A 72,089-nucleotide genomic window follows, 5' to 3' on the forward strand; every position below is an offset into this window, starting at 1 on the left:
CATGTTGGGTGCATGAATATTTATACTTGTTATATCTTCTTGTTGGATTGTTCCCTTTATGATTATGTAGTGTCCTTCTTTTTCTCTTGTGACAGTCTTTGATTTTTTTTTTAAAGATTTTATTTATTTATTTGACAGAGAGAGACACAGCGAGAGAGGGAACACAAGCAGGGGAAGTGGGAAAGGGAGAAGCAGGCCTTCCACAGAGCAGGGAGTCTGATGTGGGGCTCGATCCCAGGACCCTGGGATCATGACATGAGCCAAAGGCAGATGCTTAACGACTGAGCCACCCAGTCTTTGTTTTAAAGTCTCTTTTGTCCAATATATGTTTTGCTACTCCATCTTTCTTTTCACTTCCATTTGCATGATAAATGCTTTTCCATCCCTTCATTTTCAATTTGCATGTGTCTTTAGATATAAAATGAGTCTCTTGTAGGCAGCTTATAGATGGGTCTTTTTTTTTTTTTAACCATTCTGTCACCCTGTTTTTGATTGTAGCATTTAGTTCATTTACATTCAAAGTAATTATTGATAGGTATATACTTACTGCCATTTTGTTCCTTGTTTTATGGTTGTTTTTTAGTTCTCTGTTCCTTTCTTCTCTTGCTTTCTTCTCTCTCTGTTTTCTGGCTTTCTTTAGTGATATACTTGGATTCCTTTCTCTTTATTTTTTGCATATCTATTAATGGGTTTTGATTTGTGGTTACCATTTGGCATATATATAACATCTTAGGCATATAGTAGTCTACATTAAGTTGATGGTCGCTTAAGTTTGAACCCATTCTATAAGCACTAAAGTTTTACTCCTCCCCCATCTTCAGTATATAGTGTCATACTTTACATCGTTTTATTTTGTGAAACCCTTGACTGCTTTTTTATAGATATGCTTAATTTTATTGCTTTTGTTGTTCCTACTTTTCTTACTCCTGCTTATAGTCTCTACTTTCCACTAAAAGAATCCTCTTTGACATTTCTTATAAGGCTGGTTCAGTGGTGATGAATTCCTTTAACTTTTGTTTGTCTGGGAAACTATCTCTTTTTCTATTCTGGATGATAGCCTTGCTGGATAAAGTATTCTTGGCTGCAGGTTTTTTTTTCTTTCAGCACTTTGAATATATCATGACATTCCCTTCCAGTCTGCAAAATCAGCTGATAACCTTACAATGTTTCCCTTGTATGTAACTGTTTTCTTTCCTCTTGCTGCTTTTAAAACTCTCTTCTTCATTACTTTTTGCCATTTTAATTACTTTGTATATTGATGTGGCCCTCCTTGGGTTGATTTTCTTGGGGGCTCTCTTTGCTTCCTGAATTTAGATTTCTGTTTCATTCCCCAGATTCAGAAAATTTTCAGCTTTATTTCTTCAAGTAAAGTATCTGCCCCCTTTTCTCTCTCTTTTCCTTCTGGGATCCCTATAATGTGAATGTTATTATGCTTGATGGTGTTCCTGAATTTTCTTACTCTAGTCTCATTTATTATTATTATTTTTTCCCCTGGTCAGCTTGATTGCTTTCCATTACTCTGTCCTCTAGTCACTGATCTGTCCTTTTGCTTCCTCTAGTCTATTATTTATTCCCTCCAGTGTATTTTTAATTTCAGTTATTGAGTTCTTCATCTCTGATTGGTTCTTTTTTGTATTTTCTAACTCTTTGTTGGGGGTCTCACTGAAATCCTCTACTCTTTTCTCAAGTCCAGTGAGTATCTTTATGACCATTACTTTAATTTAGCTATCTTACTGTGATTTTGTCCTGTCCTTTCTTTTTCTTTCTTTCTTTTTCTTTCTTTCTTTCTTTCTTTCTTTCTTTCTTTCTTTCTTTCTTTCTTTCTTTCTTTCCTTCCTCCCTCCCTCCCTCCCTCCCTCCCTCCCTCCCTCCCTCCCTCCCTCCCTCCCTCCCTCCCTTCCTTCCTTCCTTCCTTCCTTCCTTCCTTCCTTCCTTCCTTCCTTCCTTCCCTTTCTGATTTATTTTAATTCCAGTTAGTTAACATACAGTGTTATATTAATTTCATGTGTACCATACAGTAATTCAACACTTCCATACATCACCCTGTGCTCTTCATGACAAGTGTACGCCTTAATTCTCATCATTTATTGAACACATCCTCTCACCCCCTCCCCTCTGATAAACATCGGTTTGTTCTCTATAATTAAGGGTCTGTTTCTTGATTTGTCTCTCTCTACCCTGTGCTTTCATTTGGGACATATTCCTCTGTTTCCTCATTTTTTCTAATTCTTTGTGTCTGTATCTATGTGTTAGGAAAGTCAGCTACATCTCATGCTCTTGAAAGTAGTGGCCTGATGAAGAAGAGGTCCTGTAGTGCCCTGCATTGCAGAGTCCCCTGTTCACCAGAACCTAGTGCTTCAGGGGTAGCTCCTGTGTGTGCCCTACTGCTGTGGATGAGCAGCATTTGCTTTCAGTCCAGTTGTTTTCAGTGGCTCTCTTTTCCTGTCATGTGTAGGGTTTGGTTCCTGTGTTGTTTATGGGTCGGTTTGGGGCCTCCTTGGGCTTGAGTTGGGTCAGACCAGGCATTTGCTAGAACTGCAGTTGCTCAGAACTGCAGGGTGCACTCCCTGTGTTTTCCCCTGAGAAACTTTCATTGGTGGACAAAACCTGCAGTCAGACCAGATGTCTGTCCCAGCCAACTGCTGGGGCCACAATTGAACTGGTATGTGTGGTTATCTTTTCCTCTCCCTGGAACAGGAGTAACTTTGGAGTGGTGCTGGCCCCTGTTGGGGCTGTTTGCACACTGCCACACTTGTGGTGCTGCTTTGGATGGACTCCTGCCTAAGCTGGGTTGGAGGGGACAGGCTGGCAGGAGAACATGGGGTGGGATGTTAGCAAGGTTTGTGCTGTGGGAGGAGACCTGGAGCAACTCTGGAGAACTCTTGTGGAGGGCAGGTTCGAGAGGGTGGCTCTGCAGGAGAATTTGGGGGTTGGTGGGGGTGGCTGTTAGCAAGCTAGATGAAGAGTGTTTGTGCTGCACTGATTCCCACACATGCCCATATATCTAGACTGGGAGGCCAGGGAGGGAAATGGCACCACCAGCTCTTTTCCTCTTGAAGAAGTCTTCCAAAGATCCCTCCCCTCCAGCGCATGCTCAGAGATTAGTAAATAAATCTCCCTGCCATATACACTAGGTGTTTTCAAACTGCCACTTCTCTGCTATATCTCAGTGAGGCTGTTATATTGTCTCTTTAAGGGCAGGGAGTCTGCCCTGCTGACTCTCTCAGATTGGAGCCCACTGATTCTTAAAGTTCCAGTTGTTAAGCCCCACTGATTGTGAGGAACTTGTGAAGTTAAACCCCTCTGGTTTTCAAAGCCAGTCTTATGGGGATTCATCTCAGTGTGGGTCCTCTGTGCCTGGGGTGCCTGGTGTGGCATCTGTTCCTCTCCCTTCTCTGTGCCTCTGCCTCCTGTGAACTTTCCCACAATTCAGCCTGGTTCCCAACGGTGTCTTTGCCCTTCCTACCCTTTTTGACATGGCCTCTTCTCTACATTCTCTATGTCAGCTCCTTGTTTTACCTTTTTAATTGCAGGGTCTCCTTTTTCCAAATAATCCAGCTACCAAGTTCCCACAGCTATCACTCTCCCTCATTGCTTCCATCATTTCCTATTGTACCAAGTTAGGTCCATTTGCTTGTTTTTGACATTTCCTATGGATTATTCTCTTTCACTATTTTTTCAACATTGTTCTTGATTATTCTTAAGTATTTCCTCTGTCAGCAAGTGGGCCTTTTACTCTTGCTCTTCCTTGTGTTTTGCTTTTGTTATTCTTTTTACTCTTCTCTCCATCTATTGGAATCATATTTAGCCATTAAGGTAATGTCAGTGCTGCTTTCTCTATACAGGTAGTTTTTCACTTTTTCTAATACTGATTTCTCTCTCTTGGATTGCTATTGTGGTGACAGTCAGAACTACTTAAATCAGCATGTAACTGTTCTCTAAATTTTTTCATTACTATTTATTTTACCTTTCTAACTTGTGGGCCAGTGTGACATATTACTTGTATTGAACGTGTATACATTATAAGCATTAGGTAAATATTTGTGTATTGGCAGCTTGTTCTTCCATGTTTGTTATAAGTTACCCAAGTTGATAACTACTTGAATATATTGCTGAAGTAATCCTTTGATTCAGTTAAGAATGAACTTATTTTTCCCACCTAAAGTGGTAAAATATATACCCATCATATTACAATATTTGTACCAATCCCACAGATGTTACTACAAATACTTGGTTTACAAGAAAGTTTTGGAATTCAGTTCTAAATGATAGGGTAGGGCTTCAAGAAGTTTGATAATGAAGCCATTTAAAATAAAAATGTAAATGAATGTATGAATATGCCTCAGACTGAGTCCCACAACCTTTTCAAAATGAATTGCAAAAATAAGGATTAAAATAATTTCTCAGGCTCTTACTGCTAAATTATAGTGAAATGAAAGCATTTAGACAGGGGTTATAGGCATTGCATTGTTAATTATAGTGGTTGCATTTGCTTTTGTTCCAATGCATTGTAATTAATGAAGATCTACAGCTTTGTGCTTTGTCTTGGAAAGCATACACTGTTTTCATAGGCATCAATACAACTACGATATTCTTCATTTATTTCTCAAGAATAACTCTTTTTAACCAAGGGGAGCCCATTGTTGAGGCAGCAACATGAAAATCACAGCAAGATTTGAACTTGGACAGATAGAGAGCAATTGACTCTATTCACATATGCCTAACCTTGTCTCGACACCCCACAAATGTGGTCTATAATGACATATGGGACATTGTTTAGACCAACTCAGTAATGATAGTCTAATCATGCTTTTTAAAAAAAATGTCAAGTCCTAGGAATGACTTTAAGGTACAAGTGAGAAGTTAACAATGGCATAAATTAAAATCTGGACCTGAATCTTGATTCAGCCCTGGTGATTATATCATTTTTTGACTGTGCCTTTTTCAATTGGAGAATATAACAAACTATTTTGGGGGGAGAGATAGATAACTAAAAGGACCTCCATATTAATGATACAATGTTTTGTAAGCACTAAATATGATGAGCCAACCACAGAAGGGAGGTGAAGTTAAGATTTCTGCCTCTTATTAGAAGTATCATATAAATGTAGAATTGATGATAAAGAAAAGAATTTCCATCTTTTGCTCTATCTGGTCCCATTTGCTAAGATCCTTCTGCAAAGGGCACTAGCTCTAAAAGAAAAGGCAATGGATTGGACTTGGCATGTGGCCCAGCAGAAACCTGACAGTTACCTCCCCACAGCCTTCATGAACATTTGAGGGCTTTATGCTGCTATTATTTTGAAATAATCAGTGTACACACAAGAGTGAACATACAAATCGTGCCACTTGATCCTTCCTCTCTGCTCTGCAGGGACCAACAGGGTCCCCTATGGAGATATGGATGGCAGAAAAATCCTTCTGTAACTCCTCCCAAATTCCCTGTTGGAGTTGGGCGTGCAGCCTAGTAGGTGTTGGGAAGCACCGACTGATTACCAGTGCCTTTCTTTGAAGCCCCAGGTTCATGTGTGACTCTCTCTACCTCTCTGAAGTGACCCCTGGTTGATGTTTGAAGCCTCTGAGAATTCCCAGGTATGCAAATGATGGATCAGAGTGGGGCAATAAGTTGGGCAACTGCTTTAGTGCTGAGGAGCTGATGGTCCTTTGTGACTTAGGGCCTTAGATGATTGCACCCTCTCCTCCACATCCATAGAGAGTTATAAGCTATGAGTTGATAAGAGCCCCATTTCCTCTATGGGTCTTGAGAAATTGGGCTGATTTTGATATTTTGAAAAGGAGTGTTAGAATTTTGTTGTAAGTGCCACTTAGGGTTTTTCAAAAAAGCACTTGCCCATTTATAGAGGAAAACACTCCCTACATAATATGAAGAACAAAATCTCTCAAATCTGGAAAAAGCTAATTGACTTTAGATTGTCTTATCAAAATATGAACTGATATCATAGGACTCCAGCAGATTTATCCACTACAGATCTTTAACTTTAATTTATTGGTTACTTCACAGAATTGCCAACTGCATTACAGTCCTGTGTGTAGTGGGAAAAGCACTATCATATAACTCTTGAGCAGATGTGTTACAAGAGTCTTTTCATTTCCTTTCTTAAACCCAAAGAATAATGACACTGCAATATCATGTGGTGAAAAGAGCAATAATTTGATAAACATTGTCTTTCCATTAGATTAGAGCAATTAATCTGATTCTAATTTGGCTGAAACATTATCATACTGGAGTCCCCAGAGTCCTGTGAATAATCTCTAAACACATTGGCACACTCAGTAGACAAACATTATCTCCACTCGCACTGTTCTTCCATATGGTCTCCTCCCATGGTGATGGAGGGCACCCTGCTGTTTCAATCAAATAAATGTCAATTATCTGAGATAGATTTTTAGTTCTCGAGCCCGGGCTTGCAGTGCAGCCAGAGTGACTGGGTAGAATGGTCTGCAACTGTTTCTTGCACAAGCTGCTTGCGTTTTATAAGGAATTCACACCTTGCCACATCATCCAGCATTCCAGGAACTCTATAAATAAAATGGATGGTTTCAGAGGCTGTGTGTGTGTGTGTGTGTGTGCATGTATGAGAGAGAGAGAGAGAGAGAGAGAGACAGAGACAGAGAGAAGGATTCTTGACCTTCATTTAGCTTCAGTTTTCCTTATTTTGGGAGGTACAGAACTTATTAAACTCATTTATTAAACTCGTGTTCATGCCTACTCTGCCCCTTCCCTGTTTATAGCAGCTCTCTCTGTCCCTGAATGGAAATCTGAACATCGAGATCTCAGAAACAAAGATCCATATTTGACTGCTGGTTCCTTTTGCAGACCTCTTCCTAGACATGTATGGTGGGTCTTGGTGGTGAGAGCTGCAGGATTTTCCTACCAACCTTCCAGGGGTGGCTGATGAGATCAGATGTAGCTCCAAAAGGCAATGGAGGAATGGAGGGTGGGAGCATACCTTTTCTGGGTTTGGGGGAGGGCCCTGTGAGGGCACTCCTGGAGCCAAAGAGGACAATCTACATCTTTTAGAAAGAGGGCTCTGGATATGAGGCTGACATCATCAAATCAAACAAAAGTAGACAGGGTGAAATAGTATGACATGCTGAGAAAACTGTCAGTTCTACATTTCTTTGCAGAGCTCTCTATCTTTAGGGTGTCAATTATCAGGTGTTGGTTTTGTTATCAGACAAGCCCTTGTCTCAAAAGCTTGTAAATTTGCCCAGAGACCTGAGGGCCTCTGATGACTGTATGTCTAGACTAAAAGCACTAGGTCACTCTCCTTGCTGCTTCTACTGTGACAAGCTGGCACAAAGAGAAAGGCAGTCCACGGGGATCTGGACTAATACACTGTGGCAATTCAGCAAACGTTGTCAGAAAGGATTTCAGTTTTTACATTGGCTGTGATCCCGAATCAAGGAGGAAAGCCACCAAATGCTCAGACTGAAAAAATACAGTAGCATCAAACCCCTCCTGCCTCTAAAATGGTTTAATTGGAGACTGTCAGTCATGACATCAAATGTCAAGCCCCAGGTCACCCACGGCATTTAGAAGGCAGAGAGTTCCTTACTCCAGAGGTGGGCCCTGTGCACCTGCTCTGCAAAGTGGGAGGCATGGAGGATGGATATTTTAGCAACAGCTGGAGTATTTGCTGAAGAGAGCAAGCATTATGCCAGGCTGACATGTGGAGGAGGTTAATAAAGAGAAGGCTGATATGAATTAGAGGTGGTAAGGTGCAGTGGTTAAATATGCAGGCTCTGGAGGGAGGTGGCTTGGGTTCAAACTCAAGCTCATATATATATATAAAATCATAGGAAAGTTACTTTGCCTGTAGAATTCTCAGTTCCCTTATCTACAGAATGGAGATTGATGATAGCACTTAGCTCATGTGTTTGTTATAGGGACTAAATAAGGTAATGGATGTAAAGCACATAACATAGTGCTGGAACATAGTATGTACTTGATAAACATTTGCTGCTATTTACTTAGAGTGAGGGGTTCAGAAGACTTGCCTTTGAATTGTGTGGCGTTATACATACTAGTTTTTAAAATTTTTTAATTTAAATTCAATTTAGTTAACATATAGCATATTATAAGTTTCAGGGGTAGAATTTAGTGTCAAGTGCCCTCCTTAATGCCCATCACCCAATTACCCCATCCTCCCACCCATCTCCCCTCCAGCAACCCTCAGTTTGTTCCCTATAGTTAAGAGTCTCTTATGGTTTGCCTTCCCCTCTGTTTTCATCTTATTTTATTTTTCCTTCCCTTCCCCTATGTTCATCTGTTTTGTTTTTTAAATTCCACATATGAGTGAAATCATATGGTATTTGTCTTTCTCTGACTGACTTATTTCGCTTAGCCTAATATCCTCTAGTTCCATCCACGTTGTTGCAAATGGCAAGATTTCATTCTTTTTGATGGCTAATATTCCATTGTGTGTGTATATATATCTATATCTATATCTATCTATCTATCTATCTATATGTATATATCACATTTTCTTTATCCATTTATCTGTCGATGGACATCTGGGCTCTTTCCATAGTTTGGCTATTGTTGGCTATTGTACTACATACTAGTTTTGTGTCTTTGAATATATTGGTCACTAAATCAGTCTAAGCCTTAATGTCCTAAGTATCTTTTAAAAAAAAAATTTTTTTTAAGATTCTATTTATTTATTTGACAGAGAGAGACAAAGCGAGAGAGGGAACACAAGCAGGGGGAGTGGGAAAGGGAGAAGCAGGCTTCCCAAGGAGCAGGGAGCCCGATGCGGGGCTCGATCCGAGGACCCCAGGATAATGACCTGAGCTGAAGGCAGACGCTTAACTACTGAGCCACCCAGGCGCCCCTTGTCCTAAGTATCTTAATGTTACAGGGATTATTTTGAGACTCAAGTGATAGAGATGCAGTGTTGTAATGAGGACATACCAAAGTGTCTATAATGTCCATGGCAGCAGTAGCTATAGGCCTCTATATGCAAACCAGGCAAAGAACCTTCTTCAGTGCTTTAATACAAAACTGCTGAATTAAATAGATTGAACATACATTATATGAGGAAAGGGCCCTGAGTTTGCTATGGTTGCCGTAACTTATTTCTTCACCGTTCTGGAGTCTAGAAATCCAAGATAAAGATGTCAGCAGGGTTGTTTCTTCTGTGGACCTCTCTCATTTTTTAAAAATCTATGAATCAAATTGGTAGAGATGCTGAAGATGAATTTATAGAGGTCAGATTTCTGTCTTATAATTCAAATTTCAGTTTTCCTTAGGGGGCAAAACATTGCAGTAACCTTACTAAAAAATCTTGTACATATTTAAAAAAATAACATCCTTAGAGTCTGATGGCTCTAGAATGGAGTAGAATCATCAATTATCTATTTATTTATTTTTAAGAGATTTATCGTGATTGCTTGATGATTGCTTCAAAAGGCAATGAGATGCAGGAAGAGATAATTACAGATATGTATGTGACAAAATTAATTCTTTTCCTCCAGTTTTATTGAGATAAGATTGACATGCAACATTGTATTAGTTTTAGGTATATAACATAGTGATTTGGTATATAATGATCACCACAATAAGTTTAGTCAACCTCCATCACTTCGCAAGTTACAATTTTTTTCTTATAATGAGGACTTTTAAGATTATTCTCTTAGCAGTTTACAAATATACAATACGATTTATTAACGGTGGTCATCATGCTATACATTATATCTCCAGAACTTATTTTATCTTATAAGTGGAAGTTTGTACCTTTGACTACCTTCACCCCTTTTACCCACTCCCTCTTGTTAGCTTGAGTTGTCTCCACATGGTCTTACCTCTATGTATCTCGTATGAGGACATCAGTCATATTGGATTAGAGCCAGCCCCAGTGACCTCCTTTTAACTGAATTACCTCTTTAAGGGCTCTATCTCAAAATGCAGTTGCATTCTGAGGTAGTGGGGGTTAGAATTTATGCATATGTACTTAGGGGGCACAGTGCAGCCCATAACAGAGTCCTACGTTAGGATTATATTTTCATCCTGATACTCTCAGTTCTACCAGATTTGAATGAAAGGAAGTTGAAAGAATATGTAGTAGAAAGAATACTGAACTAGATATCATGGCTGCTGTGGTGTAGTCAGCATTCACACAAATTAGCTGAGTGACCTTGAGAAAATCCTTTACTATTTTAGAGCTTCAGCTTCCACTTCTCTAATGTTCATACTGACATTAACATAATGATTTAAATAATATCTATCCATCTGTCCCTCTCTCCATCCCATCATCCATTCATCTCATCATACTTCCATCCATCTATCTTCTTATTCAGTCAACAAACACTTCTTGAGTACTTGCTTTGCCAGAACCAAGCCAATTTCTGGGAATACAGTGATGGATGAAATGCATTCTCTTCTCTCAAATTTGTTAGTCTAACAGGGAAGACAGACAAATAAAAAGTACATAGACTTTCTCTATTCCCTCTTCTACATGACAGTCCTTCAAATATTTGAGGAAGGCTGACATTTCCCGCTTTTTCTCTCCTGGTTTCTTGTTTCTAGATTAAATATACTCTAATTTCTTTATTCCTCATATAACACAGTCTCCAGACATTTTATTCTTGTAAATTAGTGTTCTGTGGTATTTTCTAGTTGTTTTTTTAAAAACAATTCAGAAATAAATAAGATAGATACTTTAATACCAGCTGATTAAGAAGCAGACAACAATCAGACTTTACCCATGCTGGGGCTTCACACTGATTTAATCTGGATCAAGATGTCATGTTACAAATTACATTGGTGTCTCAGATTACATTTCTCTCCCATTTTCTCCATTTGGGTCACTCAGCCACATTTACTGAACTCTTATTGTGGATCACTGTATAGAGCAAGATTAGCATATACCATTTGGTCAAACCCAGAGAGCATAATATTGACACAGGGCCACAATACTAAGACAGCAACAACAATAAAACCTATTAATCTTGCACCAGGCACTTTGTGAACTTTATTCCTTTAATCATTATAACAACTCTGAAGTATTCACCATTTGACAATTGGGGCTACTGGGTCTTGGAGGTTAAATGACTTGCTCAAGATCACACAGTTGGTAGGAGGACCCAGAAGGTATCCCCAGATCTCATTTATTCTAAAGACTTGGCTCATAACCCCTATACTTAAGCCCCTCTCTCAGAGCCCTCTATTCAATTAAAGGACAGTGGACTGCTTGGTGGATTTTCTGTTGGGCTGCTCAGATATTAGAGTTCCCATGTAAGGGAGATGTTAATGGCAGATTTAGGCCAGGCCTTGTGGATTACACCTTGATGGAGACATTGTAGTCCTGGTCTGGGCCTCAGCTTTTCCTTTTTGAGATCTCACTTTTATTATTTTGCCAAGGTGATCAGGCTTTGCAGGATAGATCTCTCTAACAAAATACAAAAGAGAATGATTTATAAGCCACAGTGCCCACTTACCATGGGAAATAGTACTGGTTTTTAAAATCAGGAGCATTTCTTCAGCAGGCACTTCCTTTCTGTGGGGGTCAGGCACTCAGAAGGACAAATAATAATTCAGAAGTTTGCCTGGTGAGCATAGAATTTACAGCAAAGAGATTAGGTTTTGCCCAAGGGAAGTCTCCTCAGGCTAATATAACTTGGAGTTAATCCTTCTTTACCCTACGGTTATTTCTGCCTAAATTACTGGAATCCATCTTCTAGAATCACAACATAATTTTCTTTGGTCACTGTTAGGCTCAGACACACTGACAGTCTCCCAATTCTCTTTAGGCAGTATTTTTCTTTTGGAAATATCTATTATCAAAAACATTCCTTGTGACATTCTTCATGTTATAACATTCTAAATTACTGTTTGTCTTTATTAGTTTACACTGTAGGTTGTCTGTTCCTTAATGAGGTTTGTGTTGGACCTTGTATTGAGTGTAGGGGTTGAGTCATCCATTTCACAGCAGGCAGGAGGTTTGGGGCACTGACCTCAACTAGAATGATGAACCCTAATTAGTCTAAGAAAATCACAGTAAAGCCTTACTCCCAAGCCAGTGTCTGTTTTAGGATGCCAGACTTAAGTAGGCATGTCATTTCCTCAGCTAGAGGGATTGGTCCAAGAATTTGTGCATATTCCAATTTGGGCAAATGGGACATGAAGGGAGATTTGAGGGAGGGACACTTCTGGAAAAAACTTACCCATGTTTCAGAGGGAACCATAGAAAGAGTAAGGGTGTAAGGTCAGAATGCTTGTAATTACTTTTCTGCCAATCTAAGGGTGAAGTCCCCATGGAGAAGAGAAGAACCTAGAGCAATGCAGGGGAATGGGGCTAGAGTCATTGTATTAAGTCAAGGCCTAAGCCTAGCCTACCTCTAGACTTTCATTTATGTGAGCAAGAAAGTTCCTTCTTTGGGGGAGCTGGTTTGATTTAGGATTTTATATACATGCAGCTGGAAGCATACTAATTGAACAATGACTTTCTGAAATCCATTTCATATTCACAAACCACATGGAAAAGTTCTGCAGATGGCCAAACCAATTTTTTTATATATGATTTTTTGATACTTGCAGCTCAGGAAGTGAGATGTTTTAAACAACCATTAGCTTATGGGGTCCAATTTACCTTTTTTTGGGCAATTACTATAGTTATTAATCCAGCCATAGGTCTCAGAAATATCAGCATAGGCATTTCCCTGAGCTCAAGGCAAGAACTCTTTTGCAAGTATGCCCATATATTAGTCAAATGAATCATTCCTCAAAACGATCATAGTGATCTCCGGAATTCTGTCCTAGACCCTTCCCTGGGATTAAGAGCTTCTTTGTTTACCACTGATCCCATAGACATTGTCAGACGATGTTACCACCTCTGGATTCCCAGGGATTCAAATTTAGTTGCCTGTTATTTAGGATCCAGATCATGTGTTTTTTAAAGTTCTAGCTCCTAATGAAATTAAGAGGTTATGCCAGAATGTGAATCAATGTACTGTATCCTTCACAGAAACAATAAAAATATCTGCTGAATTAAACAATATGATTTGTGACCTAACTAACTTACCTTCTGGAGTGAACTCCTTATCTTGTTATGGATCAATAACAAACTATAGTTTGACATCTTGTCTGTAGACACCCCCCTTTGAATAACACTAAATATGATTCTAAACAAATCACTCATTCATTCATTCATTTAATAAACATTTACCAAACTAATATGTGGAAGAAACTCAAGAATAATCTTGGGAGTTATCTAAGAAAACTTCTGCCTTACTCTTCATATTTAACCAGACGTCATGCCTTCCTCTACATTCCTGCTGCCATTGACTTGATTCAGGTTTCCATTACTTTCTAAAATGTTGCCATCACCCTGCTGTCAGTCTTGCCCTTTCCAGGCCACAGCATGTTGTTAAAATATATATTTCTGTGCTCAACGTGCTCCTTTAGCTTCTGTGTCAATGAAACCTGCTGTGTTGGATTCTTTGCTGAATACACCGAAAATTGATGTTAGTGCCTTGTACTGCAAATGTTCTTGGTTAATGAGCCATCTACCATGCTTTCTTGAGATAAATATGTCTACAATTTGTGTAGTTTCCTCTGTGGCCTCTATTTATGCCATCTGTGTTTTGGAAAACATTTTTTGACTCACCATGGTTGACAAATGATGTGCAAATGATAATGCTAGACCTGTGGCAAAGAGACGAAGGAAGAATGTCTTGTTGGATGTTATAATGCAAGTTCTGTGACAGTTTAGTCATCTTCAGGAAGTGATTCAGGAAAGAGAGACTATAAATGAGTGAGGGGCATGTTCTTTGAAATTAGGAAGGTCATCATAGCTATCAACCTGGAAGAACTAATTAACAATCATATGAATGAGAGTGGAGAGAAGTCATAGTTGGAAGAATATAATGATTCCAGATGATTTGATGAGAAAGGAAGTACAACAGTCCTTGAAGGATTTGATCTCATGTCTTGGGAAAAGATGCGTTAATGACCCCTAAGTGCTAATTATATTTTGGCTTGATATCCACCAGTGCATCCCTGTGCCTACAGGATTATTATTTTTTTAATTGCACATGTATAATATTAGTATTCTCTCTGTTTCATGGTTTTTGAAGATCTGAAATTTTATTTTATAATGCTATTATTTTATATAAACCTTACTAAAATGCATCATATTCTTTTTTGCTTTAATTCTGGCAATGCTGTTAAGCACACTTAGTTTTTGTGATAGTTTTTGGAGTCATCATTGTGAACATTATTTATATTGTATTATTCTGTAATGTGGTGATATCTTTGATATGAAATTAAGTTAGGTGGTACTGTTTTACACCTGTATAAACCTCTCATGTGAGGATAGCCTAGAATATTTTAGATAAACAAGAGTAATGAAGAGAGACTGGTCCGACCAGGTACTTTAATGCATTATAAAGCTATAATAATCAACAATGTTGAGGGGGGTGGGGGGATGGGTTAGCCTGGTGATGGGTATTAAAGAGGGCACTATTGAATGGAGCACTGGGTATTATACGAAAACAATGAATCATGGAACACTATATCAAAAACTAATGATGTAATGCATGGTGATTTGGTGATTAACATAACAAAATAAAATAAAAAAATATGGTATTGAAACAGAATAAGTAGTTTAGAAATTTATTTCTACATATAATTACTTAGCCCATAATAAATGCAGAATTTCAAACGAGTTGAGAAAGAATAGATTATTAAAAATGACATTGGGACAATTATCTAATCATTAAGACCAAAGAATTAATGTTTAGCTTCTACTTCACATGATTAATCCCAGATGGATTAAAAAAGTCCTAGAAAATGTAATAGAAATTAATATTTATATAATCTTGGGATGGGGAAAGGTTTTGAAGCAAGATATTTAAACCTTAAAGATTGATGATTTATCTACATAAAAATTTTAGAACTTCTGAATTTTAGACACACTCCAAACACATAAATTAAAAGAAGAATGGATGGTTACTATAAACAAACAAACAAACACAGAAAATAACAAATGTTGGTAAGTATGTGAAGAAATTAGAACCTTTGTGGGTTGACTATTGGTGGAAGTGTAAAATGTTGCAGCTGCTATGAAAAACAGTATGGCAGTTACCCCCCCCAATTAAAAATAGAATTACCATATGATCCTGCAATTTTACTTCTGGCATATATCCAAAAGAATTGAAAGCAAGGACTTATAGAGATATATCTATACATAGCAGCATTATTCACAATATCCAAGGGGTGGAAGCAACCCAAGTATCCATCGACAGATGAACAGATAAAGTGTGGTGTATACTTTGGAATATTATTAATCCTTAAAATGGAAGGAAATTCTGACACATGCTACAACATGGATGAACACTGAGGACACTATGTATGTAGGTGAAATAAGCCAGTTACAAAAGCACAATACTGTGTATATTATGAGATAGCCAGAGTAGTCAGATTCAGAGGGATCGAAAATAGAATGGTTGCCAGGGGCTGGGTGGGAATGAGGGGAATGGGGAGTTACTGTTTAAGGGGCACAGTTTCAGTTTTGTAAGATGAAAGAATTCTGGAGATCATGGTGCTGATCGTTGCACAACAGTATGACTGTACTTAATGTCACCAAATTGTACCCTTAAAAATGGTTAATATGGTAAATTTTATGTTATGCGTATGTTACCAAAATTAATAATAATAATAAGGAATGGTGATGCTTGCCTGAATTTTATTTCTACTCTTCTTTCATTAGCTCAGTGACTTTAAGCAAATCTGTCAAACTGTTGGTGTCAAACTTTTTTCATCATATGGTTATTTTGAGGACTCAATGAGATAATTCCCATAAAGTGGTTTTTAAGTGCATGGAACATAGTAACTGCTCAGAAACTGGCTGCTGCCTACTATTTTGTTAAAAGCCAAATGATAAACATATATTATAGATTTATAGACTTGATATGTAAAGAATTTTTAACATATCAATGAGAAAATAAAACCCCCAAGTTTATGGACAAAGGACATATTAGGCATTTCTGATTTCAAGGAATAAAGACATTTCCAGGCTATCTTAAGTGATTAAGGACTTTTTGAAGAATAAATAAAAGAGAGAGAGGGTCACAGAAATCCAAGAACAGGAAAATAGCACAAGATTAGAAGTAGATCTAAGGTAGTTCTAGGGATTCTGAAAGTAGATTCTCCATTTATCTTCTCTTGTTTAATCTATGTCTCATTTCTTCTCATCTAATAAATCATTGCTTCACTCTTTTATCCATTTTATCAACATCACAGCTTTCGCTCACTCTTGGTTTGTGCTTCCTAATATCTTTGATTTCTTTATGACTCCAGTTTGCTTTTAGCTGCTTATGGATCTTAGAACATTTTAAAGCTTCATTTCCAAATCAAATTATTAGAAATAGAATCTGATTGGAACTTTGTTTATGTTAAGAATCTTATTGGACCTTTCTTTGTGTCTGGCAAATCTTTTCATACCAGGTCATCCTGAAGCTCACTGCTCAGCTGACTTTTGGTTGCATTTATATCACATGATCAGCCATAGTCCAATCAACTGTGGTCTGAGTGACAGATTTCTGCGTGAAATGAAACAGGATCACGCAGGGCTGCCTCTACTGAAGGGGCCATTTGTATTTTTTGAATTTGTTTTTTATCAATCACTTTTGTAATGACCAGATTGTTGATTTTTTCTAGTTGAAGATTGATTCCTCCTTTAGTATTTATGTCTGCTTTAAATAGTTTCTCCCTGTTTCCATCACCTTGTTCACAAGCTGCTAATCTGTTATCCAACTTCCCATCTATAAATCAGAACAGGACAGAAGTGCAGTGGGAACATAAGATAACCAAACTAACAAACTTGATTTATAGAAGAGAATAAGTCAATGAACTCTGCTTTGTATTATTATTATTATTTTTTAATAAGCCCATGATATTGGTGCAGAGGCTTTTGGGTTACTTCAGGTTTGTTCTGGGTTCTGGGAAAATGAGGTGGCTAAAGTCTTTTAGATTTAGTGTAAGTTTCTTATACATTTGAGCGGATGGACACCTTTATTTACAGTGTACCATATTCCTTTTTGTGTTACTTTCTTCCCCATAGTGCCTTTGCTAGGAATTGTTTCATTTTCAGTAAAAAAATATGCCTTTTCTTGTTATCTTTTGGTTAAGGGAGGGGTACTCTTTTCAGGGAAAACAATTAAAAGTAATATAAAACTCAACAGTGTCAAAGTAAGATGATCTTTTTATGCAAACACTACTTTAAAGTTTTTAACCATCTGTTCTTAATTGTTCTTGCAGGAGATTTTTCTCATATTCTAAGAGACACACTGAATTCTTAGGTATGTATCTAAGAGAGCTCAAGAAAATAGGGATCAACATCATGTGTGTTAAAAGAAATAGACAAAAGAAAAATTTTATTTGTATTTGCTCATGAAAGGTGGAACTGAAATGAAAAATACATAAATTTTATATTTCAGTGGTGGAAACAAAGGTAAACATCGTGATTCTGTTTGGGGACCCACATATATGCATATCACAAGTAAGACAAACTGCTTCCATAGCAATAAACTATTTCTATTTTTTCTTGTTTGTTATAAATTAGTCCTTGTTTTTTAGGACCTTCAGAGATTTTAAAGGAAGATAATACAAAAATAAATAAAGCACATCCTCTATTCAACCTGTACCTGGGGAAGTCTATATATATATATATATATTTTTTTTTTTTTTAAAGATTTTATTTATTTATTTGACAGAGAGAGAGGGAACGCAAGCAGGGGGAGTGGGAGAGGGAGAAGCAGGCTTCCCGCGGAGCAGGGAGCCCGATGCGGGGCTCGATCCCAGGACCCTGAGACCAGGGCCCGAGCCGAAGGCAGTTGCTTAAGCGACTGAGCCACCCAGGTGCCCCAATATATTTTTAATGTAAAAAATTGGTGGTAGCTTAGTAATGAAGCTTGCAAAGTAAGACTCCTGGGAAATGCTCAGAATGAATCTTGAACCTTGGAGTGCTGGTACCAAGTGGGTAAGATGTTGGGACAACAAAGTCAACAACATTTCTGGATCACACATCAAGTGCAGAATACTGAAAAGGATGTAATACTGGTGCTCGTTTTGGGTCATGTGACTTATATATAGTCTGATAGATGTACAGATTGACAGATACCAATGATATCAAATTTTGTTAAGATTGTTGGTTTGGCTGCCCAGAAACAGCATAAATGAACATCTATCCAAGTGGGAATTTGTTCTGTTGCTTTTTCTCTCTTTCCAACTCAGCAAAATCACATGAAAACCAGAGTTGGAAAGGACCTTGGAAATCAAACACCCACATTTTAGAAATTAAGAAATGGGGGGCTCACAGAGGTTAAATTAGTTGCTCTCGGTAATCCAGCTAGAGAATGGTTGAATCAGGATGGGAAACCAGACTTGTAGTGCAATATTCATTTTAACATATTACAAAGAACTTTCATCCTGTTGTGCTTGCAAAAATAGTAATTCATTTCACACTTCATTACTAAAATAACTCGAAGTTTGTTACTATTTCTTGAGACTTAAAATTGTTGTTTGTTTGTATTGGGCAGCCTTGATGGTTCTTCTCATACATAGACAGAGAATTTATGACTGAGTCTTTTCCTTGTATGTTTTAAAAGTTGATCAGAGGTTATTAATGGACATATTGTGGGACCAGTATCTTGCTTTGTGTCAGAGTGAGAGGATGAAAAGTGGTTGTGTAATTGCCATGTGTTGGTAATGACTCTGGATTGGAAGCTAAAACATCTGGATTATGGTCCCACCTCTGCATTAATTAACTGTGTTCTGAGTCTTAATTTCCTCATCTGAGCAAAGAAGGCATCAGTTAAATAATCTCTAAGGTCCCCATAAACTGAAATATCATAATATTCTAAATCATGAAAAAGTTAGAGAATTTTTAGTCTATACTTATACAGGGCTATTATGGGCTAAAGATTTGAAAAACTCTAAGTCTACTTTAACAATTCATTAAACAATTGCCCAACTCTTAATTTCATACTGGATTTGGGATTTTCTTACTAACGAAATTGTTGACTTGAACTGTCAAGCAGTAAGAAGTGAGTACATCTATCATTATATATGCATTACAACCACACTGAGCTCCTTATCGCACTAATGAAAGTGCTAGAACTCCCATTATTGGCCTTTGCACATGTTGTTTTCCCTGCCTACCATCCCTTCTACCTTATCTTGGCTCTGGCCTAGCAAACTCCTACTCATCCTTTAAGATCCAACTCAAATGTCACCTCCTCAAGAAGGCTCCCATAACTATCTCGCTGGTCAGTCAAACCAGTTCTTATTGTTTACCTACTATGTACAAAGAATTCTGTCAGTAGCTAAGGATGATCACAGCCCTAGCTCTCATACTTTAGTAAGGAAGATTGACATCAAGTAAATAATTATAAATAAATAATAATTACGATGCAAAATGATGTAAGAGAAAAGCAGTAAGTGCTCTTGGAGTGTCTATTGGAGAAAACTAAACTCAGGCAGAATTAGCGGCTCTCTTCTCTGGGTTCAGACAGCATTTTATTGCATGTCTCTACTGTGACACTAGTTACATTGCATTCTTACCAGTATTATGCTAATGTATCTCTCTCCTCTACACCTGTATTGTCCAATATGGTAGCCACTAGCCCCATGTGACCTTTTAAATTTAAAATAATTAAAATAAAATACAATAAAAATTCATTTCCTCAGTCATAGTAGCCACATTTGCTAGTGGCTGCCATATTCAACAGTGCATCATCACAGAAAGTTCTGTTGAACAGTGCTGCTCTAGACTGAATTCCTCAACGTCAAATATTGTGTTTCATTCATCTTCATATCCCTAGGACCGGGAACAGGTCATTTACTTATTCAAAAAATATTTGTATATGTGCTTATTATGTGCTAGGTACAATTCCAGGTGCTGAGGGTAAACAGTGAAAAAATGGTTTCTGCTTTCGTGGAGTTTATATTTTAGTGGGGTTGAGGGGAATTGGACAATAAACAAATCAAGTAAATATATAATCTGTCAGATAGTGATGAGTACTATGGAGAAAAATAAAATGGGTACAGTTGCATATCAAGCAGCAGGACAAGGGTTGAGGGGTGAATGGTTTGCTTTTATACATAAAGTGGGCAAGAAAGGCCTCACTGAGGGAATGAGTCATGTGGAGGGAGCAGCAAACAGTGTCCCTGAGGCAGCAGTGTGACTTGTTCCTAGAGCTGAGTGACTACTGCAAAGTATCATAGAAATGATAATGGACAGCAGAGGAGGGAGCAGGGTTTTTGTTACTCCAAGTGAGATGGGAAAGATGGGAATTTTTGAGCAGAGGAGAGAAGGGGTCAGACTTATGTTTTTAGTGTGATTGGCCTGGCTGCTGTGTGGAAAATAGACTGAAGGGAGTAAAGCCAGAGACCAGTTAGAGGCTCTAAGGCAAGAGAAAATAGTAGCTTGAATGGGTGGTGATCATGAAGGTGGTGAGTAGTGTACACATTTTGAATGTACAGCAGGCAGGATATGCTGATGGATTGGATGGGAAATGTGAGGGAAAGAGAGGAGTCAAGGATGACTCCAAGCATTTTGGCCTGAACAAGTAGAAGAATGGATTTTGCATCAACTGAAGTGAAGAAGACTAGAAGTTGTGGATTGGGTAGGAAAATCAGGAATTTGGTTTTGGACATAGTAAGTTGAAACATCTGTTGGGCATGAGTTATATATAGGTGTCTGAGGTCCAGCTAGAGGTATAAATGCTTGTTGACCGAATAATTGAATGAGTGAATAAGACATTATTATCTTAAAATAGCAATTCAAATGTGAAACTGCAGGGCTTAGACCGGGGTGGGGGGACAATTTGCATACAGACAAGAGAAAATCAAAAAGGAGGCCTTAGAATGTGAGCAGGCTATGGATGTGTGACCCAATAAGTAAGATCAATTAATTCATTTCTATGATTATTATTTGAACAGAGATTTCAGGATTTTAAATCTAAAATTCCTTTGATTCAGATGATGGGGCAGGATGTGTTAGTTTCCTATGGTTGCTATAACAAATGACTACAAAGTTAGTGGCTACAATAACAACAATTTATTATTTACAGATCTGGAGGTCAGAAATTTAAAATGAGTCTCAAGCTAAAATCAAGGTGTGTGCAAGGCTGTGTTCCTTTTTAGAGACTCCAGGGGAGAATTTGTCTTTCTCACATTGTTAACTCTCTGACTCTGACTCTCTTGTCTCCCTCTTTTACTTATAAGGGCCCTTGTAATTACATTGAGCTCACCTGAGTAATCCAGAATAATCTCCCCATCTCAAGGTAGATGATTACTCATCTTAATTCTATCTGGAACCCTAATTCCCCCTTGCCATGTAACATGATATACTCACAAATTCTTGGGATTAGGATGTGGATACCTCGGAAGAGGTGATGTCTTGAGTTTGTTCTTTCTTTTACTGTCAAAAGATCAATATACAATAATAAAAGTGATTGAGAGGGTGTCTAGAGTATAAATAAACTCCAATTAGACATCCTCTCAAATGCCTTTATTATTGTATATTGATCTTTTGACACTAAAAGCCAAAAAAGACTGAGAAAAGCTAGGCAAAGAACAACTTGAACAAGAGTCCACATTTATATAAAGTTGTGCACATGTTCTATTTTCAACTAACTTAAGAATATTTATAGCATATGTAAAAACAAACTGAGACCTAAGAATATTGTACTGGAGGGTGTATACATGTGTGTGTATGTGTATTTGTGTTACTGTTCCATATAAACTTAATTATTGGCTATAAATCTTATGTAAAATCATATTAGATGAATACTAGAGTTTGTTTTATGCTACTCTCAGGATTTATTTTTTGACTTTTATGTATACCTTAGATTTACAAGGGCCTTATTTTCTTTATTTTATTTTATTTTATTTTTTATTTTTTTTTAAGATTTTATTTATTTATTTGAGAGAGAGAGAATGAGAGAGAGCAAGCACATGAGAGGGGGGAGGGTCAGAGGGAGAAGCAGACTCCCTGCCGAGCAGGGAGCCCGATGCAGGACTCGATCCAGGGACTCCAGGATCATGACCTGAGCCGAAGGCAGTCGCTTAACCAACTGAGCCACCCAGGCGCCCAACAAGGGCCTTATTTTCTGAACGTATTTCTGTAAAATGCAAATGCCCTTATGGGTCATAGGATAGAACGTTTGAAGTTGAGATTATCCTGGAATCCTAGAGTAACTATTACATTTAGTTGGTCTAAGAAGTGTCAAATCTTATTCTGAAATGTCTCCTAGTTATTCTCATTGCTGCCTTTTCAGCCCAGGGCAGGACATCTGTAACAGTTTCCCAATTGGCATTACTCAGGTGAATCTGAAGGCAAAGTGCAGTGGGTTAAGAGAGGGTTCTGGAATCACATTGTCAGAATCCAGTCTTATTTTGACTATTTACTAGATGGATGGCTGTAGACAATTACCTCACTTCTGTAAACCTCAGTTTTCTTTCCTGTACAATGGGGGTATTGTTGATTTCATAGAACTGTTATGGGGTTTATATTAAATTAGGAGTTAATGAACTTGACTAAGACAGCTAGTTGTGAACTTATTGATTCTCAGACCCAAATCTATCTCGTCTTGATTTTTGATAATGGAACTGGACCCTTTGTCAGCTGATGCAATGCTGGAGGGGTCCTGCAAGGCATAGTGGAGGATGAGGCTTTTCTTCCCAGTTTTGGACTCTTTTTTTTCCCTCCTAAGGCCCAGCTATCAATGGTATGTGGAAGACCCAGTAGAGTTAACTCTCCATTGAGTTTCTTTTGCACCCCAATGTGCAGTTTTCTACATACCATCTGAGACCTGCCCATACCCTAGCAGGCAGCTTCCATTAGAGCAGCTCTGGTCTATGGTATCCCAGAGCAAATGTTGCTGGCATCTCAGTGGACATCTGGCATCTTTTGTGTGAAAGAGCTCTGATCAATATGATCCCAGAAATCCCTGCCACCCAGTAGGCTCTAATTACACACTCTCCAAGGCCAGGTGTGGATCTCAGCTTTGATGGGGTGGGGGTAGGGGTGGTTGGGGTCCTTTCCCAAAGTTGCTTCTTCCTTAGGTAGCTACCTCAACTCTAAAGGTAATAGCTCTTCCCTATTTTTGCTGTTTGTGTATTCTTTAGAGTCTTCTTTTATCCTGGTTTGCTGTTAACTGCCTTTACTAATTAATAATTATTTATATTAAATAGTCTCTATTCAAATTACTGATATGGTTTCTGTCTCCAGAGTAGATCCTGAATAATATATTAACAGAGAAAAATAAGCATCCCAAGAATATGAGAGAAAGAAATAATTTGAAAATGATTAAAATGAACAAAGTATTAAAGGAAGTAATAAAAACCATAAAGAAATAGTAGGGCTCTATGAAAAAAGAATATTAGATGTAGATTGAAAAAAATAAAATGTTTAGAAATTACAAAATGTAGTCATTAATTAAGACTTAAGTGGGTGGATCAAATATCTGGTTAGGTTCTGATTAAGAGATAATGAAAGAAGAGAAGAAAAAAAAAAAAAGAAAAAAAAAAAGACTTTAAAGATAGCCCTGAGGAAATTGTCTAGGATGTAGTAAAGAGATAGGAAATGAAATATTAAAAAGAAAGTACAAAAGAATAGCTGCAATCAAATTATGTGATCCAACATACATCTAATAGCAATTCTCTTTCTTTTTCTTTCTATGTCATCTACATGTATATCTATATAGCTATAAATATATCATCTATAAATATAGAGATTTTATATATTTCCAGAAAGAAAATAGAAAGAATGGGAAAAGAGACAATATTTGAATAGAGACCAACTGAAAACTTTTCAGAATTCAATAAATACCAGTAAGGTTTATTCTAGGATTACAGAGATGTTTTAACTTTATAAAATCTAATGTAATTTACCACATTAATATATCAACAGAGAAAAAATATGCTCATCTCAGGTTAACAAATCTTAAAAAACTGAATAAATAAATGGATGTCTATGTAAAAGTTAATGTGAAGTTCACACTTAATGGTGAATGATTTAAAAGCATTCTCTTAAAGTCAGAAATAATTTAGGATGCCTGCTCTCAGCACTTGTATTTAGCATTGTACTGGAGGTCCTAGCGAGCTCAATATGACATGGAAAATAAATAAGAGATATGGGGAAAGGAAAAATAAGAAACCAAATTGCCAGTGTCACAGATGATGTGATTATATACATAAGAAATTTAAGAGATTCTACTTACAAATTAGTAGAAGTAATCAGAGAGTTCATCAAGGATATTGTCTACAAAACTGTTTATAAACACTGGTTTAGAAATGTAATTTTGAACATCCTATGTGGTGCCTGGGTGGTTCAGTCAGTTAAGCATCTGACTCTTGATTTCAGCTCAGGTCTTGATATTAGGGTTGAAGTTCAAGCCCTGCATTGGGCTCTAGGCTGGGCTTGGAGCCTACTTAAAAGTAAATAAATAAATAAATAAATAAATAATAAAATACTCCATTGTCTTAGCCACAAAACTATAAATATGTGAGATTAAATTTAACATAATATACATATGACTTGTAGAAAAATTTATAAAATATAATTGAGGAATATATATGAAGATCTAAATAAATAGAGAATAATACCATGTTTTTGGACAGGAACTCTCAATATTTTAAAATTTTGATTCTCCCCAAAATAATCTAGTAAAGCAAAGCTAGTTCAGCCTAAATCTTAAATCTTCTTAGAACTTGCAAAGCTGTTTCAAACATTTCTATGGATGAATTAAAGGTCCAAGAATAACTAAAAGAAAATATTAGAAGAAGATTAAAGAGAATGAAGTTACTCTATCATTTATTAAGAGTTGTTATAAAGATACAGTAATTAAAATGTGTTGTACTGGCAGAAGGATACAAAAATATATCAGTGTAAACAGAACAGGGAGCCTAGAAACAGCCATATGTGTATATGAAAAATTAACAGTGGAATTCAATGGTGAAAGATAAAATAATAGATGATGGTGAGACAATTGACTAATCATATAGGAAAAATCAATTTGTAAGACTACCTCCCACCATACACAAAAATAAATCCTAAATGTATTAAAAACAAATTGAAAAATGTAAAAAAGTAACAAAAATAACTATGATGTTGGAAGTTAGGAAAAGAACTCTTCCACAAGACTCGAGAAGCACAAAGCTTAAAAAGATTGATAACTTTAGCTATTTAAAATAAAAAAGTTCTGTACAGAAAAGGCCATAAAATAAAAAAGATAAGCCCCTTACTGGGTGAAAATATCTGTAATCCAAGCAACCAATAAAGGATTAATAAGCAAAATATATATTAAATAAAACCCTAAAAGCAATAAAAGGGAACTATTTCCATAGAAAGTGACAAAGGATATGGAGAGTTAATTAACAGAAGAAAATTTTAAGACCATTAAATATATAAAAAGTTGCAAATTCTCACTGATCATTAGAGGTGATGAAACTTGAAATGGGACAACATTTCATAAAAAGTAGATTGCTAAAACTTAAAAACTCTGATCATATGATATTTTGGCAATAATATGAGAACATAAGAACTTTCAAAAACTGCTGGTCTTATGATACATTGGTGCAGCTACTTTGTTTTTGTTTTATTTTGTTTTTACATTTCAATTTTTTTCTTTAAAATGAGTGAGTTGTGTAAGGGGGTTAAATGCTTTATAGAGAAGAAAAAACTGCTAGAACCAACTTATTCATCATCTTCTTCATCTTCATCTTCCTTGTCTTTCTCCTCTTCCTTCTTTTTCTTGCTTTTTTTCAGCCTTGACAACTCCCTTTTTTGCCACATCAGACTTTACTTTAGCTCGATATGCAACAATATCCTTTGCATATTTTTCCTTCAGCTTGGCAGCCTTCTTTTCATAAGGCTGCTTGCCATCTGCAGCAGTGTTATCCCACATATCTCCCAATTTCTTTGCAATGTCACCAATGGATAGGCCAGGATGTTCTCTGATTTTTGGGTGATACTCAGCACAAAACAAGAAAAAGGTCGACGAGGGCCTCTGGTGCACTGGGATGCTTGAACAACTTTTTTGTTTCCCCTCTAGGGGGGATGTAAGTTTTCTCTTTCTCTTTCTCTCCTTGTCCACCTTTGCCATGTCTTCAAATTTTCCTTTCTCTTTAGCAGACATGGTCTTCCACCTCTCTGAGCACTTAATAGAAAACTCTGAGAAGTTGACTGAAGCATCTGGATGCTTCTTCTTGTTCTCCTCTCGGCAAATTTGCACATGATGACATTTTGCCTCTTGGCTTCTTCAGATCTCCTCTGCCCATGTTTAATTATTTTCCTCAGTGAGGCACAGAGTCGCCCAGTGCCTGTCTGGGTCTCACTTAGGCTGGTGCTGTCTCTATAGAGCTCAGTGTACTGCAATGGCTGTGTCTGGGTCCATCTACTTTGGAGAGTACTTTAATAAGGTGGATGGACTTGAAAAAGTGTATACACATGACTAACATAACATAATAATAAAAAAGAAAGAAAATATGTATACACTACAAGATAGCAATTCTACTTTTAATTTACATATTGTGGTTGAACTCTGAAATGAAAAGGCATTCTCAAAACTGTCAGTGCAGCCTTGTTGTATTAGCAAAAATTGGAAGCAACATAATTGTTCAAGAATAAGGAAATGAATAAATTAAACAGAATTTAGTAAACTCTAACAGTTAAAAAAAATGGACTGGAAGGGTACATGTCAGCATCTGTGATTCTCCTAGTGAGATAAGGAATGGTATCTCTAACATCTTATTTGTGTCTTTATTTATTTGTATTTCCTACATTTTATTTTGTAAATATCTGAGGCAAATATTGCCATATATTGGCATGCCTGGGTGGCTCAGTTGGTTAAGCATCCCTTTGGCTCAGATCATGATCCTGGGGGTCCTGGGATCGAGCCCTGCATTGGGCTCCCTGCTTGGTGGGGAGCCTGCTTCTCCCTCTCCCTCTGCCACTCCCCCTGCTTATGCTTGAGTTCTCTCTCTGTCAAATAAAATTTAAAAAAAAATTAAAAATTCAAATATTGCCAAATATCAACATTTGTTAAATTGTGGGGGAAGGGTTTTGTGTTTTGTTATACCCTTGAACAGCACAAGTTTGAACTGTGTGGGTCCACCTTTATGCAGATTTTTTTTTCAATAAATATAGTATAGCACTGTGTGTATTTTCTCTTCCTTATGATTTTTTAAATAACATTTTCTTTTCTCTAGCTTACTTTATTGTAAGAATACAGTGTATAAAACATATAACATGCAAAATATGTGTTAATCAACTATTTATGTTATCAGTAAGGCTTCCGGTCAAGAGTAGGCTAAAGTAGTTAAGTTTTGGGGGAGTCAAAAGTTATACGTGGATTTTTGACTGTGCAGGGGTTGTTACTCTTTACCAAGTTTCAAGGATTAACTGTATTATAATCTGTACTTTTCTATATGTTTGAAATACTTCATAGTTAAAACTAACATATTTATTTAAATGAAGGCAATAGTAAAAATGTTAAGGTGTTTACCTATTCCTTGTTTTGACCCATTGCATATCTTCCTAGTCTTCCTCCCTATCTTTTTCCCTCCCTTCCTATATGATTCTCTATTTTGTTTCTTAAATTCCACATATGATTGAGATCATATGATAATTGTCTTTCTCTTATTGACTTATTTCACTTAGCATCATACCCTCTAGTTCCATCCTCATTATTGCAAATGGCAAGATTTCCTTTTTTTATTTTTGATGGCCGAGTAGTATTCCATTGTATATAAATACCACATCTTCTTTATCCATTCATCTGTCAACAGATATCTGTGCACCTTCCATAGTATGGCTACTGTGGACACTGCGGCTATAAACAGCTGCCCCTTCCGTTCACTACATTTGTATCTTTGGGGTAAATACCCTGTAGTGCAATTGCTGGGTAATAGGGTAGCTCTATTTTTAACTCCCCAAGAAACCTCCATGCTATTTTCCGAATGGCTGCATCAGCTTGCATTTCCACCAGCAGTGTAAGAGGGTTCCTTTTTCTCTGCATGCTCGCCAGCCAACATCTCTTGTTTTCTGACTTGTTCATTTTAGCCATTCTGACTGGTAAGAGGTGGTATCTCATTGTAGTTTCAATTTATATTTCCCTGATGATGAGTGATGTTGAGCACTTTTTCATGTTGGCCATTTGGATGTCTTCTTTGGAGAAATGTCTGTTCATGTCTTCTGCCGAGTTCTTGATTGGATTATTTGTTCTTTGGGTATTGAGTTTGATAACTTCTTTATAGATTTTGGATACTAGCCCTTTATCTGATATGTCATTTGCAAATATCTTCTCCCATTCTGTCAGTTGTCTTGGTTTGGTTGACTCTTTCCTTTGCTGTGCAAAAGCTTTTTATCTTGATGAAGTCCCAATAGTTCATTTTTGCCTTTATTTCCCTTGCCTTTGGAGATATGTCAAGCAAGAAGTTGCTGTGGCCGAGATCGAAGAGGTTACTTCCTGTTTTCTCCTCTAGGATTTTGATGGATTCCTGTCTCACATTGAGGTCTTTCATCCATTTTGAGTCTATTTTTGTGCATGGTGTAAGAAAATGGTCCAGTTTCATTCTTCTGCATGTGGCTGTCCAATTTTCCCAACACCATTTGTTGAAGAGAATGTCTTTTTTCCATTGGATATTCTTTCCTGCTTTGTCGAAGATTAGTTGACCATAGAATTGAGGGTCCATTTCTGGGTTCTCTGTTCTGTGCCATTGATCTATGTGTCTGTTTTTATGCCAGTACCATACTGTCTTGATGATTACAGCTTTGTAACAGAACTTCAAGTCTGGGATTGTGATGCTACCAGCTTTGGTTTTCTTTTTCAACCTTCCTTTGGCTATTTGGAGTCTTTTCTGGTTCCATACAAATTTTAGGATTGTTTGTTCCAGCTCTGTGAAAAAAGTTGATGGTATTTTGATAGGTATTGCAGTGAATATATAGATTGCTCTAGGTAGCATAGATATTTTAACAATATTTATTCTTCCAATCCATGAGCACAGAACGTTTTTCCATTTCTTCATGTCTTCCTCAATTTTTTTCATGCGTGTTCTATAGTTTTGTAAGTACAGATCCTTTGCCTCTTTGGTTAGTTTTATTCCTAGGTATCTTATGGTTTTGGGGGCAATTGTAAGTGGGATTGACTCTTTAATTTCTCTTTCTTTTGTCTCATTGTTAGTGTATAGAAATGCAACTGATTTCTGTGCATTGATTTTATATCCTGCCACTTTACTGAATTCCTGTATAAGTTCTAGCAATTTTGGGGTGGAGTCTTTGGGTTTTCCACATAGAGTATCATGTCATCTCTGAAGAGTGAGTTTGACTTAGTCTTTGCCAATTTGGACGCCTTTTATTTCTTTTTATTGTCTGATTGCTGAGGCTAGGACTTGTAGTACTATGATGAACAACAGTGGTGAGAGTGGACATTCCTGTCATGTTCCTGACCTTAGGGAAAAAGCTCTCAGTTTTTCCCCATTGAGAATGATATTCGCTGTGGGCTTTTCATAGATGGCTTTTATGATACTGAGGTATGTTCCCTCTATCCCTACACTGTGAAGAGTTTTAATCAAGAAAGGATGCTGTACTTTGTCAACTGCTTTTTCTGCATCTTTTGAGAGGATCATATGGTTCTTGTCCTTTCTTTTATTAATGTGGTGTATCACATTGATTGATTTGCACATGTTGAAACACCCTTACAGTCCAGGAATAAAATCCCACTTGGTCAGGGTAAATAATCCTTTTAATGTACTGTTGGATCCTATTGACTAGTATTTTGGTGAGAATTTTTGCATCCATGTTCCTCAGGGATATTCTCCTTTTTGGTTGGGTCTTTGTCTGCTTTTAGGATCAAGGTAATGCTGGCCTCATAGAGTTTGGAAGTTTTCCTTCCATTGCTATTTTTTGAAACAGTTTCAGAAGAATAGGTATTAGTTCTTCTTTAAATGTTTGGTAGAATTCCCCTGGGAAGCCATCCTGCCCTGGACTCTTGTTTGTTGGGAGATTTTTTTTTTAAAGATTTTATTTATTTATTTATTTGAGAGAGAGAGAGAGAGAGAAACAGCATGAGAGGGGAGAGGGCCCGAGGGAGAAGCAGGCTCCCCGCTGAGCCGGGAGCCCGATGTGGGACTCGATCCCAGGACTCCAGGACCATGACCTGAGCCGAAGGCAGTCGCTCAACCAACTGAGCCACCCAGGCACCCTGGGAGATTTTTGATTACTGCTTCAATTTCCTTGCTGGTTATGGGTCTGTTCAGGTTTTCTATTTCTTCCTGTTTCAGTTTTGGTAGTTTATATGTTTCTAGGAATGCATCATTTCTTCCAGATTGCCTAATTTGTTGGCATGTAATTGCTGATAATATGTTCTTATAATTGTTTGTATTTCTTTGGTGTTGGTTGTGATCTCTCCTCTTTCATTCATGATTTTATTTATTTGGGTCTTTTCTCTTTTCTTTTTGATAAGTCTAGCCAGGGGTATATTGATCTTATTTATTCTTTCAAAGAACCAGCTTCTAGTTTCATTGATCTGTTCTACTGTTCTTTTGTTTCTATTTCATTGCTTTCTACTCTAATATTTATTAATTATCTTCTCTTGCTGGGTTTAGGCTTTATTTGTTGTTCTTTCTCCAGCTCCTTTAGGTGTAAGGTTAGGTTGTGTATTTGAGATCTTTCTTGTTTCTTGAGAAAGGCTTGTATTGTTATATACTTCCCTCTTAGGAACCTTTGCTGAATCCCAAAGGTTTTGAACAGTTGTGTTTTCATTTTCATTTGTTTCCATGAATTTTTAAAATTCTTTTTAATTTCCTGGTTGACCCATTCATTCTTTAGTAGGATGCTCTTTAACCTCCATGTATTTGACTTCTTTCCAAATTTCTGGGATTGAATTCAAGTTTCAAAGCTTTGTGGTTTGAAAATACATAGGGAATGATCCCAATCTTTTGGTATCAGTTGAGACCTGATTTGTGACCCAGTATGTGATCCATTTTGGAGAATGTTCCATGTTCACCTGAGAAGACTATGTATTCTGTTGCTTTGGGATGGAATGTTCTGAACATATCTGTGAAGTCCATCTGGTCCAGTGTGTCATTCAAAGCCCTTATTTTCTTGTTTATCTTCTGCTTAGGTGATCTGTCCATTGCAGTGAGTGGAGTGTTAAAACCCCCTACTATTATTGTATTATCATCAATGTGTTTCTTTAATTTTGTTTTTAATTGGTTTATATAATTGGCTGCTCCCATGTTAGGGACATAAATATTTACAATTGTTAGATCTTCTTGTTGGATAGACCCTTTAATTATGACATAGTGTCCTTCCTCATCTCTTATCACAGTCTTTGGTTAAAAATCTAATTTGTCTGATAGAAGGATTGGTAGCAGAGAAAGATCTGTATCATATGACCTCACTGATATGAGGAATTCTTAATCTCAGGAAACAAACTGAGGGTTGCTGGAGTGGTGAGGGGTGGGAGGGATGAGGTGGCTGGGTGAAAGACATTGGAGAGGGTATGTGCTATGGTGAGCACAGTGAATTGTGTAAGACTGTTGAATCACAGACCTGTACCTCTGAAACAAATAATACATTATATGTTAAAAAAAAGAAAAAGAAAAAGAAGATAGCAGGAGGGGAAGAATGAAGGGGGGGAAATCGGAGGGAGAGAAGAACCATGAGAGACTATGGACTCTGAGAAACAAACTGAGAGTTCTAGAGGGGAGGAGGTGGGGGAATGGGTTAGCCTGGTGATGGGTATTAAAGAGGGCATGTTCTGCATGGAGCACTGGGTGTTATATGCGAACAATGAATCATAGAACACTACATCAAAAACTAATGGTGTAGGGCGCCTGGGTGGCTCAGTTGGTTAAGCGACTGCCTTCGGCTCAGATCATGATCCTGGAGTCCCAGGATCGAGTCCCGCATCGGGCTCCCTGCTCGGCAGGGAGTCTGCTTCTCCCTCTGACCCTCCCCCCTCTCATGCTCTCTCTATCTCATTCTCTCTCTCAAACAAATAAATAAAATCTTTAAAAAAAAAAACCAACTAATGGTGTAATGTATGGTGATTAACATAACATAATAATTAAAAAAAATAAAAATAAATAAATAAATAAAATCTAATTTGTCTGATAGAAGGATTGGTACTCCAGCTTTCTTTTGATGTCCATCAGGATGATAAATTGTTTTGCACCCCCTTACTTTCAATCTGGAGGTATTTTTGGGTTAAAATGAGACTCTTGCAGACAACATATCAATGGGTCTTGCCTTTTTATCCAATCTGATCCCTGTGTCTCTTGATTGGGGCATTTAGCCCATTTATATTCAGAGTAACTAATGAAAGATATGAATTTAGTGCCATTGTATTACCTGTAAAGTGACTGTTTCTGTATATTGTGTCTGTTCCTTTCTGCTCTATGTTACTTTTGGGCTCTCTCTTCGCTTTAATATTTAATATTTCTTGCAGGGATGGTTTAGTGATCACAAATTCTTTTAGTTTCTGTTTGTCCTGGCAACTTTATATCTCTCCATCTATTTTGAATGATAGCCTTGCTGTATAAAGTGTTCTTGGCTGCATATTTTTCTCATGTAGCACTCTGAATATATCATGCTAGTCCTTTCTGCCCTGCCAGATCTCTGTGGATAGCCTGCTACCCTTGTATGTTTCTACCTTATATGTTTCTAATGTTTCTAATATTGCTACCCTTGTATGTTACAGACCTCTTGTCCCAAGCTGCTTTCAGGATTTTCTCTGTCTCTGAGATTTGCAAGCTTCACTATTATATGTCAAGGTGTTGACCTGTTTTTATTGATTTTTGAGGGGTGTTCTCTGTGCCTCCTGGAGTTGAATGGCTGTTCCCTTCCCCAGATTAGGGAAGTTCTCAGCTATAATTTGCTCCAATATACCCCCCTCCCCCCATTCTCTTTCCTCTTCTTCTGGGATCCCAATTATTCTAGTATTGTTTTGCTTTATGATATTAATTATCTCTCTAATTCTCCCCTCATTACCCAGTAGTTGTTTATCTCTCTTTTTCTCAGCTTCTTTATTCTCCATAATTTTGTCTTCTATTATCACTGATTCTCTCTTTTGCTTCATTTCTCCTAGCAGTTTGAGCCTCCATTTTTTATTGCATCTCATTAATAGCCTTTTTGATTTTGACTTGATTAGATTTTAGTTCTTTTATTTCTCCAGAGAGGGATTCTCTAGTGTCTTCTATGCTCTTTTCAAGTCCAGCTAGTATATTTATAATCATTATTCTGAACTCTAGTTCTGACATGTTACTTATATCCATACTAATTAGGTCCCTGGTAGTCAGTACTGCCTCTTGTTCTCTTTTTTGAGGTGAGTTTTTCTGTCTTGTCATTCTGTCCAGAGAAGAATAGATGAATGAGAGAACAAAATACTAAAATGGCAACAACAACCCCAGAGAAATATACACTAAAGAAATCAGAAGAGACCCAAAACCTATATATATATATATATAATATAATAAAATATCTATATATAAAATTTATATAAAATTAAATATAATGAAAGGATAGAATATAAGTGTAAAAATGAAAATTAAAAAAGGCTTAAAAAAGGCTTAAAGAGTTGAGACAATAAGAAATTGGTTGAAAAGGAAAGAGAAAAAAATTAAAATTGAAAGACTAAAGAATCATGAGAAAAAACCATTAATTCTATATACTATTTTCCCCTAGTGCTGGAGTTTTGCCATTCTATGTGATCAGTAAATTTGGTCTTAGCCGGATGTTCTTGCTGATCTTCTGGGGGAGGGTCCTCTTGCACTGATTCACAGGTGTCTTTGTCCCGGACAGAACTGCACCGTCCTTGCCAGGGGGCCAGGCTAAGTGAGAGGATCCACTCTGGATTGCTTTACATGGCTTTTGTTCTCTGAAGACTTTCCCAGCCACTTTAGGGGATGAGAATGAAAATGGTGGTCTCCAAATCTCCAGCCCTGAAGTCGAAAGCTTATGCCCCCCCACTTCTCAGTGTGCCCTCAGGGAATAACAGTCAATCACTACTGTCTCCTTGGTCTCCCACCACACTGTGCTCACTCAGCTTGTGACTGAGCATTTCTATCTCAGACATGTGACCCGGCTTCAAGTCTCCAAACCATTCAGACTCCTGCAGTGCACACCCATGCCGCGCCTTCAGGGGGAGGAAGGGGGGGGTGTCTCTCCATGGTGCTGCAGCTTGCTGGGCCGCTGCTTGGGGAGCGGTCGCTGGACCATGCCTCAGCTTTTGGTTTATGGCAACATGGAGCTGAAAGCCCATTCCTGGCTCCCTGAATTGCAGCCAGTTTCCTGGCTCTGATGCCCGAGAACTCTGCCACACTCAGGCACCCCTGTTCTTTCTGTGACCTGGGGATCCTGAGGGCTCACTGTATGCACCTAGTATTCCACCTTGCTTTGCCACCTGAGCATCTTTCAGGCAGGGACAACCTTCACCAGAGCAGGTTTCTAAAAGTTCTGATTTTGTGCTCCACTGCTATATCACTTTCAGGTAGCCAGCTTAGGGAAGCTCCCTCCCCCCGAGGTTTATTTTCCAATATATCACCTTGGATTCACTTCTCCATACCTCCAACCTTGCAGAAAGTGGTTGCTTTTCTATTTGTAGAATTGCAGCTCTTTTCTTTGATCTCCGGTTGAGTTCATAGATATTCAGAATGGTTTGATAGCTATCTAGCTGAATTCCTGGGACCAGACAAAACTAAAGTCTCCTACTCCTCCGCCATCTTGGACAAATGCAAAAAATGTTACATATTATAGAATATTTGGACTATTAACATCTTGCTATCAAATTTAATTGAATTAATTTTTAAGTTGCAATTTTTTATTGAGAGAATAGTGAGCAGTGGTTTGTTTTAATTCAATTTTTATAAAACAACTATGTGTATAGAGTTGAAACCAGTAACCTTGAATAGAATTTGAGGACTCTGACAAGAAGAAAAAATCTTTTTCTGCATTTATAGGTATTTACAATTCAGAAATCCCGTTTCATCTGTAAGGGTTAGGTTTCTAAAATTCTCATGGTAAGAGTTTCCTGAAGTTTTTTTTTTTTTTGTTATGGGACTAAAATACAGGACAGGAAGAACAACAGTTAGAGAATAGATGTGTCAGAGTTTATATATGAATATGCATGTGTGCATGTATTTATGCATAAAAATATATATGTATAATTTAAATGATACTAAAATATAAAATGTAGGCACCCTAGATAACAAGAATATTAATGATATTATTCATAGTTTCTTTGAGTAATAACAGCAAATATCTAATTGGTTCTCCTTTATTTTTGTTTGGAAAAGGGATGGTGTTGGCTTTTCCTACTCAAACCATGGTTCTTTACTCTCTCATCATTCAAGTTCAAGTTTGAATCTAGTTGTGCTTTCATGGCTTTGAGGGATTTTGATGGCTAAGCATGGCTAATTGACCCTGTTCAATGGTTTAGAACCATTCAGAAGACACTTTTTGCAAGTAACGTTTGGTTGTAGAAAGTATGATCTTTAGGGAAGGTTGTGTTGGATTGCTTTTAGAGTATGCTAAAATGCTAAAGTTGGATGTTTTTAGAGTAATTTTTCCATCATTATCCCCCTAAAGCAGCAACAGAAAGGAGAATAAGGGCAAAAGAGATCTGTTCCTTCTCAGAGACAGTGCTATGGTTCTTGATCATCTGACTCAGTGATGTTAGTTACAGAAGTGACCCAACAATGCTCATGTATTAGACCTGGAATTGTCATGGTTGCTGAAAATGTTTAGAGAAGGAAATTCCCTAAACTATGTAAAGGAACATAAAGTAAAAGGAACTTATCATCAGGGAGGGAGAACTCGAAATATACCTGACTGCATTAAACCACAAAATTATAGAATCCTAAGTTATTAAACCTGGAAGAAACCTTAGAAGTTTTCTAGTTTAACCTTTTCATTTTTCATCTATTGTAGAGATATTTAAAGCTGTATCTAAAGGCACCATTGGCTGAATTCTTTTCTAATTTATTTTGACAGTCATAACAATCAAGCCAATTGTGTGTAAAAGAGACACAGAGACATTTTCAATGGGGTATTAACCTCTTGATACATTATTTTAAATATCAATCATAAAAAAGCCAGAGTTTAGAAGCCCAGCTTATGGCTTATGTCATCTTGCATATTTTAAATGCACCATAGTTGAAATTTAAATGCCAAATTGTCTAGATATCACATACTGCCAAATATGCCTTAAATAGACAAGTACTATGCTATTTATAACCTACAGAATACCATGATAAACCTCATTTTCCTAAGTTTAAAGTGTGGAAGCTAGGATGAAAGAGAGAGTTTCACTTGATTTATATGCTTTAAAATATTAAAAATAAGGAACCCCAAACCAAGACCTGGCTTCCAGCATTTGATGAGTATTTATTTGACTGCATAAACTATCTCTCTGCATGAACTGTCTCATTCTGGTTAAAACGTTTTTTCAAAGTGTTCTAAAAAATTGTCTTCAAGTAAGTGTGAGTAGTTCACAAGGTGGTGAAATTCACCAACATAAATTTTTAAAAGTCCATGCAGTTTTTCTGGAGAAAGATAGAGAGAACCTCTGGAGGACATGAGTATGAGGTAAAATAGGACTTATAGGAAGCACAGAAATCCTTTCAGCCTTTTAGGTCACCATGCACTTTTTTTCTGGCAGAGAGCAAGATGGAATTTAATATCCAAGAATTTTATTAGGGGAGATGGCTATGAAAGGAAACCAGAGAGGGTGTTTGAAAAGGCTGAGAGAATCATTAGATCATGAAGCAAACCTGACTTTGAGTGAAAGAGAGCGAAAAGGTTGGCAGAAGCATCCTAACCTGCTGTGCAGTCTGAGGAAGGTTCATCAAGGCCTTGAGCCCAAGTTGGAAGACAAAGGAGTCTTACACGTCCCAGGAACCAGGAACTCATCTGCCTGAGTAGCCCTGATGCACATGTAGGAGGTACAGCCATGGGGCAAAGGCTCAGAAGGATTTCATAGAAGAGCAGCTGGGGCGCTAGATCAATTTCACCAATAGCATGTCTGCATCATGAATTCTCGTGGCTGCTACATCAAACCAAAATTATGGGCAAAATTATGAAACAGTTTAATCTGTATTATCACCACCTTTCTTTCTTCACCACATCTCTATTTCATTATAGAGTGTTGTTTCTTCCCTACTCCTCTTAGACATTCAATTAAAGCCTTTGAAATACCTTCTACTCCTGGAAAATGATTTGTTCCTAGAAAAGATCTGATATTCACAATAGTAACACCCTGAGACACCCTGACTTGCATCCATTTCAGTTTCAGCTGTCTTGCTAGGGTGGGTGCCTTCTGTGTGGAGAGCCTTAGGACCACCCTGGCCCCTGCCCACTTCAGTTCCAACCATCTCACCAGGGCAGCTCCAGCATGGAGTGCTCTGGAATCCCCAGCCCATGCCAGCCACAGGTCTAGCCAGTCAGCCAAAGTCACAGGCACACACAGTCTACACAGGGGATGACACATGAGACCATTCCTTCAAGTTTAGGAGAAATAGCTGATCCATCTGATTCATAGAAATAATCACAGAAAGTCAAGCAAAATGAGACAGAAGAATATGCTCTGAACAAAAGAACAAGACAAAACCTCAGAAAAAGAACTAAATAAAACAGAGATAACCAATCAACCTGAACCAGGAACTCATCTGCCTGAGTAGCCCTGCTGCACGTGGGAGGTACAGCCATGGGGCAAAGGCTCAGAAGGATTTCATAGAACAGCAGCTGGGGCCCTGGATCAATTTCACTAATAGGAATGTCTGCATCATGAATTCTCATGGCTGCTACATCAAACCAAAATTATAGGCAAAATAATGAAACAGTTTAACAGTTTAATCTGTATTATCTCCGCCTTTCTTTCTTTCCTGGTTTCTACCATAAAGATGCTGGTTGGACTGAAGAGAAGAATGGATGAACTCAGTGAGAACTTCAACAAAGAGATAGAAAATATAAAAAGAATCAATCAGAGTTGAAGGCTACAATAACTGAAATGAAAAATATACTAGAGGGAATCAGCAGTAGATTAGAGGATGCAGAAGAATGGATCAATCTGAAAGCTATCAGGAAGATAGGGTAATGAAAAGCACCCAAGTTGAACAGCAAAAAGAAAAAAAAGGAAAAAATAATGAGTATAGTTTAAGGGATCTCTTGGACAACATCAAGCAAACAAACATTGGTATTATAAGGGTCTGGAAAGGAGAGGAGAGAGAGAAAGGAGCAGAAAACTTATTTGAAGATATAATAGCTGAAAACTTTCCTAACCTGCAGAAGAAAACAGACATCCATGTTCAGGAAGAACAGAGTTCCAAACAAGATGAAACCACGGAGGTCTACACTGAGTAAATAAAATGTCAAAGATTAAAAAAGAGAATTTTAAAAGCAGCAAGAGAGAAGTAACTAGTTATGTACAAGGGAAATCCCATAAGGCTATCGGCTGATTTTTCAGCAGCAACTTTACAGGTCAGTGGGGAGTGGCATGATATATTCAAGGGGCTGAGAGGAAAAAAACCTGCAACCGTGAATATTCTACCTGGCAAGGTTATCATTCAGAATTGAAGGAGAGATAAAGAGTTTCCCAGATAAAAGATAAAGGACTTCACCACCACTAATGCTGAAGGGATTTCTTTAAATGGAAAAGAAGAGGCCATAATTAAAGCAAGAAAATTTATAAAAGGAAAAATTTCACGAGTAAAAGCAAACATACAGTAAAAGTGGTAGAGCAATTGCTTATAATGTTAGCATGAAGGTTAAAGGACAAAATTGATTATATAAAAAAATTAGTTAAGGGAACTCACAAAATAAAAAGATGTAAAATATAAACCTGGTTTCAGGTTACATGTATGATGAATCACTTACATGTAACACCTGGTGCTCATCACAATGAGTGTCCTCTTTAACGCCCATCACCCATTTAACCCATCCCCTTACCCACCTCCCCTCCATCCACCCTCAGTTTGTTCTCTACACTTAAGAGTCTGTTATGGTTTGCCTCCCTTTCTGTTTTTATCCTATTTTATTTTTCCTTCCTATATATATATGTATATAATATACACCATATCTTCTTTATCCATTCATCAGTTGATGGACATGTGGGCTCTTTCCATAATTTCATAATTTTGCTATTGTTAATAGTGCTGCTATAAACATTAGGGTGCATGTGCCCCTTTGAAACAGTATTTTTGTATCCTTTGGATAAATACCTAGGAGTGCAATTGCTGGATCACAGGGTAGTTTTATTTTGAACTCTTTGAGGAACCTCCATACTGTTTTCCAGAGTGGCTGTACCAGCTTGCATTCCCACCAATGGTATAAGAGGGTCCTCCCATCTCCACATCCTTGCCAACACCTGTTGTTTCCTGAGTTGTTAATTTTATCCATTTTGACAGAAGTGAAGTGGCATCTCATTGTGGTTTTGATTTGTATTTCCCTAATGATGAGTGATATTGAGCATTTTTCGTGTCTGTTAGCCATTTGTATGTCTTTTTTTTGGAGAAATGTCTGTTCTTGTCTTCTGCCCAGTTCTTGATTGGATTATTTGTTCTTTGGGTGTTGAGTTTAATAAGTTCTTTAGAAATTTTGGATACTAGCCCTTTATCTGATAAGACATTTGCAAGTATCTTCTTCCATTCTGTCAGTTGTCTTTTGGTTTTGTTGACTGTTTCCTTTGCTGTGCAAAAGCCTTTTATCTTGATGAAGTCCCAATAGTTTCTTTTTGCCTTTGTTTCCCTTACCTTTGGAGACGTGTCTGGCAAGAAGTTGCTGCAGTTGAAGTCACAGAGGTTGCTGCCTGTGTTCTCCTCTAGGATTTTTATGGTTTCCTGTCTTATATTTAGGTCTTTCATCCATGTTGAATTTTTGTGTGTGTGTGTGTATGGTGTAAGAAAGTGGTCCAGTTTCATTCTGCATGTGGCTGTCCAGTTTTCCCAACACCATTTTTTGAAGAGACCCTCTTTTTTCCATTGGAAATGCTTTCCTGCTTTGTCGAAGATTAATTAACCAAATAGCTGTGAGTCCATTTCTAGGTTCTCTATTCTGCTCAAACAAAATACACTTTAAAACAAAGACTGCAACAAGAGACAAGGGCATTACATAATGATAGAGGGATCAATCCAACAAGAGGATGTAACAATTATAAATATCTATGCATCCAACATTGGAGCACCTAAATCCATAAAAAAATATTAACAGACATAAAGGGAGAAATTGACAGTAATACAATAATATTAGGGGACTTTAACACTTTACATCAATGGATAGATCATCCAGGCAGACAATCGATAAGGAAACAGCGTCATTGAATGGCACATTAGACCAGATGGACTTAACAGATGTATGCAGAATATTCCCTCCGAAAACAACAACACATTCTTTTCAAGTGCACATGAAATATTCTCCACATCACATATTAGGTCACAAAACAAGTCTCAATAATTTTAAGAAGATTGAGATCATATCAAGCATCATTTCCAACCATGATATGAAACTAAAAAAAAATCAACCACAGGAAAAAAATTAGAAAATACTCAACACTTGGAGGCTAAATAACATTTTACTAAACAACAAGTAAGTCAATGAAGAAATGAAAGAGGAAATAAAAAAATACATGGAAACAAATGAAGATGAAAACACAATGGTCCAAAATCTCTGAGATGGAATGAAAACATTTCTAAGAGGGAAATTTATAGTGATACAGGCCTACCTCAAGAAATGACAAAAATTTCAAATAAACAATCTAAACTTACACCTAACGGAACTAGAAAAAGGACAACAAACAAAGCCTGGAGTTAGTCGCAGGAAGGAAATAATAAAGATCAGAGTGGAGGGGCGCCTGGGTGGCTCAGTCATTAAGCATCTGCCTTCGGCTCAGGTCATGATCCCAGGGTCCTGGGATCGAGCCCCGCATCGGGTTCCCTGCTCAGCCAGGAGTCTGCTTCTCACCCTCCCACTCCCCCTGCTTGTGTTCTTTCTCTTGTGTCTCTCTCTGTCAAATAAATAAAATCTTAAAACAAAAAAGATCAGAGTGGAAATAAATGAAATAGAGACTAAAAAGAGAACAGTAGAAAAATTCAATAAAACCAAGAGCTGGTTCTTTGAAAAAATCAATTAAATTGATAAGCCTTTAGCCAGACTCATGAAGTAAAAGAGAGGACCCAAATAAATAAAATCAGAAATGAAAGAGGAGAAGAGAAATAACAATTAGCGCCACAGAGGTACAAAAGATCATAAGAGAGTACTACAAAAATTATATGCCAACAAATTGGACAACGTAGAAGAAATGGATAAATTCCTAGAAACATGCAATCTTTTAAAACACAATGAGGAAGAAATAGAAAATCTGAACAAATCATTTATTAGTAATGAAATTGAATTGGTAATCAAAAAACTCTGAACCAGATGGATTCACTGGTGAATTCTACCAAACATTAAAATCTACTTTCCTCAAACTATTCCAAAAAGTAGAAGAGGAAGGAAAGTTTCAAAACATATTCTACAAGGCCATCATTACCCTGATACCAAAACCAGACAAGACACTACAAAAAAGGTGTAGTGTCACAGGCCAATATCCCTGATGAATATAGATGCAAAAATCCTTAATAAAATGTTAACAAACCTCATTCAACAACACATTAAAAGGATCATTCACCACGATCAGGTGGGGTTTATTCCAAGGATATGAGGATGGTTCAATATTTCCAAATCAATCATTGTGATACACCACATTAACAGAATGAAGGATAAAAATGCCATGATTATCTTAATAGATGCAGAGAAAGCATTGACAAAATTCAACATCTGTTCATGATAAAAACAAAGTAGGTTTAGTGGGAACATACCTCAACATGAGAAAGCCCAGAAATGACAAACCCACAGCTAACATTATACTCAATAGTGAAAAACTGAGAGCTTTAAGAAAAAGATGTCCACTCTTACACTTTTATTCAACATAGTACTGGAAGTCCTAGCTATAGGAATCAGGAAAGAAAAATAAGTAAAATGTATTTGAATTAGGAAGGAAGTAGTAAAACTGTTGCTATTTGCAGATGATGTCATACTGTATATAGAAAAGCTAAAGACTCCACCAAAAAAACTATTAGAAGTAATAAATGAATTCAGTAAAGTTGCAAGATACAAAATTAATACACAGAAATCTGTTGTGCTTCTAAACACTAATAATGAAGTAGCAGAAAGAGAAATTAAGAAAACAATTCCATTTACAATTACACTGAAAACAATAAAAAACCTAGGAATAAATTTAACCAAGGAGATAAAAGACCTGTACTCTGAAAACCATAAAACTTTGATGAAAGAAATTAAAGATGACACAAATGGAAAGATATCTCATGCTCATGGATTAGAAGGTTTAGTTTTGTTACTCAGCCATCAAAAAGAATGAAATCTTGCCATTTGTAATGAAGTGGATGGAACTAGAGGGTATGATGCCAAGCAAAAGAAGTCAGTCAGAGAAAGACAAATACTGTATGATTTCATTCATATGTGGAGTTTAAGAAACAAAACAGATGAACATAGGGGAGGGAAAGAAAAATAAAATAAGATGAAAACAGAAAGGGAGGCAAACCTTAAAAGACTCTTCTTAACTATAGAGAAAAAATGAGGGTGGATGAAGGGGAGGTGTGTGGGGAATGGGGTAATTGAGTGACAGGCATTAAGGAGGGCACTTGATGTAATGAGCACTGGGTGTTATATGCAACTAATGAATCACTAAATTCTACCCCTGAAACTAATAATACACTATATGTTAACTAAGTTTAATTTAAATAAAAAATTAAAAAAAAATCCATACTACTCAATCTAGAGCTAAAGTGCAATCCCTGTCAGAATACAATAGTATTTCTTGCAGAACTGGAACAAACAATCCTAAAATTTGTGTGGAACCATAAAGGAACGTGGATAGCCAAAGCAATCTTGAGAAAGAAGAACAAAGCTGGAATTTCACTATCGCAGATTTCAAGATACATTGCAGAACTATAGTAGACAAAACTATATTATTGGCACAAAAATAGCCATGTAAATCAATGGAACAGAATAGAGAACCTAGAAATAAACCCATGCTTATATGGTCAATTAATCTGCAACAAACGAAGGAAGAGTATACAGTGGGGGGAAAGAGAGTCTCTTCAATAAATGGTGCTAAGAAAACTGGAGAGCAACATGTAAAAGGATGAAACTGGACTACTTTCTTACACCATGCACAAAAATAAACTCAAAATAAATTAAAGATCTACATATGAGACCTGAAACCACAAAACTCCTAGAAGAAAATATAGGCAAGTAATTTTTGGACATTGCCCTTAGCAACATTTTTCTAGATATGTTTCATCAGGCAAGAGAAACAAAAGCAAAAATAAACTATCAGGACTACACCACAATAAAAAGCTTTTGCACAGTGAAGGAAATATTCAGCAAAATGAAAAAGCAACCTACCAAATGGGAGAAGATAGCTGTAAATGATATATATATATATAATAAGGAGTTAATATTCAAATCTATAAAGAACTTATACAACTTGACACCAAAACAAATAATCTGATTAAAAATAGGCAGATTATCTGAATAAATATTTTTTCAAAGAAGATATACAGATGGCCAACAGACATATAAAAAGATGCTGAAAATCACTAATTATCAGGGAAATGCAAATTAAAACCATAAGGAGGTATCACCTTACATCTATCAGAATGACTACCATTGAAAAGACAAGAAATAACAAGTGTTGGGAAGGCTGTGGAGCAAAAGGAACCCTTGTGCACCTTTGGGGGAAATATATATTGGTACAGCCACTGTGGAAAACAGTATGGAGGTTCCTCAAAAAATTAAAAATAGAAATACCATATGACACAGTAATTCCTCTACTGAGTATTTACACAAAGAAAATGAAGAGACTAATTCAAAAAGATATATGCATCTGTATGTTTATTGCAGCATTATTTGCAATGGCCAACATTAGAGGCAACTTAAATTTATCTGTCAATAGATGAATGGCTAAAGAATATGTGAGATGTATACACACACACACACATGCACACACACACACAGGAATATTACTCAGCCATAAAAAAGAATGAGATCATGCCATTTGCCATTTGTGACAATGTTGATGGACCAAGAGGGAATTATGCTAAGTGAAATAAGTCAGAGAAAGACAAATACCATATGATTTTACTTATATGTGGAAACTAATAAAACAAATGAACAAATAGATAAACAAAAAGCCAAAACAGACCCATAAATACAGGGAACAAACTGGTGGTTGTCAGGCAGGTGGTGGTGGTTGGTGGGTTGGGCAAAATAGGTGAACTGAGTGGGAGATACAAGCTTCCAGTTATGGAATGAATAAGTCATGAGGATGAAAGGTATAGCATAGGGGATATAGTCAATGGTTGTGATAGTGTTGAATGGTAAGAGATGGTAGCTATACTTGTGAGTGTAGCATAACATAGGGTTGTCAAATCACTATGTTGTACACCTGAAACTAATGTAACATTGTGTGTGAGCTGTGCTACAACAATAACAAAAAAATAAAATATGCAAGTTTTCAAAATTATGTATACATTCACAAATTTTGATTTAGACATTTATAAATTTTCTCCTGAAATGCCTCTGGGTATCATGGTGGCCAACACTCCTAAGATTTCATAATAAGGCAGTTTTATTGTTCACTATACAGGCATAACTTGGAGATATTATGAGTTTGGTTCCAGAGCACTGCAATAAAGTGAATACAGCAGTGAAGCACGTGAAATGAATTTTTTGACTTCCCAGTGCATATAAAAGTCATATTTACACTATATTGTAGTCTATTAAGTGTGCAATTGTATTATGTCTAAAAAATGTGCATACCTTAACTAAAAAATACTTTGTTGCTAAGAAATGCTAACCATCATCTGAGTTTTCAGTGAGTCATCCATTATCTTTTTGCTGGTGAAAGGTCTAGCCAGTCAGGGTAGTGGTTGCTGAAGGTTGAAGTGGCTGTGCAATTTCCTAAGATAAGACAACAGTAAAGTTTGCCACATTGATGGACTCTTATTTTCATGAATCAATTCTCTGTAGCATGTGATGCTATTTGACAGCATTTTACCTATAGTAGAACATCTTTCAAATTGAAGTCAACCCTCTCAAACCCTGCCATTGCTTTATCAACTAAATTTATGTAATATTCTAAATCCTTTGATGTCATTTCAACAATCTTCACAGCATCTTCACCTGGAGTAGATTCCATCTCAAAAAACTACTTTCTTTGTTCATCCATAAAAAGCAACTCCTCATCCTTTCAAGTTTTATCATGAGATTGCCGTAATTTAGTCACAACTCCAGGCTCCAGTTCTAATTCTAGTTCTCTTGCTATTTCCACCACATCTTCAGTTACTTCCTCCACTGAAGTCTTGAATGCCTCAAAGTCATCCATGAGGGTTGGAATGAATTTCTTCCACACTCTTGCTCATGTTGATACTTTACTTTTTCCCATGAATCATGAATGTTCTTAGTGGCATCTAGAATGGTTGATCCTTTCCAGAAAGTTTTCACTTGACTTTGCCCAAATCTGTCAGAGGAATCACTATCCATGGCAGCTATAGCCTTACAAAATTTATTTCTCAAATAATAAGACTTGAAAGTCAGGATTATTCTTTATCCATGTGCTGCAGAATGGATATTGTATTAGGAGACAAGAAAACAACCTTAATCTGTTGTCATTCTCTATCAGAGCTCTTGGGTGACCTGGTGCATTGTAAAGGAGTAATATTTTGAAAGAAAATTTTTTTTTTCCTGAACAGTAGGTCTCAACAGTGGGTTTTAAATATTCAGGAAACTGTGTCGTAAACAGATGTGATGTTATCCAGGCTTTGTTGTTCTATTTCTAGAGTACAGGCAGAGTAGATTTAGCATCACTCTTAAGGGCCCCCTAAGATTTTTGGAATAATAAATGAGTATTGGCATTAACTTCAAATTACCAGCTGCATTAACCCCTGACAAGAGCATCAGCCTGTTCTTTGAAGCTTTGAAGCTAGGCATTGACTTCTCCTCTCTAGCTATGAAAGTCCTAGAAGGCATCTTCTGTCTTTTCACCTACATTGAAAATCTGTTGTTTAGTGTAGCCACCTTCATTCATTATCTTGGCTAGATCTTCTGGATAAGTTGTTGCAGCTTCCACACCAGCACTTTCTGCTTCTTCATCTTACACTTTTTATATTATGGAGGTGGCTTCTTTCCTCAAACCTCATGAACCACCCTCTTCTGGCTTCAGACTTTTCTTGTGCAGCTTCCTCACCTCTCTCAGCCTTCATAGAAGTGAAGAGACTTAGGGCCTTGCTCTGGATTGGGCTTTGGTTGAAGGGAATGTTGTGGCTGATTTGATCTGTTACCCAGACCACTAAATTTTTCTCCCTGTCAGCAATAAGGCTGTTTTGCTTTCTTACATTTGTGTGTTTAATACAGTAGCACTTTTAATTTCCTTCAAGAACTTTTGCTTTGCATTCGCAACTTGGCTGTTTGGTACAAAAGGCTTAGCTTTTATCCTATCTTGGTTTTCTAACATGCCTTCCTTAGTCAGCTTAATCATTTCTAGTTTTGATTTCAAGTGAGAGACATGGGACTCTTTCTTTTCACTTGAACACTTAGAGTCCATTGTAGGGTTATTAACTGTCCCGATTTTAATGTTATTGTGTCTCAGGGTATAGGGAGGCCTGAGGAGAGGGAGAGAGACAGGGGAATGGCCAGTGGAACAGTTAGAACACATACCTATACAGATTAAGTTTGCCTTCTTACGTGGCATGGTTCATGGCACTCTAAAATAATGACAATAATAACATTGAAGATTACTAATCACAGATAGCCATAACAAATATAATAGTGAAAAAGTTTGAAATATTGTGAGCATTACCAAAATGTGACTTATCTACACAGTGAGCAAATACTCCTAGACAAATGGTGCCAATAGACTTGCTTGATGCAGGTTTGCCACAAACCTTCAATTTGTAAAAAGCACAATATCTGCAAAGTTCAATAAATTGAAGTACAGTATAATAAGGTATTGCCTGTATTATACCCCAGAAATGCAGGGAAAGCAAGTGTTACCTAGCTAGCCCCCACCCAACTGTTAAGGTATATAATGGCACCATAAGTGTTTGTCAGGTACTAATTAACACAGAACATAATGTATTGCTTTTTTTCCCAGAGAATATTCTCTCAATTCTTAAGGTCTACTGGTATCACAAGAAGTTTATTTGCTGCAAATTGGCTACATCTTAAAACACTTAGGCTCATTCCCACCCCCATTCCCCTCAGCAAAGACTGTTACATTTTGCTCTAGTTGATTTTGTTATTTTGTTATTTTGTTTGTCTGTCTTTAACTGTGACCCAGGAAAAAGTGGATGGTTTTCAATGTGCTGAAAGCATTCCTCATTTTCTCCAGGTGAGTATCTACATGTGGCTTCCTAGGGGAACAGTGGTGGGGTTTGCCAGTGACAGTCATTGCTGACCATGGTGGAAATCTGAAATTGCAGGATTGGTGGAATTAAAATAAGGAGAAACCTCATATAGAGAATATGCACTATTTTTCTTTAGACATCATTATTTGAATCTTCATCAAGAGTTCCTTGTTCTCTCCTATATTGGTTATAGTTTATATAGATGGTTTATTCAGTCATTTTGTTTTCATTGGTGGCTCAAGGACATCTTGGCATTTCCTTCTATTTTCCCCTAATGCTGCATATTGCTATTACTAAGTTTATAGTCTAAACTTTTGTTTTGGAAAATGATCTGATTTTTCAATAGAGTAGGATTCAGTGCCACTAATATACTTTAAAATAACATTTTAAAATTGCCTTCCCCCCCCACTTAGACATTTAGTTGCTTTACCAACATACAATTTTTTATGGATAAGATTTCCATTTAACTCCATGATTTAGATTAAATTACTTTCTTAAAATCACGTCACTCCCATAGTCTACTTAGTTTTCTAATTCCCATATGTTCCACTATTGCTGAAGCAACTTCATCTATATAATGTGACTGAAGAGTCAGCCTTCATTCACAACACAGCACAATCTGTTAAAGTGGTAAATATTACCCATTTCTATTATTAGAGCTGAAATGGAATTTTCTCTTGCTGCATTTTCAAGATGTGACATAATTAGATAGCAAGCATAGAAAAGTCAGAAATAGTGGAAGCTAACGGTTGTCATCAGGATCAGAGAAGCTTGAATTCAGTCTGCCTTGCCTGGCTCCTGACTCGTTCACACAACGCCCCCAGGCCATCTCATTCTCTGTTTGAATTATAGGGTGCTATGTGAGTTTTGCAGGTACTGGGGTAAGGAAGCGTGAAGCAAGGTTTCCAATTCTATATTGGTTTCAGACTGAATGAGAACAGGGAAATACTCGCTTGATGTTTCAATTCTTTTCAGCTTCTTACAGACACACATTTCCAGCTCTGAGAAGTAGCTGAGTAGCTCTTCACTTTACCTAGAGAAGCTGCTGACTTCTCCCTTCTTTACTACAAATTAGAATTGTAAACAAACAACCACCCTTGTTGCAGAATTGTTATTGTAATTAGTGCAGTATACAATTCCTGGCAGAAATGAGGGTGGGATGGGGGAATGGGAATGTGTGTATATGTGTGTGTGTTTGTGTGTGTAGACCTCACAAAAGTGGTTGAGGAAGGAACTAGGCTAACTGTAGAAAACCTTAAATAAATAATTTTTTTAAACATAAAGTTAAAGAGCTTTATAGTTTAAAATCAAACTCATTCTGGGCCTATCAATTTATTAAGGGAAAACTTTTATATCTTCAACAGGACTGTTAACATTGTAGTGTACCAGTTAATGCCTACATTGAGTGCATTGATGGAATTCAACTCAGGTCCCCCTACCTGTATTAATCACGGTTGTACATTAATCACTGATGCTGCATGGTCTGGCTTATCTCATTGCTTAAATAGTTTCCTAGTCTTTATGTTATTATTAGCTCATAGTATATTGAGAATTCTAGGCGAATTTAATCGGGTAACATGACTTGATTTTTTTTTATTTGAGAGAGAGAGAGAACACAAGTGCGAGGGAGGGGCAAAGGGAGAGGGAGAAGCAGATTCCCCACTGAGCAGAGAGCCCAATGTGGGGCTCTATCCCAGGACCATAGGATCATGACCTGAGCTGAAGACAGACACTTAACCAACTGAGCCACCAAAGCACCCCTGATTTGTTTTAATAAACATTGGATAAAATCGCTAGTTTCGCTAGTGTGGTCTAATTTGCAATTCCCCATGAAAATCTTCCTTTTGACTCATGTACTTTGGAGTTAGGAGAGATGCAAACCTCTTGTCTTCCTTATAAGCCATAAGTGGGTAGTGAAAAGAGGCCTGGATGGACTATAATGAGCCATGCCTTCTCATATAGCTTTGCCCATAATGAACCTTCTGACCTCGGGTGGAGTACTTAACCTTTCAGCAACCTGTTTTTTTTTTTTTTATATGTACAATTATAGAGGATGGAATTTATGATCTTTCTTTATGATTTAGTTATGCCTGAAAATCCATAAGATCTGAACAATATACACTACTGGATTTCTGTATGTTTGGCATTGTTCATTGACTTACTTTGTGAAAGAATAACAAGAACACTAAAGATTTTTCATATCATATCTTTGTTGATTCTCAACAAACTGTGTTGAAATTATGTCTCTTCTGGTAGGAAGAGGAATGACTGAATCAGTGATTTCCTTATTTGTTGAGATGTTTCCAGCATGCTAGCCATACACAACATAACCTTTTCAAACTGTCTTTGTCTCTTTTGGTGACAAAGTGATTTCATTTCACAGGTAGTTCACAGGTATCTCAGAGGCTCTGGAGCAACTATTAGTAAAAAGACTTGATGACTCTTTTCTAGATCTCATGTGGAATGGTACATATCCCAGCTCTTTTCCAGAGTTTAGGGCAATGACCAGCTCAAATATTTTATGTTTGGCTACAAGAACTCACCTATAAAAGTATACACTAGCATCTGAGAATGCTGGTGTTGTTGCTAAGTAAATGATTCTCTACCTTAAACCTTCTTCGCTACACAAAAATGACCTTGATATAGATATAGCCTAAGGTTAAAGTTTCAAGGATGAATAATGATGTGACAGATTGTTGTTATTTATTGGATACTTGTTGCATGCCAGGCACTGTGCATTCTGTTCATTACCATTTGTAGGCATTATCTTATTTTAATGTTTAACAATAGTCTTATGAAGGAGGGACTGTCATTTTGTCCATTTTGCAGATAATGTAGCTGAGGCTCCGAGGGATTACATGACTTCTCCAGCCTCAACCTAATTAAGAAGTGTTAGAACTAGAACTCAAGTCCATGTCAGGCTGACCAAAAAACTTTGTCTTCACCAACACTATACAATTTTATCTCACCAGGTCATCTTTCTTCTGCCCGGAAACAAATTCCCTCACCTTTAGCAGGTGGTGCCATAAGTGCAAAGATGATTTCTTTAACACAGATATACTTTGAAGGACAAGTATTTCTGCCCTATTAATTGAGTATTCTGAAATTTCCCTCCCAGTAGAGAATAGTAGAGAGTCACTGAAAATACCTGGAAAGTCACATATTCTTACTTACATGGAGACATTGCTATTTCCTAAACTTAAAGAGATTCCTTCAAATTTAAATGAACATCTTTCTTCCCTTTGAAAACAAAAGTGCCTCCCAGCCAACAAATGAGTGAAATATCTCCCCAACAGGTCTTTTAATTTGCAGATGCTTGAAAATAAATGAAGATCAAAAGCTTTTTTGCAGACCACTTTTCCCTCTGGGAGACATTTGAGCATGTTAAGAATAAGCATCATTTAAAAAAATTAATAAAACAAGTTGGATTTTAAATAGGTTTCAAAAAATAGATTTGCACAAATGTGCCATCTTGTACTATTTGTCTTATTCTTTTAGACACCCAATGAATAGTTCTTTCCTACATCCAACCCATGCTGTTTATACATATAGGCTTTTGTAGTACAGAACATCTTAATTTAACCAGAAAGATCATTACCATGCAACACATTTGTATACTGCAGAAAGCTCCACAAAAAGGTATCTGTGTCCTTGCAGATAAGGATGTTCCCATTTAGATTAACTGAAAGAAAAACAAGCCTAACAATGAATGTTGCCTTTAAAAAATAAATAATCTGATTTTCAAATAACATCCCAAAGCCACTGTGGGAATAGCTGTCATTCTGTCAAATAGAGTTGGCCTAGTTTGCAGTAGATCATCTTAAATGGCAAGGGCCAAATGTATGTTCGAATTCCCAGTTGAGTTGTTTCTTCTGGAGGCATATGGACTGTTTGACCATCTCTTTAGGTAAGATTATGTAGTATTTTCTGTCTTGTTTATTGGATTTATTTGTAACTCAACTAGGACAAATTTAGATAAAACTATGAAGGAGATAAGGCTTGTTTAAAGTACCCCTAATCTTCTTTTGGCATCCTCTTCTGGGAAGCTTGTTGTGTACCCCACTTCTGAAGAGAAATACTGGTTTATTGCCTGTCATGCTAGCTGATGACCCCAGTATACTCTGTTTAACCACCACCACTCACATCTTTGCTCCTCGCACATGTTCCGGAACATCCCTTTCACCTTGTCTTTCATTAGTGTTTACCTGACTGAGTTCCATTTTCCCAGGGTGATTGAGGCTAATGTGATAAAGTAATGACTGATATTGGGTGAGCAAAACATTAGCATTTAAATAGGGACCTTCTGGAGGAGATGCACTTAACAGGGAAGAGGTCTTCAGAGGGAGCAATTTCAGACATTATGACAAGACCAGGTCAAAGATAATTTTGTCAGATGGGGCCTTGAGGTTATGAGCAGGGGCAGCCCTAGTTTCTAGGCTTTCTCTCAGTCAGGATTTCAAACATTTATGGCAGGATCCCAACAGCTTTCATAGGACTTTTGACATAAGTACTTTGACCCGAAAACATTTCCCCCTGCTCCTTGACAGGCTCCACCTTTCCTCCTTCAGAGGAGTTTACTGTTCTTGAAACAATTAAAAATAAAACCTCTCTAGAATTTGGGAAGGAAACGTGAGTAAAAATGTGGCAAATGGACGTTTTCAAAAGGCCCTAAATGCAGGGCCTCTGCATGGCATAGCTCCAGGGTGCTATCCACATAGAATCACAATGATCACTGTCTCCTGGAGGATTGGAATGTGAAAGTCTCTGCAGAAATCCTGATTTGTGCTTGGGGCTCCTGAACAGAAGTGGGTTCTACTCAGCCTAAGCAGGACTACAGATAAGTTTTTACTCTCCCATTTTCTGTAAGTGCAATATAAGTATCCTGATTTAGGGCTCAGTGCTCACCATCATCCTTTTACCCTTTGAAATACTGAGAAAATAAGGGGTTGCTACATGAAATAAAAAAATACAAGGGGTGCTTTGGGACCATTTAACAAATTTGCCTAAAGAATACCTGTATGAAAGGGCCACTGACTTCAGGCTGGTTATTTTATTATCTTTATTAATATATTCAATGTCCCCTCCCTGGTTCTTTGGATAAAGATGATGGGAGAGACATCTGTTTCAAAGCTGTTCTCCTGAATAGCAATTTTGATGACTTAATGCCTTTTCAGACTTCTGCTACCACTGCTGTTCTTTGGTTTTGATTTTAAAGCAGCTGAGTGGAATCTCTAAGCCTTCCATTATGTCTGCCTTTTTTTTTTTTTTTTAAATTCTGAAGAAATAATTCAGAACATGTCAAGGACAAGTGCTTGAGTTATGGAAACTTCTTTTTATTACTATTATTATTCAAAGCAACCTAAAAGATCTTTTAATTTCTTTGATTGCTTAAAGTAGCTCTGTAGAAACATGACGTTTTAGATGTGAAGAGAGTTTATAATTGAGCACAAAAGTCTGAATGCCAGGACAATGAAGTTGGTTGCTGGGATTCCCAGGGACTCTAAAAAGTGAAAGGGCTCAGTAAAAGTTTATCAGAATTTGATAGCAGCCTTCATACAAACATCCAGATAAAACTACGGCCAATTATATGTATGGTTTATTATGCACAGCCCCCCCAACTCCTCAAATTCTGTGGAGATTTAAATCTTTCTTCTAGAATAAAGATTTGTAGCATAATGACCCGATTTAGCTACAAAGAAGGAATAAATCTGACAGCTGGGACCAGAAGAAGTATTAATCTCCAAAGTTCACGTGAGTCTTTGTTTCCCCCTTTCAGTTTTTATGCAACAGGGGCAAAAAAAGAGTGAGCAACTCTATTTGTATTTCAGCTCAAATTACATCGGGAGAAAAAGGACAGGGAAGCAGGGAGTGGGTGTTAGAGTTGAAAGCAACATTTTCCATTCTTTAGAGACAGAGTAACTGACAGGTAAGTGAAGAGATGGAGCCGAGCTAGTCCATTCCATTGTCAGCCCAGGGCTTCGGAGAGAGGCAGGTGGATAAGAAGGTATCGAGCAGAGCAGCACCTCGGGCACCTGGATATGGTTTCAGTTTACCCAGGCATCATTTAGTGGGACATTTCACCATGTGAAGTCGGGTACTGAGTGGATAATTATTCTACTTTTCAGTTTCAGGTTTGACCCCTCGCACACACTGACCCCAGGTGAAGACAGAGACTACTCTATAGTTGACCAAAGGAAGGGCTCTGATCTAAGCCCTCAGAAGCAACCTTGGCTTCTGGATATATGACCTCTTCAATTAGGTTTTTTTATGTTTTATATGGATAGAGAGTTTTGGCTCATTTCTCCACTTCTGCCTTTGCTCACTGTGAAAACACATTATAAAATATAATTGTTTGAGAGTGATTCTAACAATTCTAACTGACTGGTTATTCTGTAAGAGAAAAATAATACAGTTTTAAAGAACTTTAACTTTTGAAAGTGAAGCGAATACCACATGCTGCAAACGAGTGTATTGATTTAATGGTCATACATAATTTTGTAAAATTAGTCATGAAACAGACACAAATTTTAAAGAATAGTGCTGCTATTAAAATATATCTCTGCACAGTTGTAGGGCAAACAGATTTGATCCCCCCAGGGGGAAACTGAGAGGTCTATGCAGTCTCTGCCAGTCTCTGAACTTACTATGTGTATTAGTGACAGTTTGAGTACTTTAGGCCATAGGACTTGTATTCCTAAACAAATTCTCTAGACTCTCAAAGAAATAAGTGATAAAATTTGCCCTTCTGTGTTTTTAGGTAACTTCCTTTAGATCTCATTGAGCTAGGAGTAAAGTTCACCATGAGTAAATGTGTTGAACATTGTCAGAGAGATGTAATAATAGGATACATTATTACTATTATTAAGGTATTAATTAATTTACATGTCAAAGAGCCCACTTTAAAGGTCATAAAGTATTTCTCTCACATGAGTGATGAATAGCAGTTTGGAATTTCCTTGGCTCTGTTATACTGTGTACTGAGGTGGTGGTAATGTTCATCAGGGGTAGCCTGTCTTGGCTCATTTGACTAAAAGAGAGACTAAGAATTGAATTATCTGCCATGGCAGGGTCTTATAGATAAATCATATGATTTTCTCTAATGATGTTTGCAAAGGATCAGTTTTAACATTAGCAGCTATAGCTAGTAGTTATAACTGGTGTTCAAAATGAACTAGGCTTGAACCCAGTGCAACTGTTACAATTTCGTCTGAGACCTGTAGGACTGGAATAGAAAACCCAATCCATACCACTACCACATGTCCATTGGATACTGGGCAGAACTTTGAGGGTATAGGATTAGGATTTAAAATCTTATTGGTAAACTGTAGAAGTAGAATGAAGCAGAAGAGGTCTGGTAAACACAAGATCATAGTATTAAATCTGTAGAGAAAACAATTTGTACAAAGATCAGATAGGAAATAACAGCTGGTATACATTGTCAGCAGAAAACAATTTGTCTAATTATTTTTTCTGTTCTTTTGTCCCATCATTTCATAATGTAGCATACTGTCTGGTAAGCCTTCTTCCAATGGAAATCGAGCCAGATGGTAGTCCAAACTTATAAGGAATTTGCTTATTTCCCCATCTCTACCAAGCAAAGGTGGTTTTGAGGTAGGGCTGTGAGAATCCAAATATTGTAAAATGACAGCATGGTGAAAGGTAGAGAAGTCTGATGCTATAGAATCTCCCATTATGAAGCAGTCTGGGGCCATTTAGTGTAGGGGCAAATGGCCTGCACATCTAATAGTCATGAGGTTACAACTATATTAAAGCATAGCACAATAATTAATTATTTTGACAGTGCTAACACAGAGTCATCAGGAAAATGTGAAATAATGTTCAGTAAAAGTTTAGGCTCTTAAGAGAGTATCTGTGTAGAACTTCTTATTCTCTAATGACACTGGATGTATTTACTGACTTTGCAGTCTATTATTACTATTATTTTTTCACATATAACACTGCAGTAAACTTCAGGTTAGCTCTTACACAAATAGTCTTAAAGTAGTAGGGACTAAATTGATAATTTTGAAAGCAAAAGTAGGTAGATGGCTTTAGATATTTTAACTGTTTCCTACCTTTATCTCTTCCATTTTTACATGGTAGATTTCTTTTAAAAATTTAAAGCATGCACAGAAAATGAGAGAAAAAATATCTTCTTGTATATAGTACTTACATGTTGAATTAAAAAATAGGTTAAAAATGATTCTCCTGGGTGGTTAAGTGATTTCCAACTTCTGTCATCTCCTTCAAATGTGAAATTTTCCAAGGTTTTTGAGGCTAAGATAAATAATCTTGGCACTTCATTTTAAAACAGGATTCCAAGCAAAATAGGAAGGAAAAAACCCACTCTAGCATAACTATTTTCAAGAACCTGGCCTGTATGATTTGCTGTCGAAAGCAGTTCCTCACTTCAGGGAAAACCAAAGTCATACACATCCCTGAATAAGCTGCAGCACCATGGTATCATGTTGAATATAGCAAATGATCATTAGTGACCATTCACAGTGGCAATTCCAGATAGCTCTTAGTAACTCTTGTGCTATCTATGCAAATAGTTTCTTAGATTAGGACAAAGTGTGTTGGTGACATGGGTCAAGGGAAACGGGGTGTGCATTCTAACACAAGGGAGCCTTCTCTAGACGATTACAGGTTTGGCTTTAGCAAAAACTTGTCTTTAACAAAGCAACCAAAAGAACTTCAAATCCCAACTAAGTCAAAGCCAAAGAAATAAAACCTCACTACTGCCCCCATATTTTGGCTATTTCCTTGGTCCATCTTCATAGCCTTGATTCTATTATCAGAATGAAAGCCTTCCTTTGTTCTGAACCAAGGGCTTGGAACTGTGCACTGGGTCAAAAATGTAAGCTAATCCCACCTGCTGTCTTTCATCTTGTTGAAAATTGCTATGGAATACCGATCTTCATTGACTTACGATGGGGTTACATCCTGATAAACCGATTGTAAGTTGAAAATATTTTACGTCAAAAATGCTTTTAATACACTTAAACTACCTTAGTCCAGCCTGCCTTAAACATGCTCAGAACATTTAGCCTACAGTTAGACAAAATCATCTAACACAAAGCCTATTTTATAATAAAGTATTGAACATAATAAAGTATTGGATACTTTCAATAAAGTACTGAATATCAACAAAGTATTGAATATCAATAAAGTATTAAATAATAAATGTAATTTATTGAATACTGTACTGAAAGTGAAAAAACAAAATAGTTGTATGGATACAGAAGAGTTGGGTATTGGTTGTTCACCCTTGTGATCATGTGGCTGACTGGGAGCTGCATCTTTCTGCCACTGCCCAGCATCACAAGAGAGTATAATACTGCGTATTGCTAGCCTGGAAAAAGATCAAAATTCAAAATTCTAAGTATGGTTTCTGCTGAATGCGTGTCGCTTTTATACCTTCATAAAGTCAAAAAAATCAGAATTCAACCATCTTAAGTAGGGAGACTGTCATATTCTCTAAATATTGAGTGATCATTATCTAAGCTAGTGCAGAATGCATTTTCAAAGTGCTAGGTTGTGAAATAATGCTAATGCGGTCCTTATAAAATAAACACTGGAGTAACAGAGCTAGTTGTTTTTTTTTTTCCTTTATGTTCTCTTAAAGGAACTAGTTCTTTATGAGTATTCAATAAATATTAAGTAATTACGGTTATAGCTATGGAAGCACAGCCAAAGGTTAAGTGGAGTTTTCAAGGTTGTAAAACATGTTAGCAAGGAAACCTGGGATTGAAATTAGAGTTCTTAGCATCTTCCTGGGGCTTGGGTCACTATATTCCTCTATTTACTTAATCACATATAACCATTGGGTTCCTTAGCAAGTCCTAATCCAGTGCTCAGCTAGGCAAAATTTGGAAACCTCCAGGTTTTTCAGTGGGAGAACATATTTACTTCCAGCTGGAAGACATCAAGATAAGCCATTTCTCTTATAGCTCCATTCTTGCCAAAAGACTGGAAAATAACTTATTAGCGAGTCTAACATACCAAGAGCCGCAACAGCAGCTGCACTCAATATAGCACACACAGAATGACTGGGCGCTGTGAAACTGGGATGACTGAAACCAATGCAATGATAATTCCAGGCTTCACTTTGAGCTTTTCAACTGGAGGGCAAGTCAGAAGGAAACTTTAATGCCTACACGATCAGACTGACAAAGTTTGTCTGTATGTTTGTACATTATCCTTGTAGCCTTTGTGTATGTGCTACTTGAGATCACATTTAAATTAATAATAAAGGCTTATGACTGACCCTTATTCTTAGACCCTCTCTATAGTTCACATTTAAAGATTCTTAAATAGGCCAAACAGCATATGGGAATATAAACTCAGTTTAAAAATATATGTATATTAGTCATGAAATTCAAATACTCTATAAGATCAAAGGAAGCTAGGTTCAAATAGTGCACTGTTTGTAATATGTACTGCCATCACACTACTGAATATTTGGTGATTTAATGAATTGAGTAACTTAGAAATTATATCATTTACCAAATATATGTAAGTGATACAGTTTTCATACAATGATATTTGCTTTTCAGCTAGTTGGCAACAGCAATTGTGGAAAATCTTCTGTGTCCTGGACAAAGGTAAAGAATGAAGAGGGAAAGATTCCAATCCTTTAGTGTTTCTTTATTTTTTTTTTTAAGAAATAATTGTTGCTTATTTAACAGAAAGATTTAAAAGTATAAAGTAAATGCTATCACCCGACCACTTAAGTGTTGCTAAGATATTAGACAGTTCAATCTTTGGTAGTTTAGAATAGAATATTACCTTTTATTAAAATTTGAACTTATTTCTAAGTTGGTCCAATTATGGGAACTGGTATACATCCTCTCAAAAGTGTTTCAGTGCTATATACATGGTCTGACTGTTGAACGGACATTTAGAAATATTTATTAAAATATAATGATTTAGGGGTGCCTGGATAGCTCAGTCGGTTAAGTGTCCGACTCTTGATTTCAGCTCAGGTCATGATCACAGCATAGAGTCTACTTGTCCCTGTCCCTCCTTCTGCTTCCACACTCTATCTCTCTCTCTCAAATAAATATATAAAATCTTAAAATATATATATAATGATTTATATTTGTGTGGCATATAAGCACTAGTCCTAGATGTATTGTATAATGAAATTATAATATAAATAAAAATAAATTAAAATTCCAAAATAATTTTTTTTAAAGATTTTTATTTACTTATTTAACAGAGACAGAGAGAGAGCATAAGTAGGCAGAGCAGCAGACAGAGGGAGAGGGAGAAGCTGGCTTTCTGCCGAGCAGGGAGCCCGATGTGGGGCTTAATCCCAGGACCCTGGCATCATGACCTGAGCCGAAGGCAGCCACTTAACTGACTGAGCCACCCAGGCGCCCCCCAAAATAATTTTTTATGGCCTAGTAATGTAAGTAATTTTGATTTTAATTGTTACCGAAAAACAACAAAAAAGAAATTAACTGCAGTAACAATAATATAATAAAATAAATGAATGCTATTATTTACTATATGTTGTACTTTATGCACATTGTCTCACTGAATTGCACAGTAACCCAATGAATTAGAGATGATGCTAATGATTTTTTAGGTGATGAAACCAAGTACTAGAAAGAGTAGTATCACTTAACTAGACAGGGACAGGCCTTGAACTCAACCCAGTATGACTCTAAAACCTTTTTAGTGCCGTCCTGTGTTAAATGTTGGCAGATATTACAGAGGTGGATTCCAGTCTGGAGCACTACATATATCAGAATGAAAGCTTTCACTTTTATTATTAAGTGCAAGTGTATTTAATAAGTTGGAGTAGATGTTATTTGCCCACTCATTTGCCTGAAAGATGAGGAGAAGGAAGAGGAGGTACAGAAACAATGTCTATATGAGTCTGTATGTAGTTTTAGTCTTAAAAGTACACAGATGCTGGGGAGGGGGTACTTATTTTGTAAATTTGTTTCATGAACCACGTGCCATTAAATTCCAACACCCCTTTCATTGAAAAAAAAAAGTACTGCTGTATTTATATATCATATAGAAATACCTTGGAGTTTAAATGTTATCTCCAAAAAGTGTTGTGATTTCAAGATTGACAATAAATGACTATACTAGTTTTGGGTTGCCTTGCACGATACTGAGAGGAGCTTGAAGAAGAAATGCAAAACCACGAATAGCAACTTTTAATATGTTTATTTTTTCCAGGCAAGGGTAGAGCATTGTCTGGAAATTGGAGCTTTCTTTTTAAGCTTGTCTGTTGGTGAAAATGCCTGAAAAATTATTTGGCATGAGGGAATACTGCAAGGATAACAAATGGGTTTCAATTCTGTTGCCAACTCCAGTTCATTAATAGTTGCTTTCTGGAAAAGCACTGTGAGAAGGATTCTGAGGCTATGTCCAAGCTTAGGAAAGAAGGCTGTGACCTATTAACACTGTCTACTGTGGGTGAAAGATTAGGCCATACTCACACATGTGCCTTGCATTCCTTTGCCTGACTAGTGTTTTTTTTTTTTTCACCCTACTAACTTATAATGTTCTCATTAGATAATGATATCACTGGAGACAGAGACAATGCTTACTTTATTTTATAGAGTGATCAGTTGTCCTGGTTTGTTAGGGTTTGAGGGGTTTTCCAGGATGTGGGAATTTCAGCGCTAAAATGGATAGAGTCTTAGGCAGTTGGTAACCCTATTTTTTGTTATTTGGGGCGCTCTAAATACTCTTTTAAAAAATTATTTTAAAGACAATTTTAAAGTTTTTATTTAAATTCCAGTTAGTTAACATACAGTGTAATATTAGTTTTGGGTGTACAATATAGTGATTCAATGGTCATGCTATTTTTTAAAACTATAACTGACCCTTGAGAAATGGGTTTGAACTGCATGTGTTCACTTCTATGTGGATTTTTAAAAAAAAAGAATACCGTACTCTAAATATATTTTCTCTTCCTTATAATTTTCTTAATAAATTTTCTTTTCCCTAGCTTACTTTATTATAATAATACGGTGTATGATACATATACAATATGTGTGTTTATCTACTCTTTATGTTATCAGTAAGGCTTCTGGTCAAGAGTAGGTTAAAGTAGTTATGTTTTTGGGGAGTCAAAAGTTATAAGTGAATTTTCAACTGTGTCACGGTTGGTGCCTCTAACTCCCACATTGTTCAAGGGTTAACTGTATATATTTTGAAATAATTATAGGCTCACAGGAAGTTGCAAAAAATAGTACAGAATCCCATATACTCCTCCCCCAGCTTCTTCCAATGGTGACACTTAATATATCTATATTGCAATGCATACCGTACTTTTGTATACTCCTCAGTGTCAAGTGTCTACAGATACTCAGCAAAGAAAAAAGGTGTGTTGAATTAATGAATATATGGATGAATGAATACTGATATCAGAAAAGATGTTCCGTATCTGTATTTTTACTAGCATTTTTACCCCCTTTCCCATAACGAAAGAGGATTAAGTGTTCCCAAAGTTTCAAAATTATGCAAAGACTACAAAAGAAATACTTCATTTATTTTTTTTAATTTAAAAAAGATTTTATTTATTTATTTGAGAGGGAGAGAGCACACTAGCAGGGGAAGGGGCAGAGGGAGAAGCAGGCTCCCCACTGAGCAGAGAGCCCAACATGGGGTTCAATCCCAGAACTCTGAGATCATGACCTGAGCCAAAGGCAGCTGCTTAGTGAACTGAGCCACCCAGGCGCCCCAGAAATACTTCATTTAAACACAGGAAAAGTGGGAAAAGCATAAAACCCTCTTTAAACTGGCCTGTACACAAGGGAAGTTGGGATTATAAAAGGGACATGAATTGTGACTTTTAAAAGAAGGGTCTGGTACAATGATTCAAATCTCAGTTCAATAACGCAAAGCTGGGTTTTCTTCAATTTGTAGGCAGTTGAAAAGATACATCATGGTAGATTTGAAAGTATACTCAGTTTGTTCTAGTGCACTATGTAGTATAGAACATAGAAGCAGAGAGAAGCTAGCATCTGTGAGTTAGCTAGTGAATCAAGGTTCAGTGTGATATGGACAGGCAGAGTGGAATTTTCTTATCTTGGTAGGTGATAAGTAGTCTGCAAGTGATATGAGATGCTTTTTGCAGAGTACAGTCATATTTGTTTTGGTCTTTTGAAAATGCTCAGTTTGGAAATTATCCATGTAGGAATAGCACAAGTCAGTGATTTAAACTTCTGGGAAAATCAGAGTTTTATCTCTCTGAAACCATCATGTGCACACACATGAACACAATAAATATCCTGGGTACCTTAATACTATAGGCAAAATTTGCTTAAAACTTAGAGCATCTGAAGAAAGTGTTCTAAGAAAAACAATCACTTTTTTCCTTTTTCTGTTGATAAATTTAATTTTGAGCTCCTTTATCTAACTTCCAAGTTCATTCTGGTTCTAATTCAAAACCCAACTCCAGATCCCATAGATCTTGAGACTTATTCTGTCTTGTCTTTGACCTCATAATCACCTTTGACCTCCAGTACTAATCATCTTCACCTTTAATTTTCCTCTTTAATTTGTTTCCCTGCTTTTTATTTTCTCTGTTCACCTCCCCATAGTTGCAGCAGGGAGGAGTTGTGTAAATCATTTTATTGTAAGCCTTTCTCTTTGTTATGTGATTAAACTTCCTTTGAAGTCTGTGAAATTGAACACTAAATGACCTGTAAGAAATTAAAGGGTACTGGATTTCATTATACTGGTGCCCAAAAGATGCTCCTTTAAACTGATGAGGGGAAATTTTGTCTTCCATCAATAGACTAAAAGCAAAGTTGTCTGTGTGTTCCTAACAAATAGGTTAATATCAAGTCTTTCTTCTTAGAATTCTATATATGTCATATCTTTCCATATCTTATGCTTGGAGCAGGGCAGAGGGTAAAGAAAGACAAATGAAGGGGCATCAAACCTCACTTGCTTTATCAAACAAGTCGTTGGTCCTAGCTGCTGGGTATCTTGCTCCAGAGAAGGAGGAAGCCACAGCAACTCACTCCAGCTAGTCTTCAGTGAAGGAGCAAAGCTGCACAGAAGGGGAAAATACATGATTCCTCACATTGTGTCTACACATGCACAGTGTGACCGAAGTTAACTGAAATCAAAGCAAAAGAGAGTAAGACGCACTTTGATGCCAAACAACTGTTTTTCACTAATGTTTTCACTTCTGTAATTCCATTCTCTGTTCTGGCTTGTTGTGCTGCTGAAATTCAGGCAGCTGCAGTTTTTAGCTCAGTATTTTCCTCACCTTCCAGGACCCCACTGGCATAACTGTCCTTAGTGATTGATGGGACCCCATGCCCTGCAGGGGAGTAGGGCGGTTCCTGTATCAGGGGCATACACAAGTGGCTTGTTTGCATCTACATTCCTGGGAGAGCTGGGGTTCCCAGCTTCCTTTGTGTGAAGTGAAAGAACAGAGCTGATTTACAGGGTAAATAAAATATCAGAGGAAGTAGAGGTTAGCTGTTACTTATAGCTAAGAGAGATTTATGAGATTACATAGTAACTGAACCTAAACTTTAAACTGTAGTCATTATGGTCTACATAGTTCCATACCTCATTAGAAGGAAAAAATGTGGAGAATGGAGAACACTCAGTCCTTCTTCTGTTAAAAAAATGTCTCTGGTCTTAGTGCAGATGTGATCTACAATCAAAGAATACTCTACATTTTTTATAGCATCTTTCCATAGCAGGTTTCACTAGAGACTATAAAATCCTACTCTAAGAGAGTTGAATGGAAAATACTCTTATTTTATGTTTGGAGAAACTGAGGCTCAGACACAGAACTTTAAGGTGTGCACGAGAGGCAAATGGCTGAGGCAAGAGCACCTGGAAACTTGATTTTATTTCTAGTCTGTTTTTACCTCTCAAAAAAATTCAGTGACTAACAAAAGAGAAAGAAAAAACCCTTACTGGATTCATTGATATGCCAGGCAGAACCCCATGTTCAATTCCATTTCAAAAGCTTTTCCCCCTACAGCAGTGATAGATTCCACAAGTCTTGGAGCAAGTTAAGGGACTGAAGGGTGCTTGTGCATACAGTGAGCTATTTTGAGTGTGCTTTTTGAAAACTGAAATTACTGAAGGAAAATCCATCAAGGCTCAATGTTATACTTGTTTTTATAAGGAGAAGGATTCATGTAAATCCAGAGGTATGTGGCTCAAGCAGTGGACAAAATTAGAGGCAATCTGGCCTACCTGCCAACGTTGCCTTGAATGCTAAATCCTTGCTACTCAAAGTATGGTTCCCGTACTAACATCAGCATCACCTGAGTGCTTGTTAGAAATGCAGAGCCTCAGGTTCCATCTCAGATATACTGGGGCAGAATATGCTTTTTAAAAAGATCCTGAGGATTTGTATACACATGAAAATTTGAGGAGTATTAGGCTAACTGCCAATAAGGAAGGGGTCAGACCTGGACCAGGACAGGTGAGACCTTAGTGCTAAGCAAGTGATGTGAATGTAGATTTGGGATGGTGAGGTAAAAAGAACTGATGCTAAGCAGGATGATCCAAGTGAGTGCTTGTGAGTATTCATAGAATCAAGACAGGGAAAGGAAGGTAAGAATAGTCAGCCAGTGATACCCAGGAACTTGAATATGGGCAAGTTTGAGAGCACCTGCATGGAGCCAGCCAGCAAGCATTGGGTGTAGGGGCAGAGATAGGTGAGGGGAGAGTCAGGGGAGGTAGGAGAGAAAAGGCAGCTCCCAGAAGATAGCATAGAGAAATGATGGTTGTTTTGTCTGAAAGAAAGCCATGCTTGGAAAACTAGGCAAGCTGAAGAGGTTGAGGGGAATCTATGGTTAGAAGGGTTTTGTTGAGGGACGCCTGGGTGGCACAGTCTGTTAAGAGTCCCACTCTTGGTTTTGGCTCAGGTTATGATCTTAGGATCATGAGATTGAGACCTGCATCAGGCTCTGTGCTCAGCAAGAAGTCTGCTTAAGACTCCCCGCCCCCACTCTCTCTCTCTCTCAAATAAATAAATAAATCTTAAAAAAAAAAAAGAAGAGTTTTGTTGGTAAAAGCCATATACTGATACAGTGGAACAGGCAGTGCAAGCCCTTCTCTAGGGTGGTCCCATCTGTGTTTAACAGGAATTTTCCTTAAGGCAGGTGGATCCTGGGTTTGGCCTTTAACACTGACATTTTAAATCACAACTTCTTGCTTCCATTCCATTTAATCCAGAAATTAATAGTTTCTTGGGCATACTACTATTTCTTGGGCATCTGACAATAATTAGTATTTATTTATTTATTATTTTAGAAAGAATTAACATTTTCAATGATCACTGGAAATACAGAATAAATAAGAAGTTTTTAAAAGTACAGGCCAAGCTTTTGGTATTACAGACCAAATTATAGTCTAGCTTTTGACATTGTGCCTGCTAAAATTACAAATGTTAATTTATAAGGAAGATTTTGTTTCAAAAGCAATTAAAAAATTTGGTCCTAAGCTTACTTAAATCCAACCTTCTCATCCCCGGAATAGAATTATTCATATTTGAAATTAGTAACTGAAAAGCTAATCCTAACCCTACTTCTGGCACTTCACTTCTTATGGTTGTACTGTTTCACATAGAGAAATGTATGCATTAAGCCTCATTTACACAGTATTTTGTAATCTTTATCTGGAAATAGAGGACCAATGTAGTCTTTGGGCACTGTTAATTATAAATCAGACTCAAGCACCATGCCCGTCTTTGTAGGATGAGGAAACAAAGTTTCTTTGGAGGCTGGATTCTTTTAATGAGATAAATACAGGACTGTTTCTATTTGTAACTAAGTTAGTTAAGGAGAAAAAAAAAAAAGGCTTTGAATTCTGCAGAAGAACCCCAGTCTAGAAAGCACAGAGGCATAGTATTCTCTTCTCTGCACTCTGACTCCCAAGTAGCAGATTTTTATTTATTTAAATTTTATTTTTTTTCCAATTTTCTTTTTAAGTAATCTCTACAACCAACATGGGGCTCGAACTCACAACTCTGAGATCAAAAGTCACATGCCCCACCTACTGAGCCAGCCACGTACCCCTCAATTATTTGATTTTTTAAAATTACGTTATGTTAATCACCATACATTACATCATTAGTTTTTGATGTAGTGTTCCATGACTCATTGTTTGCGTATAACACCCAGTGCTCCATTCAGTACGTGCCCTCTTTAATACCCATCACCAGGCTAACCCATCTCCCCACCCCCCTCCCCTCTAGAACCCTCCATTTGTTTCTCAGAGTCCACAGTCTCTCATGGTTTATCTCCTCCAAGTAGCAGTCTTTTTTTTTTTTTTTTTAAAGATTTTATTTATTTATTTGACAAAGACAGAGATAGCGAGAGCAGGAACACAAGCAGCGGGAGTGGGAGAGGGAGAGCAGGCTTCCCGCCAAGGAGGGAACCCGATGTGGGACTCAATCCCAGGGCCCTGGGATCATGACCTGAGCCGAAGGCAGACGCTTAACGACTGAGCCACCCAGGCACCCATCCTCCAAGTAGCAGTCTTTTTAAATGAAGAAAGGCTCAATTTTTTTAAGAGTGACCATGATTTGACCATGACTAATACGTATAATACAAACCTGTGGTACTCCACCTATTTGCTAAAGGGAACTTCCAAGAGACAGCCTGAGCAGGAGCCTGTAGAGCCATGTAGCTGCTGCTGGGTATTGATGAACTCGGCAAGCTGTTCAAGCACATGAGAGAACAGTTCTTAGGAAATACAGTGCTAATTAAGCATCAACTTGTCTAATGAAAAGGATGGGTATATTTTGGAGGAGGTGAGATGGAGTGGGGAAAGAGCAGAAAGTCCCTATAGGATGAAGTTTTTAATCTGTACATAAATAATCCTTTCTGGATTCATCACCAATTTTTGATATGAGAAGAGTCAACTATGTCTATAGATCACTGCTTCTTGCTCTTCAGTGGTAGAGTTAGTTGTAGAGTTAGTATATCCATGCATCCAGAGTTGGTCATAAATAGACATGTTATAATCACCTAATTAATTTAGCTACTTTGTCACTTTTTAATTTTCATTTCCATAAAGAGGAAGGAGAGTTGCTGAAGATGTAGAGAGAACTGATGAAACTCAGTAAAGAGAAGCTCTTCATGATGAGATTTTTTTTGGTTATGGCTATAATCTAGTCATTCTTTTTCCTGGTTCTTTTGGAAAAGACAATGCTAAACATTTGTATTTATTATGTAACAATTGTTACCATTTTTTGAGCACTTAATATGTCTTAAGCACTTAATATGTATGCTAGGTCAAACAACTTGTAAGTGGCAAGGTTAGCACTCAAACCCGGTTTGTTTGGGACCAGAGACGGTGCTCCAAACCCCCGTGTTAGTCTGTGTACCATAGAACAAAGGCTTTGAGCTTTTCTGTGGAAACATACCATATAAAATAAGAATAATTACACTTTCCAATATAGCTAAGTTGTTCCTCATTGTCCTCCATCTACAAATTGAAGTATTTCCTGTCATCTAGTAAGTTTCCTCACATGGCAGGCCTACTTATGTTCCCTTGTGGTCTCTAAATTCTTTTTCCCATATACTCTAGTAAAGCAAACCTCTCCTGGGTCCTTTGAGCTTCTCTTCTTTCATTCTTTCTACTCTGCCCTCCCTTCATTTTCCCACATCAAACTAGACACTAAATGAGAGGATAGATGTGAAAGTGTTTTGAAAAGTTAGAAGGAAATCAAACATAAAGTATTATGATTATGTCTGAAACAGATGTATTCTCCATCTGCTCAATGAAACTCTCTATCTAATCAAGACACTCAGCAAAATTCTTTCTGGAAATTCCAGAAGGCAGAAAGGCTATGAACCAGGCACATGAGCTGCCAAGTCAGTCAAAGTGTCAAAACAGGTTATGTCTGTAAGTACACCTTAAACCTAATGAAGGCCAGTTTCTAGGGAAAGGTCATGAAGAAATGTTGGAGGAGAGTCAGTATTGGATCACCTGAAAGCTGTTCCATGACCAAGAGGTTAAATAGCCTTCTTTTGCCAAGAAAAAAGAGTAGTCTGCATGATAGCATATAGACTAGCTAAAATGAGGTGAATGAGGAAATAAAGAAGTGACACAAAAAGAAAAAGGCTCAAGAATTCTCTTTCGAAAAAGAAACTCCACAGCTTTTTTAAAGAAAAATTGCTTGCTAAAACCAAGGCTTTCTCTTAGTGTGTATGCGGATACCACAACTAGTTTGGGGAGAATACAGGAGTTATAAATCAGTGAAGATTAACTAAATGCTTATAGTGAGTGGCTATGAAATCTTGAATTGGATGCACTTTTTGATTTATCTTTTTAAAATTTTATGCCCACCTGGGTGCTTTGTGAGATTCAACAGCCAAGTGAATCACCATCTACATGTTCTCAGATTTCTACCATGCCCCCTATTCGTAACCCTGTTATTTATGGAACTTAAAATTTGGTTCTATTTACATGATGATTTATAATTTATAGACAGAGTATTTAATGACTGTTCACAGTACCAATGTCTCTTCCAGAAGGTTCTCCCTCTCCTTGCTCTAGAAATGCTCTCTAGTCCTGTTTTGTACTTCATTTCAGCTGGTGAAGAACAAGAAGGTCTTGGCCAGTGAAGTATTCCATATGGCAATGAAGATACAACAGAGCAATTCGTTTTTGTGAATCTCAATTTGTTTTGTAATGAACTTGTTTTAAAAATAGCTAACAGAAGTCTCTCAAATGAACTAGTTAGTGAGAATAAGGAAATGAAACCTACCTACCGTTTTGTAAATACAGGTTTTGTCCTGCGGTAAAATTTGAAGCACATGTTTTTACCTCTGCCATTCACACATCTCATCTTCCTGAACCCCTTTCGTCTTTCCTGACACCTCGGCTTTCCAAGTTTCTTATGTTACCCGGGCATACATACTGTCCAGCAAAGGCCAAGGCTGCAATGCATTGATTCGATCACCTATAATCAATCATTCAGATAATTTAATTTACATGAACCATGTTGAATACTCTAATGTTTAAGGATATTCAAAATTTTAGGGGCACCTGGGTGGCTCAGTCGTTAAGCGTCTGCCTTCGGCTCAGGTCATGATCCCAGGGTCCTGGGATCGAGTCCCACATCGGGCTCCCTGCTCAGCGGGAAGCCTGCTTCTCCCTCTCCCACTTCCCCTGCTTGTGTTCCCTCTCTCGCTGTCTCCCTCTCTGTCAAATAAATAAATAAAAAATCTTTAAAAAAATATATTCAAAATTTTAAAGAGAAATCCTGAAGCAATAAAGGCTTATACAAAGGGATAAATCTAAATGTGATGAACAGTAGAAGTGTTTGTGCTTAAATGAATTGTTAGTAAAATTTTCACACCAAAATTCATCTTTGGATTGGGAATCCCTGAAGAGACTCCGAAGAAAGAGATATTGAAGACAATTACGTTTTTTGAGAAGAGGATACTGATCTAGAGAAGACTGACTGCACAGAACTTTTGGGAAATATGTAACTATTTTAGCCCAGCTTTCCTAGAAAACAAAGCATCTAAGGCGAAAGAAACTGCTAATGAGTATTGTGGAGAGAGATGAAATACCAAGGCAGAAAGAATGAGGGGGCAGAAGAAATGAGGCTGGGCGGGAAGGGGTGCATTGCTGACCTTCAGGAGGAACATAGCATAATACTGTGTCTCTATAGGGGTCATATAGAACCAATCAGCTCAGGACAGTCTTGGTGGAAGGAAGGATGAGGAATTTATCAGTTGAGTCTTTCTATCTCTTGCTCTCATTGGTTCTACTCTATTCCGGAGAGCATTAACTACCCTGCTTTTCTGGCTTATGTTACCAGGGAGTGAGATAGGTGGCTAATATCTCTCTTCAGTGAGAGGCTGAGGACACACAATAGGTGGAAGCAAGAAGGGAGACCATGCATGGCTCAGTAAATCTAAGAGTGCTGTTGGTGATTCTATGTGGTGGCTATCGATACCAACAGCCACAGATAAAAATGGTAGTGGTGGTGAGAGAAACAACAACAACAGCAACAACAACACAGAAATAATCCCAAACAATGTGAAAATTGCCAAAAAAGAGAGAAGATGGAAGTGTTAAATGTAAGTCGTATAGTCATGGAGAGCATATTCAAGGCACACGAGCTGTCCAGAAGAGAGGGGAGGAGAGATTCAGAAACACAGAGATGCTGCTTCATTGTCGTTTTAGTAGCGATGGTGACATACACTGTGATTAGATTTTAACGCCCTTAATGACAGGCTCATATCCTTTTCCATTGTGTCACTCTGGGCAGGTAGCCGATGGCCTAGGCAAGTTGTAGACGCTCTAATTAGCATTTATTGAATTAGGGATCAAACACTTTAAGTTGAATCAAGTTCATCTCTTTGTTTACAAATAAATTTTGTGTTGGTAAATGAACTTAAGACTTCTATGTGTGGAGGCCAGGGCTCTGTAGAGAATGTGATCTTCCTTGAGGCAGAGAAGAAGCCAGTATTTCTTTGGAGATGATATAACATAAAAGTTAGAGTCAAACAAATTTGGGTTGAATCCTGGCTTTGTCACTTGTTGTAGTGTGATCATAGGCAAGTTAGTTACTGTCTCAAAACCTTACTTTTCCTCATCTATACATTGTATATTGTAATAGTAATTATCTATGGGATTGTTGGTACAAGACTAGGCAGTATAAACTAAATGGGTAATTACTGTTGGTATTATCACCATTGCTATTATATGTTTTTCATGCTGTGAAAAAGGTACTTACAAAAGGTAGGTTAGATGTGGTCTGACATAGAATTCCTTTAAAATTTATCTTACATCAATATTTATACACTTCTTTATAGGAAAGTGAAATAGTAAAAAGCATTTTGTTGGTAAGTCCTATAATATTATTATTATTTTTAAAGTTTTTATTTTAATTCCAGTTAGTTAACATACAGTGTTATGTGAGTTTCAGTTTACAATATAGTGATTCAATAATTCCATCTATCACTTGCTGCTCATCATGACAAGTGCACTCGTTAATCCCCATCACCTAGTTAACCCATACCCCCCACCAACCTCCCCCTGGTAACCATCAGTATGCTCTCTATAGTTAAGAGTATGTTCCTTGATTTGTCTTTCTCTTTTTCCCCTTTGCTCATCTATTTTGTTTCTTAAATTCCACATATGAGTGAAATCATATGATATTTATCTTTCTCTGACTTGTTTCACTTAGCATTGTATTCTCTAGCTCCATCCATGTCATTGCAAATGGAAAGATTTCATTCTTTTTTCATGGTTGAGTAATATTCCATTATATATATATATACACACATACATATATATGTGTTTGTGTGTGTGTCTTCTTTACCATTTCATCAATTGATGGACACTATGGCTGCTTCCATATCTTGGCTATTGCAGATAATACTGCTATAAACATTGAGGTGCATGTATCCCTTTGAATTGTGTTTTTGTATTCTTTGGGTAAATACCCAGTAGTAAAATTGCTGGGTCATAGGGTAATTCTATTTTTAACTTTTTGAGGAACCTCCATACTGTTTTCCAGAGTGGCTGTACCAGTTTGCATTCCCACCAAAAGTGTAAGAGGGTTCCTCTTCCCCCACATCCTCACCAACACCTGTTGTTTCTTGTGTCATGATTTTAGCCATTCTGACAGGTGTGAGGTGGTATCTCATTGTAGTTTTAATTTGCATTTCCCTGATGATAAGTGAAGTTGAGCATCTTTTCATGCGTCTGTTGGCCAATTGTATGTCTTCTTTGGGGAAATGTCTGTTTATATCTTCTGCCCATTTTTAAAAATTGGATTATTAGTTTTTTGGATGTTGAGTTTTATAAGTTCTTTATAGATTTTGGATACTAACCGTTTATTGGATTTGCAAATATCTTCTACCATTCCATAGGTTACCTTTTAGTTTTGTTGATTGTTTCCTTCCCTGTGCAGAAGCTTTTTATTTTGATGTAGTCCCAGTAGTTTATTTTTGCTTTTGTTTTCTTTGCCTCAGGAGACCTATCTAGCAAAAAGTTGCTATGACTGATGTCAAAAAAGATACTGCCTGTGTTCTCTTCTAGGATTTTGACAGTTTCCTCTCTCACATTTAGGTGCTTAATCCATTTTGAATTTATTTTTGTGTATGGTGTAAGAAAGTGGTCCAGTTTCATGCTTTTGCATATTGCTGTCCAGTTTTCCCAACACCATTTGTCGAAGAGACTGGCTCCTTCCCATTGGATATTCTTTGCTGCTTTGTGAAGATTAGTTGACCTGTAATTGTGGGTTTATTTCTGGGTTTTCTATCCTGTTCCATTGATCTATGTGTCTATTTTTTTTTAAAGATTTTATTTATTTATTTGAGAGAGAATGAGAGAGAGAGAGCACATGAGAGGGGGGAGGGTCAGAGGGAGAAACAGACTCCCTGCTGAGCAGGGAGCCCAATGCAGGACTCGATTCTGGGACTCCAGGATCATGACCTGAGCCGAAGGCAGTCGCTTAACCAACTGAGCCACCCAGGCGCCCTCTATGTGTCTATTTTTGTGCCAGTACCATACTGTTTTGATCACTACAGCTTTGTATATACCATGAAGTCCGGAATTATGATATCTTCAGTTTTGCTTTTCTTTTTCAAGATTGCTTTTGCTATTCAGG

At 37.2% G+C, this 72,089-nt stretch overlaps 1 pseudogene; it reads right to left on the reverse strand.

Moving 5' to 3' along the window:
* Positions 1 to 25,727: 25,727 nt before the first annotated feature.
* Positions 25,728 to 26,311, reverse strand: LOC123837039 (high mobility group protein B1-like; annotated as a pseudogene).
* Between the last annotated feature and the right edge of the window lie 45,778 nt (positions 26,312 to 72,089).

This window comes from Mirounga angustirostris, unplaced genomic scaffold (genome assembly GCF_029215605.1).
Source record: "Mirounga angustirostris isolate CCGP_5_RB_7025 unplaced genomic scaffold, mMirAng1.0.hap1 SCAF_8, whole genome shotgun sequence".
Classification (NCBI taxonomy): domain Eukaryota; kingdom Metazoa; phylum Chordata; class Mammalia; order Carnivora; family Phocidae; genus Mirounga; species Mirounga angustirostris.